The sequence below is a fragment of the Parambassis ranga genome, chromosome 22 (assembly GCF_900634625.1).
Source record: "Parambassis ranga chromosome 22, fParRan2.1, whole genome shotgun sequence".
NCBI lineage: Eukaryota > Metazoa > Chordata > Actinopteri > Ambassidae > Parambassis > Parambassis ranga.
Window position 1 is genome coordinate 13,280,209 of NC_041042.1, and position 64,529 is coordinate 13,344,737.

The 64,529-nt window shown below is 42.3% G+C and overlaps 4 protein-coding genes across 9 annotated transcripts in view; 3 read left to right on the forward strand and 1 right to left on the reverse strand.

Annotated features, from left to right (window-relative positions):
- keap1a (kelch-like ECH-associated protein 1a) overlaps positions 1–1,913 on the forward strand; it is an 11,394-nt gene extending 9,481 nt beyond the window's left edge. For all 4 annotated transcript variants that reach the window (XM_028395680.1, XM_028395683.1, XM_028395682.1 and 1 more), the window contains 2 exons: positions 162–338; positions 735–1,913. In XM_028395680.1, the coding sequence (XP_028251481.1) occupies positions 162–338; positions 735–916 (359 nt within the window). In that variant the 3' untranslated portion in view covers positions 917–1,913. The remainder of the gene's footprint in view (positions 1–161; positions 339–734) is intronic.
- An 18,336-nt stretch (positions 1,914–20,249) lies between these two features.
- On the forward strand, positions 20,250–48,297 carry LOC114427663 (single-stranded DNA-binding protein 3). Its single transcript, XM_028395841.1, has 18 exons — positions 20,250–20,490; positions 26,084–26,156; positions 26,743–26,804; positions 29,645–29,729; positions 37,666–37,755; positions 40,598–40,681; positions 41,799–41,858; positions 41,949–42,015; positions 42,241–42,305; positions 42,393–42,454; positions 42,589–42,634; positions 42,841–42,876; positions 43,009–43,063; positions 43,276–43,346; positions 43,706–43,784; positions 43,872–43,900; positions 43,994–44,095; positions 45,313–48,297. Exons 1-18 carry the CDS (start codon positions 20,435–20,437, stop codon positions 45,340–45,342), a joined length of 1,152 nt encoding a protein of 383 aa, XP_028251642.1. The 5' UTR covers positions 20,250–20,434; the 3' UTR covers positions 45,343–48,297.
- Positions 48,298–48,431: 134 nt separating this feature from the next.
- Positions 48,432–50,729, reverse strand: LOC114427791 (ankyrin repeat domain-containing protein 34B). The gene is made up of 4 exons (XM_028396008.1): positions 50,517–50,729; positions 50,059–50,241; positions 49,749–49,995; positions 48,432–49,219 (listed from the first exon to the last, which is right to left on the reverse strand). Exons 1-4 carry the CDS (start codon positions 50,727–50,729, stop codon positions 48,432–48,434), a joined length of 1,431 nt encoding a protein of 476 aa, XP_028251809.1.
- Positions 50,730–52,532: 1,803 nt separating this feature from the next.
- Positions 52,533–60,707, forward strand: LOC114427824 (RNA polymerase II elongation factor ELL-like). Of its 3 annotated transcripts, none has more exons than XM_028396030.1 (12): positions 52,533–52,795; positions 55,009–55,053; positions 55,147–55,268; positions 55,651–55,811; positions 56,681–56,973; positions 57,050–57,174; positions 58,565–59,045; positions 59,117–59,186; positions 59,300–59,321; positions 59,420–59,591; positions 59,834–59,878; positions 59,959–60,707. In XM_028396030.1, exons 1-12 carry the CDS (start codon positions 52,661–52,663, stop codon positions 60,076–60,078), a joined length of 1,791 nt encoding a protein of 596 aa, XP_028251831.1. In that variant the 5' UTR covers positions 52,533–52,660; the 3' UTR covers positions 60,079–60,707. The 3 variants fall into 3 exon arrangements, with proteins under 3 accessions (XP_028251831.1, XP_028251830.1, XP_028251832.1); XM_028396029.1 differs by having other exon boundaries at positions 52,535–52,795; positions 59,261–59,321; XM_028396031.1 differs by having other exon boundaries at positions 52,740–52,795; positions 55,009–55,066; positions 59,261–59,321.
- Positions 60,708–64,529: the final 3,822 nt, after the last annotated feature.

The window sequence follows — 64,529 nt, forward strand, 5'->3', positions numbered from 1 at the left end:
AAGCATTGTTTCTTGATACTCATAACAAGGCTACAGTTAGCAGATTAGCTTAGCATTAGAACTGTTAACAGTGACGGATGTAGCTTTATGCTGTTCAAATATAATGAAAACTGACTACAGAATCAATAGATTAACATTTTTGTTCTCTTTCATTTTTCCAGGATTAGTGTGTGTGAACTCTTACCTGTATGCGATAGGAGGCTATGATGGGCGGAGCCAGCTGTGCTCTGTGGAACGATACAACATAGCCAGGAACTTCTGGGAGACTAGGGCCCCCATGCAGTACAGCCGCAGTGCACATGGAGCCACAGTCCACCAGGGACGCATTTATGTCCTCGGTCTGTAAAATAATCTTTGTGTGTGTATATGTGTGTATATACATATATATATATATATATATATATATATATATACATATCAGTGATAGCAACTTGACTGTAAATCTTGATTTGTATACATGTCAGTGGAGGCTCTTGTGTGTGGGCTGCGCTGAGTGAAGTGTGGTTCAGATGTTAAGAGTAAACAGATAAGCAGCAGGCAAATTAAATGCCACATTAAGAAGGAATAACAAAGTATTAGTGGATTAAATCACAAAAGTCTTTTCACTAATCAGATTTATGACCTGGAGGATAATTTAATTTAATTATTCCCTCATACATCTGTTGAACAACTCCTAAATTTGTTTGTTGTTAACCGCTTCATTAACTGTATGCTGTGTATGTGTGTCCATTCAGGAGGCTTCAATCAGCACGGCTTTCTGTCCAGCGTCGAGTGCTACTGTCCCGATAGAAATGAATGGATGTGCGTCACGGACATGCCCGTCGGACGCAGCGGCATGGGCGTCGCTGTTACCATGGAGCCCTGTCCCGGCAGCCTTCCCGATCAGGAGGAAGAGGATGAAGAAGGAGCCACGTAGGGTGAGACAATGAGGTCTGTTATGGTCACAAGTGTTGAATACATGCTGCTGTTTTTCAAGAGGGGGTTCAAGGAAAAAAAACATTCCAAAAACAAAAACTCCTCACACCATCTCTACTGCGCTGCCTGTACCAGGAACTTTGAACAGGATGGATTTCCACACCTGCTGAAGATGTGGAAGCATGACTGTGACCTCACAGTTAACAAGGTGCTACAAGTGTAATTCTAAATAATAGTACTATTTAATTAAATATTGTTATTTCTCAGATTTAGCTTGTTAGTTTCATTTGTAAATTTACAAAGTGTGCAATGAATGTCCTAAGTTCTAATTCATCTCTGTCACATTGCAGTGTCCAAATATTCAGACACCTTCACATTATGTTGCAGCCTTATTTTGAAATTTGATTTAAAAAAAAAAGACAAAGAAGAAATAGAATTTTAGATAATTTTGCAATTGTGTCATAGAGGGAAAAAAATCGTCATAAATATTCAGATCCTTCAGTCTTCTCAGGTATGACAAATTTGTAGTGTTTTTTTTGGGCCATGCTTCTCTGCATTTTGGCATATCGCTGATGGGAAAACAAGCACACAGCATGATGCTACCACCACCGTGCTTTAAGGTTTTAGGTAAATGACGATGAGCAACGTCTGCTTTCCTCCTCTTTGTGATGCTTTTTTAAATTGTTTTCCAGGACTTGAATAGCATATCATACAAAAACAGGTTTAGTAGTGACCACTTTGCTCTTTACACATTATAGACGTATTATCAGATTTAAGATGTGCCTTCCTACAATCTAGCTGTAGGTTTAAAAGATAAATTTAAAACACCTGAACAAAGAAGCAAAGAGTCTGAATATATTGAGTGTGGGAAACATCCGGCTGTAACATAACCATAAAAAGGTTGTCTGAATACTGCACTGTATGTTTGTGTTTGTGCCACTATAGTTTAACCCAAAGCTGCCATTTTGTAAAAAAAAAAAAAAAAAAAAATCTTTTTTCAGTGCAATCAGTGTATTTAATATTTTATGTTTCTAAAAATAAACTGAATCATGTAAATTCAAATACTGTGTTTTACTGATATCTTGTGATCATATGGAAGCATCCACAGTGTGTGCAGCTCTGGTGTAACGGCACATGCATGACCACTAGATGGTGGAATAAGTCCAAAAACAGCTGCAGCTAAAAAAATAAATAATAATAATAAAATAATGTAAAAAGAACTCTGTGAGACTGGCAGCTTTAAAAAAACCCAAAAGAATAGGGTCTGCAAATCTGTGGGGAAGGTGCAGTACATGTGCAGCGGCATCCTGTTAGGATAAATAATGTTTGTCCATGTTTTGTAGCTCAGGATAATTAGAGCTAAGCTACAGAGCCTTCACAGAAACCTTTATTGTAGTATAAAGCGTTAGTCATCAACCACAGACGTCACTTGTGTGTTTAGCTGTCTCTGTCTGTGCTCGGCTGTTCTCTGCCTCCTCTATGGCTCACCTGCAATTATCCCAGCAGGCCACTGAAGAAGACAGTCCTGGACGGAGCCATTATTCAAATACAGCCTCAGTCGTCTCATCATGATGAGATTTCTGACAGAGAAGAGAAACCAACAAAGGCCAGGAGAAACATTCACATGTGTTAAATAGCTTTTCTGGAATAATAGGCGGGCAGGTGATTATGGTCTCATGTTTGTCTCCCTTTCAGCATATCTCAGATTTCAAATTGAGCATTCATTATTGACAGAGCAACCTGTTGGGCAGTGATGAGCAGAGATGGAGTAGCGGTGGAGGAGTTCTGGTTGTGCACCGGAGGGGGGGCCCCGGAGACAGGCGAGGCTGAAGAGGGCTCTTACTCAGTACTTACAGCCCCACACAAGAGCAAGTGACTCACATGACGAACGCATGACGCAGGCATCTCATACACATTTGCACATGGATACACAAATACGTGTGCACCCCTCGCGCGCACTCTATGTGTGCGTCTGTGCAAAACAAAGCTGGCTGTCTCTTCCTCACAGGCTGTGGAAACAGATTTGCCTCAATGTGTTCATTGTCTCATGAGGCGGGGGGGAGTAAAAGAAAGAGATGTAGCACTGTACAGTGGGGGAAGAGTTGCTTTCCGTGGAGGAAAATTAGTACACATACAGATGTCGCCGTTGTATTGGGTCCATCTTTTGCATGCCTGCTGCACTGAACAGTTGCACAACCCCAAGAGGCACTGCTGGAGGAGAGAACCTTCCTCTGAGATGCAAAAAAAGCAGATGCTAAAGTTTAATAATCTGCTCCAAAACCCTTAAAATAAAGGTTATCACGCCAACGAGAGTGTTGAGAATGCATATATATATATTGCACTTAAACACAACAAGTGATAGAATCTATAGCAATTATTGCATAATAGAGTCTGCAGTGCTCAAATGTGCAAGTCTATAGGAGCTCAGAGATGCTAGAGAGAATGTTGTGACACAGAGCCTGAAGGAAGTCTGAAGGGGCAAAAGCAGCCTGCTCCATCACCGGGTATTACAATAAGGCTTATCCTGTTGGATATGGCTTATTTGGCCTAATTCAGATCTGCATGCAGGCAGAGCCTAGAACTGAGTCTCTATAGGATCTGAAGAGGTGGAGGTGTAGGGGGCTTTAACGCCAGTGGGGCCTATAGCGAGATGTGTGTGTGTAGTAGGTGTGACCTTGGGAAGCGATGACCTCATCAACATCCCTGCCTGCAAAGCTAATCTGTTACATTCTGAAGGATGCTCTGACGATGGAGCCACCCATGAAGGTGACATTGGTGCATTGGTGAGTGGGCCGGTGGCATGGAAAGACACCCAAACACGTTCCAATGAGCAGTACGGGCAACGTGTCAAGCGTACTGTACGTGCATGCAAATACATGTAGAGGAAAAGTCACTCTCATAATAAAAGCAATGTAACCCCCCCACCCCCACCCCCACCCACTCCAATGGTTTACATCAGCTGGTGACCCAGATGCCTGCAGCAGGTGTTTCAGTATGACGGTGGTTAAAGGGTCAGGCTGCTTTCTCTAATCTGACCCCAAATGTTGCAGATTTTTGTTCTCTGTGAAATTCAGACTCACTTTTTTCAGTTCATGTGCAACTTATTGTTATTATTATTATTATGATTGCCCTGGTGTCATGTCATAGATGGCCTTGAGCCAGTGGTGATGAGGTGGTGGAGCGCCAGAGGACGGAGCTGCTAGGATGGCTTGTGTGTGGAAAGCTGAGCAGGTACATACCGAGCCAATATTACCAACCTGCATGAGTTGTGTGAGTTGAACAGTTTCTATTGAATTAGTATAAATAATATCACACATGTGGATTCATCACATATGGAGGATACTATGTTTTTTGCATGACTGAACTTATGTGCTCCAGTATGAAATTCCTCCATCATCCCCCTGCAGTGAGACATCTATAGTGTGTTGCTGAGGTCTTATTCTAATCATATGCAGAGAGAGTGCTGTTGTTTTTCCTCGGTGATGGGAGCCTGCCTGTTGTGCGCATGTAGTGCGGCCGACTGGTCTGTGTGTTCCCTTCAACTGTGTTTCTCTCAGACTCGGAGGAAAGCATGAGTGGACGGTTTCAAGCTCCCCTCTCGCTGAATTGATTCTACTATGGGTCCTCTAGAAACACAGCGCTGAAACACAGGGGAGGACGAGCTCGAGCTTTTCTTCATTTTTACTCCTTTTGATACTTTAAACGCATCAAATTCGACTAATTCACGTTTGCTAAGTTTCTTTCCTGTCTGTAAACTCACCACAACGTACCTTTATCCTGATGCTAAGTCCTTCCCTCAAAGTGCACGTCTACAAACACCCCCCTGTACCCAAAGATGGTATATTCCACAATTTATTCCAGGGAAAGACTGACAGTTTTTTGGGTCATGAAGCAGCTGTTCAAGTCAGTGGTTCACCCTCCCTCCGCAAGAATAAGGAATTAGTACATTTCAAATTAGATAACGACAAACGTTGGTGCAAGATGAGAAAAAAAAGTATGACAATGTGTCCGCTGCACAGAATAAACCATTTCAACCGGAGGAAAAATATTTTTTTACTGCAAAGCAAAAAACATTGAGTTGATTTCCACCACATTAAAATGAGTAATGTTAAGTTAAAAGTATTACACTGTAACAGAGTAGAAAGTGGAGTTAAACAATGCTGGAATGACTGTTGACCTCTCCTCAATAAATCCAGTTCAGCCCTCCATCAGCCCATTATAGCTATAGGTTTAAATTAGAGGTAGACCGTCCAAAGATCTGACCAGACTTGGCTGCTGTTTATTATAAATTTCACGATCAATACATCCCCAGAGCACCTTTTAAATTTGTGCATAGGATTAATTGCATTTGTGGAAAAGAAAACGGGGGGAAAAAAACACATTGAGCTGCATACGGCTGGTTGTTTTTGTGCATGTGTGTGTGCACAACGTTGGGTCAAGCCCCTTGGAAACTGCAGCAGAGGTCCTCTGCTTTTAAGTGGATTAAAACTCAAGCACAATCCCCAGGGCCAGCAGGCATTGGACAGACTGGGTGTAGTTTAGATGAGGACTTAAGACTGATTATCTCTCATGCTGCCTTTGTTTTTGCTGCTACTGTTGCGTATACGGGTAATACTGCACAGAATATGGACGTATCAGCAATGAAGCAAGTATTAGCTGTTCAGTCTGCGGCTGTATGCCCCCCCCCATCTGTGTCGAATCTCTCGCTGAATATCAGTCCAGCTCTACTTTGAGCGTTACAAACTTTTCCTCAGTGGAAAGATTCCTCAGCTCTGAATGTATACCTGCAGATTGTTTATGTTTAGTCTACCATCATGCAGCCCTTTCTTATCTATAATACGTGAGCTCCTGTTATGGTTTCCGCTGGACCCGGTACATGTGTCACTCCCATACTTCTTGCAATGTGTCAGCACCAATTAACCAGGTCAATATTTCTGTGCTCCAGTTGTTGCAACTCTGATTCCACTGCAGCTTGTAGCTACTTTCTGTCATTTAACCCCACATGTATGAGTTAGCATGCCACAGACACAGCTGTAATTTGAATTGATGAAATGACCTCATGTTGGGCAATCCATTGTTAGAATTTCAGTGGTTGCTTTCCTTTTTTTTAATGACCTCACATGAGCTTCATGACCTCAGTAATCTTTTTAAGAGTTATGATCCTCAGAACTGATAAAAAAAGAACAAAAGAACATGTTGGGACAGCAGAATTGTGGGTTGTTGTATCAAGCGAGCAGCACACGTGGGTTTGCAAAGAAATGACTATGTTGTGCTTTGGGTGTGGATTTGGCTTCCAAAATCCAACCCCCTCCCCTGCCTACTGTATATATGACCCAGTGATGCTGTAAAATTAATGTTTATGAAGCATTGACAGATAAACAGCAGCGCTAGCAGCCAACACGATAACAGTAACTTTGGCATGCCGCAGGTGAGGATCTTCACTTACCTGCCAACTCTTTGTACTTTGTTGACATAATCCCAAATCTACATTATTGTAGTTTAATCATACTATGATTAAGAATATTAAGAACCTTTATTTGTCCCACAATGGGGAAATTGCATCGATGAAATTGAAAGAAAAATAATGTAACATTGATCAAGTGGTTCTTTTGCCCAAGGGGCATCTCATGGGTGTGACAATTGGAATTTTCCATAGGCTTTTAGTATATGACAATTCCTCCTTTTCTTCAGTGGGATGAACTTAACCAATAATTTCCACCATTTATGTATTCAGAAGTACAATGGGCAGAAAAAAAGCTATTGTTTTGCTGTCCATGTCATGGACAGTTGCATCACTACACCTCTTAAAACCTTTTAAAACACAAAGTGCATAAACAACTGTTGGTATTTAGTTGTATATTTTATAGAGACATTTTTCCGAAAGCCCAGTGCTAAAATGCTAACAGTTCTCTTGATTTTAGGACTCATTCCTGTGGCATTGCAGCAGACCACGCTTCATTGTTTTGTTTTTTTATATAAAAGGATGCGTAAGCCGTTGTTAAAGTTGTTAAAAGTAATCATCAGTGATGGTCATCACTGTTTATTTGGTGACTGCACGGTGGTGACGGCGGTTTAGTAGTTTGTCAGAAATACACCAGAGCCTGTACAACTGAAAACAACAGAGAACGTATACAGTCTGCACAAACCTCACTGACCAATCTGTTGCATTTCCTGATATCAGGTTTCACCAGCTAGGACAGTTCTATGGTAAAGCAGCGATCAGTAGCATTGTTTTATGGACTGTCAAACAATTCCACATTTCTCCAACAGATCACAGATAACTGGGAGTCAAGTAGTAGAATATCATATGGTGAGATGTAAGTATGTGTGAACGCTCTTTTGATGTCAGCCACAGTTTTAAGGCTTAATTTAGGGCCACCGAATGACCAACAGCATGTTGAGACTATCAGTCTGCCAAACTCCCATCCAATCTGATCAACTTTAATTAAAGATGGATGAACTCCTAGTTTTATTAATGAGGCTCCTATTGTTGCCATCTTGGCTGCACCAGACTCTACCTAACACCTGGTTAATCCAACTTTTGTGTGTGTGTGTTGGGGGGGGGGGGGGGGGGGTAGTGATATTAGTCATGAAATATGACTCTTAATGTTTAGCATTGCTGTACGTCCGTGTAAAAAGACTTTGGTTCAGACACTGACGCACTGCCCCAATCATTCATACTCTTTGCTGCCAGTTTTTTTCATAAGATGATTCAAAAGATTAGGAAGCATTTCATGGTGGTTGTTGTTATCTTCTCATCACCTCGATTCGAGTGTTTCTGACAGTCAGAAGGACGCAATGAGCCAGGACTTTTCCTCTGAATCCAGTGGTCATGTTGAATTTGTAACCAGTGTAACAAACCAATACATTATAGCATTGTAGTCTGATGGTAGAGATTCATGTGCTTTGAGTGTAAGATTTATAAGTGGAGTCAGCCTGGAGAGAAAGAATGCACCTACAAGATTCATTATGACATGTTTGATGTGGAACATGCTCAGGAAGGTCTCTTCAGACTGGGTTAAGACGTTTGGTGGTTGTGTTTCGACTCTTGGCTTGACTCTAGTTGTTGATTTTCATGGACAGATAAAGCAAAGAATTACAATCATTCTGCAGCGCAGCCTATGTACAGAACATAATCATAATTGCAGCAATCATAGACCATTTTCCCTCATTTAGAATCTGATAAGGCATCTTTTTTTTTTTACAATGTTACACCCAAAAAGAAGCTAATGGACCGTACCCTATACCTGACCTGAACCCTCACCCTGCAATCATGTGATTTGTTTGGTCAGTAAAAACAAAACACATTACACTGTTTTTGCATCTCATGCAGCAGCAGCAGCAGGAACCTCATCTCAACTGCTACATTCACCCAGAGCTCTGTGATTATCGTGGTCACCTGCCCTTTGACCTTCCAGATTTTCCTCCTTTTGCAAACTTTTCAGTTTTCTTATGTTGCCTCTCTGTTCATTGCTTTTTCTATTCGTTCTGTTTAGTAAACCAAGCCTCAAAACCCTCCACCGTGCTCACGACACATCTGGTTTCCTAGGACACTTGTGGTTACCTAGGAATGATGTTAGGTTTTACATGCTGGTGACATCACCCACAACCACTCCACCCCTCCACTACCCCCCCAATCCTCAGTGTTGCTGCGGCTCTAGAAAAGGAGAGTTTAAGTGGCCAGAACAAGGTCAATTCTAATGTTTGAGAACCTGCAATGGAAATGCTCAAAAAAATATTTCAGAAACAGATTCCAACATTGGCCCCTCGTTGGTGGAAAAGCCTCAGGGGTGAAATGGGATCAGGCCCCAGAGAACCCCACAGTGTGTGTGTGTGTGTGTGTTTGGTAGATGCACATGTACCTGAATGAACATGTATGTGTGTGTGGGTGCAGATGAAAGTGCGTGTGCAGTGTGTGTGTTTGTATCTACTCCCGCCAGCCTCTAATGGGGATCATGTGTGGAGTCAGCAGCGCAGACACACAAAAACATGCTAACCCCCACCCCCCATGCACGGTCTGCATTAACACAGATGTGCACGCAAACACACATAGACACACACACACTCTCTCACACAAACACACACACACAAATACGCACACAGAGCGTTCCTCAGTCAGCGAGTTAAGAACAACTCCTAGGGGAGGTAAAGCACCACTTTCTGTGTGTATGTGTGCGTGTGTGTGTGGTAGAACACACACTCTGTTTCAGAAGGATGGGGGATGGTGGTGGGGGGTGGGGGGGCAGAAGGCTAAGGGGGAGGGGAGGGAATGAGAAGAAGGGGGGTGAGGAGAGAAAGGAGAAAGATATGGGCAGTGAGCAAAGGCAAAAGGATGGAATGGGTGTGGGAGAGTGTGTGTGTGTGTGTGTGTCCATGTCTGTGTGTGTGTGTGTCCATGTCTGTGTGTGTGTGTGTGTGTGTGCGTCCATGTTGGTGTGTGTGTGTGGACGATCAGGAAAAGAGCAGATCGACAGGGAGGATAGAGTGAATGGCTGAGAATAAGGGAAAGAGAGAAAGGGAGAGAGGTTGAGGGGCCCTGCGCAGGGGGGAGAGGAGGCCCTGTAGTTTTGGCCGAGGGGCAAGACAGTCAACAACACATGTATCCAAACCTGCAGACGAACCTCTTCATCCAGCATAACAGCACAGAGCTATGAAACCCATAAACCTGCTCTGCATGTTTGCTGTTGTCATTCGGTCATTTTAGTCCTGCTGACCCCTGCAGAAGCATCAGGGCTGCTGATGACTGATGAAGATCTGGATGACTTGAACATAACATACCCAATAAAACCAAAAAGAGTCGCACCACTTAACTTTACTAGTGGTTTGTACATAAAAAAAAAAATGTATTTTGATAACCATACCACACATCATTGAAAACACAAGAGTGGTGTGTTGGAAATGTTCTCTTTTGTTCCATTAAGCTGATGTAGGAAATTTCATTTTAACACAATTTCCAACAATTATCCAACAAAGTCAAAACAACCTCAACAGTCCCATCTTTAAAATCCAAGATGGCTGCTCTGTGCTTCACTACCATTAAAAAGCACAGTACTATTCTGTTAATTAGCATTTCTGCCCTTATACATGAGCACAGTTTAATTAGTAGGATATCTTCATGTATATAATATATACTGTTATTAACCAGAATAGCTAACAACACCTTGCATCAGGAATGCTATGCTAATAGCAGCTAGAGAAGAATTGATGTCTAACATTTGTTTCATGATTGCTACTACTGAACAGATCTAACTTAATAACAGAGAAAACATGCAAGCTACAAGCTTAATCTGTTATAAAAGATTGCACTTTGATTCTTTTAGATTCTTGCTTTATTTTGAATAAAATCACAGACTAGGTGCATTGTGCATTCTGAATTGCCCACATCTAGTTTTGTGTCTCTTATTAGCTTCATCACTATAGCAACAGCAGCTGAGGCTCTTGGGCATTGTAGTATTTAGAGCAACAAAACTAAATGCTCTTCTTTGTTTTTAACTTTATTTTTATTTTTTTAGGTACCGTAGATGAATATTTTTAGCTGAAAATCCTTCTCATCAACACACAGTAGTGGATGATAACATAAAAATTAAGAGCTGTTAAAGACATGTGAACATCGCCCACGGTCACTCATGATGCAAAAATAGAGCTCCCCTATGCTCAATCTCTGAAGGTGACAGAGAAACAACATCTGAAATTACTCTACTAGTTGAAAGAAAATAACATCTGTAGACTGTCTGTGCAGCCAATTATACCACCGCACACTCATGTTTGTGTCTCTGATAAAAAAATATAAAAAAAGGTCTTGTAACTGTTCAAACGTTTTTTTGAGAGGACACACAATCTGGATCCAATTTGACATCCAAGTCGACATATGTTTCTGTCGCGAGCTTTCAGGTCAAATGTAAATAAAAGGCTGTGAGCGCTTCATGTTGTGAATTCTTCACACAAAAGCTACAGAGAAGGAAAAAAAAAAAGAAAATTGCCACATTGCTGAATTCATAGCAAATGTATGACCTATGCTTTTGTGGAGTGTTGAATGGAGCGTTGCCCTTATGAGTAGGTGAAAAAGTTTGATGCTGTGCTGTGACGGTTGAGTATAGAGTTATAGGTTCTGCTTTATTAGTTACCTGATTTATAGGCTTTACATTGAATTTAGTCAAAGAACGTACTACTTTTATTTTTATTTTTTTTGTACATTTTAAATGTTCTGGCATTATATAAAGATAGCTGCAGAAGCTCACAGTATGGTGGCAAAAACATCCTCTTTAACAATCATTGGACAACCGACCAGTTTTTCAGCAGTGGTTGCAGTAAACAGAGATAAATATAACAGATAAAAATAGACGCCTTGTAGAAAATGTGTATCTCTTTAAACCATGAGGTGACCGTGTTATGTCACCTGACCTCTTAAGAATCCTGTTACAGGGCAACATGTCTTCCCGAAAAAACGCCAAATCCGCTAAATATGACACATGGTTACATTTATACTACGATCACACCCTGTGATGGACCGGTGACCCATCTTTGTTGTACCCCCACCTCATTTAGGACAACTGTTTTCTTCCACAGACGCCATTTTCGCTGCCATCATGATGAGTCCCCACCCCCATAAACATGTAGAGATGCAGCCAGATACACACACACACACACAGGGACTGAAAAATTAACCTCATCATGGAGAGCTTGTACGGGGCTTCGATGGCCCATTGAATTGAAACAGAGTCGGTTTGCTCATGCAAAAACGTATAGCTTTACAATAGTTAGCCTCTTAAATAAAGCTAACTTACCGTAAATGTAGCATCCCTGCTCCTGCTCCATTTAATGCATGGTATTGATCTCTTTATGTAACCCTCAGCCTAGCTGTTAGTGCACTCCTAGTCATGTTCTGTTTATGTTATTGCTGTTGGTGTCAGAGGTACCTGTCCTGCAGTTTGTACAAAAAAGCAAGTGTGACAAAGATTCTACAGGGGCGGTTCCTGCAAGTTCCTGCAGTAGAAAAAACCCAAAGACAGTGATGATATTCATTTATGGATAGGGACGGATTTAAACACTGAAGAGTTGTTCCTAGTTAACCAGGGTTTACACCAGAAGCGTTACAGAAGCGCCGCACAGCAGCATGTTTTTATCGCATTTACAGAGCGACATCACGACACATACACACAGGGCGGCTTCTCACCTTCCACTCTGAAAACTGCTGCTGCGTCCCTCCCTGCCTTTACCTTTCTGATGCTGTCATAAAAAGCATGGTATTTAATATAAATGCTGTTTCTCTCCTCGTACATGGCTGCGGCTGCCTTTCTCTGCCGGTTGCGATGTTAAATCAGCGAGAGTCCGGTCTTCACAGCGGCTGCAAATCCAGCTTTATGCTTCTTTCAAGCCAGGATTCACCTGTGTGAATGATGAGCAGTAGCTATAGCTAGCATTCACGCAGCCTGTTCATGGCAGTTTTATATAGTATAGCTCGGCTGTGTGGAATGTACCAATGTGGAACAGTGAAGCATTTAGAAGTAGTATCAAAGGAGGGTTGGTTTCTGTGTGAATGGGTATGGTGGAACACTCCTCAGAAAATTCCTTTTAAGGTGTATGCTGAGGGAGCATCAGGCCAGCTGTGCATAGGCAGAAAGAGAATGAAAGAGGGTCTCCATTGCTGTTTTATTCCACAGTCTCTGTGTTGAGTGGCCAAAAAGTTCTCGTAAACCCTTAAAACCCTCTAACATATAAAGAAAGTATATATGTATAAACTTAAGGGCCCAAACTCACCTTAATCTCCCTTAACCTGAGAGAGAGAGTTGTAGCTTTATGATCTTTGGGCAGAGCTAGTCTAGCTGTTCTTTCTCTTTTAATATGTTAAGCTAAGCTAATACCTTCTGTTGTAAGCTTCCGATTTAGAACAATACAACACATTACCCCAAATGTTGCACTATAATTTGTAATATATTAGTGGCCTACATTGCACAAACAGAGGTTTTTGTTGTTTTAAAGTGTGATGTTGTTACAGCGTGAACCTTTTTTGCACGTGTGTGTGTATTTATATGTGTCAGTCCCTAAAGGCATGTTGCCGTCAACCATGGGAAGTTGTGTGCCTGACTGTAAGTCCACAGTCCTGCCCTGTCAGAAATAGGCCGGGTTAGGTTAGAAAATGTTTCATAAGCTTAGACTGACCTCCTTCCTCTCTGTTTCTCTCCCTCCCTCCCCCTTTTCAGCCTTTCTGTTTCTCTTGGTGTCGCTGTCACCCTCTCACCTAAACATTCAATGCCAAAATATAGTGTAACAGACGTTATTTTGGACAATATATATATATACACACTGATGCCTCTCTGCTGCAGAGTATTCCAACTTCACCCACTATTTCTTCATTTTTAATCTCTCACAAAAGTCTCTCCTCTCATTAATATTTCCTGCATTCTGTTTTCTGATAGCTTTGTACTCCACCAGTAATATTCCTCCCTCTAAAACCGACTGAAGGAGGTGACTGAAATACTTGAATTATGACACTACAGTATGTTCTTGTAAAAGTGTTGCAGGTGTGTGTCTTTACACAGATGTGTGTCCATGTGCGTGTGTGTGTGTGAGAGAGAGAGAGAGAGCATGTAATTGCATGCATGTGTCTCCGTGTTCGTCTCAGTCTACCATTTGACTGCCATCTGAATCTGTGGCACGTAGAGCAGAGCTACGAAACAGCAGATAGACAGACAGCAGGGAGAAAAAAATGAAAAGTGTGTGTGGTGGAGGAAGAAACAGGAGGGGTGAGAAGGAGAGAAGAAGTGAGGAGGAGGAGGAGGAGAAGCAGGAGAGAGACAGAGAGGAAGACGTGAGAGTTAGACAAATAGAGATACAGAAAGAAAGAGAGAGACGGGCTCGGAGCGGGAGGAGGTGGGGGTGTGGGGAGGGGGGGGGCATCAGCATACAGAGGCAGTCTGTGGTCTTCCAAGCAGCAGCAGCAGCAGCAGCAGCAGCAGTAAAAATAGGGGAGAAGAAAAACAACGATGGCTTGAAAGATTAAATTCCTGTTGGAATAGGAAGTGCAGAGAGAGGGAAGGGCAGATACGGGGGGAGGCAATGGGACTACTGGTACTGGTTTTGGCTTTAGTGGACATTGTTTGAAGAAAAAAAATCCACCTTTTCAAAAGATAACATAGTAATAATATCAGGCAACAGCTGTCTTAATGTATGAGAAGCTGAAAGCTCACCAAAACCCAAATATATAAAAACCAATTAGTGTTTCCTGGACTGTATATAACTATGGATGACTTGTTCCAATGTCACCCATATGGTTCTGAAGAGCCACCTGAGGCTCTGACTGTCACCATGTTACCAGTGTCACAGTCCACCTAAACTACTAATACAGACAAAGAGGTGGAGCCTAAGGCCCTGTTCACACTGGAAAAAGTTCATCCAGCTAGAGTAGGATTGTGGATAGCCTTTAAACTGGATATGTTCAGACCTATTTTCAAATCTGGCTATCACACACGTGTGTTCGCACACAATCCGGTTTAATCTGGCTTGTTTAAAAAGCAGTTTATTCCTTTGTAGCCGTGTGGAAAATAAACTCAGGGCAAAGCTGTCATAGTTCAACCTGGACACTGTCCCCGTGAACCAGAAGTATCACATCGCTTGCCGGATTGATTGACTCGCTTTTGAAGGCAGCACCTAGAGGCTGCAGGGTGAACTGCATGTGCTTTATGTTTCAGCTGGCTTTTGGATGGATTTTAAGTGCTGCTTGTTGAAAAAGGTGCTCATATTGTGTTACTGGTAGTCTCTGTGTTGCATTCAAAACAACAACATGGAGTTCCAGATGTTTGCTGTAACTAGCTTGTGTAGCCTACCTGTGGCATGTGGCCGTGTGAGCTCACCAGGATCTTTGCTTCCTTCTATTATTGTCTCTCTGCTGGTACACCACTCAGGGCGAAGCACGCCGTTTCATGACATCACTAGTTTGCATCTCTTCATGTCCATTCGTGTTTTTGTGATGGAATTTGCATAGAGATTTTCTGTTGAAACAATACACAGTTAGAAACCCGTCGAAGGATGTGGGAAGGTGGTTTTAGTTAGGATGGACCAATAATTTCTTCACTAAATTTGGCACCAATGTCAATTTGATTTATTACAGTTTCAGGGTCATGAAGTTGCATGTGTGAGCAAAAGTAAATGGACACCACATACAAGTTATGCAGAATGTTTTTCATTGTACTTACTGCTATAGTCTACTAGATCTGCAGCTGATGATTTATTGTATTATTGATTGATTGTCTGTGATAAATCAATCAATGTTTCTGATATTTTATGGACAAAGCAGTGTTAAATGTCCTGAAAACGTCCATTCATGTTGCAGCCTTTTATTTTAACACATAAAGTAACTTGTCTGTCATGAGCTCTTTATTAGACTCTACAAGTGGTTGATGGATAATAAACCATATTAAACCCAGGTAGCTGGGTGTCCACATACTTTTGTCCATATATCACCTGCTCTTTTCTTGTAGTGGAGTCCTTGTGTGGAAATATCGTAATAACAGAAAAAAAGGTTTGTGGCTGAATTGTTCTGTCAACAAACTACTTGAATGTGCCTCACTACAAGTTTTAATTTACTTTCAGCTGGTTTGATGGATAACGATTGCCCCAAATGTCAGTGCTGTTCTTATACGTCTTCTCCTTTTTTCCTGTAACAATGGTTTGAAATTTTGATTTAGGCTGATATCACACAAAGGAAACTGTATTACTTACAAAGGGAAAGCCTGTTTTCAGAAAAGAATACAGAGAGGGGGGAGAAGGAAGGAAGTGATTGCCGAGTGCTGGAAGGAGTCCCACATCTCTCTTAGAAGCCAATGAGCTCTGATAGAGAAATTCCAACAAACCGACTGATTGGCACTGCAAAGGATGCCATTCAATTAGAAATGAACATGTGAATGGAATGCTTCTGAGAGAGATCTGGAGTGATGAAAAATACAGGTTTGGCATGATTGAGCTCAAACCTGTTTGGGGATTGCACGTGTGTGTGTATGTGTGTGTGTGTGTGTGTGCACTCTCCCTGATAGGATAGGGGCTTCGTTAGGGTAATTACAGCTTTGCTATGTAAATAAGCCTGTCATAGAGGAGGGAGACACACCCACCTCTTTTTCAGACCCAATTAACCTAACTCCCCTGGAATTTACATACCTAACTATCTCTTTCACACACACACACACACACACACCTACATACACACACACACACACACACACACACATGTGTACACACACACACATGTGTACTCAGACAAAATCCAACATTATAGCACTTGTATTCACTTTATAAAGGAGCAAAGATACTTATCAGTGAATTCTTCAACTTTTTCTTGCTTCCACACAGTCAGACACCAGGCAGCGAAGAGTGTGTGTAAACTCAAGTGTGTGTGTGTGTGTGTGTGTGTGTGTGTGTGGTTGAGGCCATAGACTACAGCCAGCCAGGTGATATCTGTATGCATAAGGCATCACCCTGGGCTAACTGGCTGCTGGAGCTGTGGTGAGCAGCATCTATCATCTCGGGCTGCTGATGAATGTCTGTCCTGAATGGCTCTGTGGTGTAGAGAGGGGAGAGAGAGAGAGAGAGAGAGAGAGAGCATGGAATGACTCATAGTGAAAGGAGGAAGGAAAGGCAAGGTGGAAAGGAGGATGAGGGAGAAGGACAGAAGGGGAAGGATGAGAGAGAAAAAAGAGTGATGGAGAAGAAAGCAAAAGACGGAGAGGAAGGATGAGGAGAGAAGTTGAGAAATATTCAATGAGATTGATGCATTGAGGAGAAAGGTGGACGTAGAAGAAGGTGAGAGGAAGACCTGGACAAGGGGGGGAACCAGAAAGGAGGAAGAACCAGAAAGAGGGGAAGGAGAAAGTGAGAGAGGAACAGAGATGAAGAGATAAAAGAAGGATGGTTGCATGAGGAAAAACAGAGGAAGATAGTGGCAAAAAAGGCTTCAAAGTAGGTCAGAGGAGAGGACGATGATGTGGAAGAGGAGGATGAAGAGAGACGAGATGGAGAGAGAGATGGAGTTAGGATGGTGAACAAACCAGAACTTCTGGTTGTGTTTTGCTGGATGGTGGTGCTGTGATGAGATGGACGGATGGAGAAAACAATGTCGGCCTCATCTGCATTTGATACAATAGAGGAATCATACAATAGATGCTGCTTGTGTTTGTTCTGTGCAAAAGAGGAAGAGCCAGTGCTCTCGGGGATCACTGGGTTCTTGGATCAATACTGGTGCTATGATGAGACAGTGATAGAGTTTGTGGTCTAGAGCTTAAAAAGATACCTACGCCATCATTTTCTCGGTTTCTCCTCCTTCTTCCTGAGACTATATGCGCAGACTTATGTGGCTGAATCTGGCTGTTGTTGCTGCTCTCGCTGGCTCATACACTGGTTTAATGCTGGTTCTATAAACTGACACGGATCTTATTTCACCTGTGGTCAACGGTGACTCTGTTCTGTTAACAGATCATTTTGAAAATCACATTTTGACACAGTTAAACTACACAATCAGAAATTCTACACACCCAAAACCCTTGTCCCTGAAACCTCGTAGAACCGGTCCTGCATTCTAGCATCGACTAGCTCTACTTTGCATACTTTGCAGCTTCAAGCATGGCCAGACCTGTTGTGGTTTTCTCCTCTTTTAACTTCCTCTTTTTCTCACTGCAACAAGCTTCTCCTCCATTTTTTTTTGGCTATGGCGACAAATCCCACATTCGTCTTTGCTGTAGCATACGAGTTCAAACTGCATGTTAGGATTTTCTAGTAAAGACAGGATTACACTTTTACCTACTACACTCCAGACTGCCTTGATTTACAAAATATACTTTTAATTAACAAACATCATATGTATAAATAAAGACACAATTCAGAAAAGATCAAAAAAGTGTTTTTCATTTTTCACTAGAATGGGCGTAACTCCATCTCTCTGTGAATACTGATGGAGAACAGCAGATGTTAAACCATTTCAATCAGGCAAAGAAGAGGAAATGTATCCATTTCCATATTATTGTACATAATTGGATGGAGATAATTACAAAAACAACCAGACGATGTTGTTGCGGACACATGTTGTTTTTATGTTCAGCTGGTTTATTGTGAACATGGTATCTGAAATGTATGTGAATATGAAAAGATTAAGATTAAAGATTAAAGAAATATTACAAATGCATGTCTAAAGCAGGGCGTTTATTTATCACGTGTGCATGTAATTCCACATGAAGTCACCATGTGTTCTTCTTCTTCTCTGCCTTGCTTGCTGTTTATATTGTTATATATTATAGGACATACTGTCTTAATACTGTCTTGCATCAGTCAGAGAGTGTGTGTGCTGTTGAATGTTACATTACACACACTTGTCTAATGTAATCATAAATAAAGATTATATCTTTTGTTTTTTTCTCTTATTCTTTTATTCTTTTAAAGCATGTCTACACATCGAGAGGTTTTATTTCTCATGTAAAACAAACGGCCTTAGCACACATACAGAAGTATTCTCTCTGTCTCTTACACACACACACACAGATGCATGCGCTTTTTTTCCTCACACACACATACACACACACCGGCGTGTGCACAACCATACACGCACACAGACAGTCAGCTGTGCCCTTCCCACAGCTAGTAGCACGAAAACAGAACACACTGCCTGTCCCTGCCTTACACACATATACACACACATATGTGCACACACACAAGCTCTGCAACGGCCCTCTACACACTCTTAAAGGGACATGACACTAAAACATGAACGTCCCTGTCATGTGCTGGCCACATGCCTGGCCGTTACATAGGTACATCAGCAAAATGTATTATGATGATAATAATAATGTAATTAAAGGTGAACGGATGTTAAGTTAAGGGTGAATAAGTGTAATTTGCAGGAATTATTTGGGAGAGGCTCACACAGAGGTGAGAAAAAAGAACATTCAATGTGCCCATGTTGAGTTTACTGTACCTTAAATAATGTAAATAATGCTGATCAGATGGTTTGTTTGGATGTTTACTGATGAGAATGATGTGTCAAAATATATATATAAACTTTCATATACTTGACCAGGAATTGTGACATCTGAGTGAAATGTTTTTATTCCTGTTTGTTTAATTGTAAAAACAACATTAAAACTGAGACAATAAATTCAGCCCTAACAAAAATTTCACACGATTCCAAGTCAATCATGCTGAACAAACCCTACAGATTATGGTAACACTCTATGTCTGACTATAACTTGACATTAATAGGACCAGAAACTTTAGATGTCAAGCACGTAAACAGACTCTCTGTAAAGCATCTCCTCTCTCTTCAAGAGAACCAAAAGTAAACCATAACTAAATAATGGCAAAAAAAGAGTAGTTTCTGTTAAGACGGTGCATAAATGTTGGACAACGCAACCATCTAACCCTCGAACAAAAGTGAGGCCAATGCCTATGGGTGCTGCCATCTTGGAAAAAGACGCCATCTTGGAACCTGCATAGTACATGGTTGCTGTTCCACTTAAACTTTACCCACTCGTGCTGTAAGCACAGCTCTCCCCTCAACTTTTTGCTTTGCTGGGCTGCTGCATTCCATAAAATCTTTCCTGCTGCTGTCACACTATGTGTATTGAGATCATTGACAAAATAAACAAAAGACTACTTGCATCTTTATTTGCTCTTGCACAATGAACACATGCTGTATTGTCACTGGCTAAATAAATATTATGCACTGCTAAATGCTAATGTTGTGACCAGCAGTTTGCTACTTTTTAGAATGCATTGTGGGATTCTTTGTAGGCAGTATATGGACATATTTCCTCAATTTTGTACAATGGGTGGAGCCATAGCCATGTTGTCCATTTTTATATACAATCTATTTGCTTCATATTTATTCAGCTAGTGGTTATATGTTTTATCTGGGCAACAGAAGTCCAAGTTAAATGTGCTGAGAAAATAATGGTGGTGCCTGAAAGTGTTTTTTCATTTTGCTGATGTCTCCCAAAAAGTGGGCAGGCAGTAGTAGGAGAGTGGGTGAGTTCAGGCAAACACACAGCATGGGGCAACATGGGACATGGAGAATATATATGTCATTGAATCACATCAGCGGGGCACATAAACACACTAGTGGATAAAACACGTAGTGTGGCCAGTTTTCCTCTTCTACATGTACAACAAGGCCCAAACTTGAAGGCCTCTAAAACACAACTTGAACTTGAGTGAAGTCGAGAAAAACTGAGACACTGTCGCTTTAAGAAGCCCCCACCGTCTCACAACAGGGGGGGCGTGAGCTGAATCCAGGAACAGCGATTGAAAAAAAAAAAACGCTCCACCAGCGGACTGTTTCAAGTTCCCCCCGGCTGAAACCCTGCCTGATTTGTGGGCAATGTTGGGGATGTAGAAAAAAAAAAGGAAACCGGAGCAAAGAGAGCGGAGGGAGAGACAGGGAGACAACACTAACTGGGTAGCTATGGAGATAGTAGGTTTTCCTGGTAGCTTTCTTTGACAGGTGTCGAGTGGGATAAAATAAAGTATCAGAACAGCCTCCAAGATGTACGGCAAGGGTAAAGGAGCTGTGGTCCCCTCCGATAGCCAAGCAAGAGAAAAGTAAGTAAATTATTGCACTGTCACAACAGAAATCCAGCAAAGAAGAGTGTGCTGCTAGGTGGCTAAACTTGCTAACTGATGTGAAGCAGTTAAGTCACTTAAACATGTGAAACGAGCTTTAAACGTACGGAGCTGCACAGAAAAAGTGATAGTTTGTGGGTTGTGTTTGTCACTTTTTGTGCGCTTGTACCTTTCTTCTCCTGCATCCTCCAAACTAACTGGCATGGCTGCTAAGTTAGCTCCAGCGGCTAGCTGCACTGCCAGTTTCACTCCTGTTTCTTATGTTGTTATTTCACGTAAAGCGGAGTTGTTTAAAAAAGATAAATAAAAGTTGCACAGGAACGTTTCTGCACGTGTTTTCCAGCCTATGCACGTAAATGCTGTTCAGGCTGAATAGACTGTGAGAGGAGCGTGGATGATGGGGGTCCCACTTCAGCTCCCATCTTCGCCCCGTAGTGTTGGAGGAACAATGCGCTTCGGAGCGACGCTGTGCGTTGTAGCCTAGCTGGCTTTGTGTCGCCTCGCTGAAGCAGCAGGTAAAAATAGAATACAGCTGTTTGGAGGGCTTTGTTACTAAACACCATAGGAAGGTGTTGTAGGATTGTTCCACGGTGGCTGTGGCTCCAACCGTGCTGGAGACTTTGGATCCATGCGTGCGTTCGGGAGGGCAGCGAGCTCCGCGCAAAGCAGGAGAGCTGCGCTTCTTAACTTTTGTTTGTGTGTGACCCGTACAGATTTATCTTCAGTCACCCCAAGTTGTGCGAACCACCAGTCGGGGTTAGATTGAACACAGCAGACGCAGAATACAGGCAACACAGAGGCTGGTTTATCCGGAAACTTGCACGGTGTTAGCTTGGAGAGCTGTAGCCCTCCAGTCCCTTTGTCTGCATGCCTCTGTCTCGATGCCTGTTGTTCGCTGAGGAGATACGTGCCGCACGTCTACCAACACTTTAACAAGCCTTTACATACATCTCTGATATTAATTCCACACCAGATCCTACATTGAACCCTCTATATTCACTACCATCAACAAAACCTCCAACTTAAGACGATTTAATAAACTTTTTTTTGGTGTAATTGTCAAGTATTGTAGGTAAAGAAGCGTTTACACACTTTATTCCTCAGTTAGAGAACTGAAGTGGGACAGAATGGTTAGACTCATTCATGTGGATGTTTGCATGAAGAGATTCACAGACGCCACGTTACCTCAAACCCCCCCTCCCCTTTATTCTTTCTTTATGCATCACTCTTCTTTCTTCATCTGCCTCCTGACTCTTCACTTCCCATCCATCGCTGCTCCTCAAAGTCCTCATCCCTCACTTCAGTGCTGAATTATTGAGACAGACTGAAGCAGCTGCTCTCAGCTTTGCGTCAGGCTTGAGAGAGACAGAAGAGAAAGAAAGAGACAGGAGAAGAGAGAGAAGGAGATGTGGTGGGCAGACTCATCCATGTTTAAAGAGGGGGTTTTGTCGTGAGCCTCGGGCAGGATGTCAGGTGTGCCGATGGTGTACATCAGGGAGAGTTCCTGGTCTATAGAAGTGCATGCATGCACTGATGTGCTGTATCAGGGAACGGCGGGTAGGAAGGTCAGGGGTCACCTCGTGCGGTGTGATGGAAGAATATTTGCATTAAGAGCAAGTCACATTCATAAAGTGTCCCACCACTGTCCCCTTTTCCTCTCCATCATGGCCCTGAACCACCGTCTTTTTTCCCTTTCTTTAAAACTTCCATCTTATGTTCAAGTCAGAGCAAATCTTCCTCCTCCTCCCTGTGCATCCTATAGTGGCTCCTCTCCTCAAACTTCTACTCCTCCTCCTCCTCCTCTATGAGCTAGCTTTAATAATGCAGCATGCCAGGTGCATGCACAAGCCACCCCTTTTGCTAGCCACACATACACAGAGCACACATAAAAATTTCATTGAAGGCCTCTTGGGGGGCATCTGCAGTGTGATCCTCCTATCCCCAGACATACAACCAAGTGCTTTACTGTTTGTAATTGCTAGCTAAACTGTAAGGATGCAGTGTGCAGATAGAAGCTAGCAGTATCAACATTGGAGGCTGGAGCTCTGTCCTTCATACAAGGCATTTCAAATTTCTTACAATTAGTTAAGATCCATAGGTGTTTATAGGATCAGCAAACTCTCTGATGTACAGTACAGTGTGTATAGTGTGTGGGCCAATACTAGCCTGACCTGCTCGTTGGCAGTGACTTACACTCTACACCAGCGGTCACAGAGAGCTTTGTGACCTACAAATTGCTAGGAGCCTCAGAAAGTGGTCAGATTCCCCTGGCTAAGTGGTCAAATATATGTGTGTGTGTGCGAGAGAGAGAAAGTGAGAGCGTGTCAACAGAAGTGGAGTCTTTAGCCTCTTAAAGAGCATCGGTCATTTGTACAACAAGCAATCTGTCCCGCTGTCTGTTGAATTAATTAAGTGGATGCAGCCGGATGTGTGCTCTTTTGCTTGAATTTATTATGATAGATTTCTTGCCGTTGTATCAGTGTAAATCACTTTGTAAAGTTCAGCTTTGTTTGTTTGTTCATCTCCATGTCTGCTTGTTCATGTATGTTTTCTTATCTCTTTGACTATCTATGCGAGGGAAACACCCTCAGCTATTTATTGCCTTCCGAGCAACCGACGGCCCGCTGTTCATGTACAGAGACACATGCTGCAGGACATGCTGAAACTATTACTGGTTTTTACAAGAAGCACGCATTGACTAAATGCATGTTCAACCTGGATTGAACCATGCATAGTAAAAGGCTTGTGTCACATGATAATATGTGGTCATTATTGTCCACTGAAACCTGTGCCTGCATCCTTACAGATACAGATTATGAAGTCATGTTACACAAAAACAGACGTTCTCTGCAAGGCCTTCCAAAACCAAACGGGCAATAACTTTTATTGAACTTCTGTACTTACTATAACACAAATCAAAAACATGCATACAAGTCTGCCCACTAGCTTTGAAAATGTCCCGTCTATGTTCCCTGCGTGTGAAGGACAAGCTATGATCATGTAGGGACCATGGGTGCCATACTATGGTTACTGTCTGTTTGCCTATTCGTATCTTTTACAGACTACATTTGCATACTAACAATGCGCATTTCTAACATTTGCATATCATTAGTCGTATGAACCGGTCAGGCACAGATCAAACCTCAACACTACAGTGGTTGTTGTCGTTTCTCTACACCCTAGCAGAACTAGCAACTAAACATGAAACATTTTTCAAGTACACATTGTTTTACTGCAAACCAATGTGGAGTTTTACATGAAGCTCATTTATTTATGGTTATTCCTGCAGGTACACACATGTAAGACTGTTTCCTAGAAATACAAATCCCGTATTTCATAGCAATAAGCCTTAGGGATTAGCAAAACGCTTTCCAAGAAAGGCATTCATAAGAAAACGTATAGAAAATAAACATGAGTATGCTGCAGAAATGTGGTTAGCTAGCAAATGTGTAGTCAAAAATTCCTTCATTCATTTAATTGATTTGATTATTCATCAGTTCATATAACATGCTCATCACAATTTCCCTGAGAACAAGGTGACACCATTATATGCCTTTATTGTGCTGCATTCAGATGTAAGAGGTGGTGAATATTATGCTATGTGTAGCCAGATCAAATTGTTTATGACTTACAGTTATTTAAAGGATTGCTGTTACTGCAGGTAGAAGACAAGTGTACATGTAGCGACGGAAACTTTCAATAAACTACACAATTAGCTGTCTTAAACAGATATAGCAGGTCACACTGTCCCTATTACCTACCTGGATTTCTACCCAGTTCACTCCTGAGGGACTGCCAATAAGTTTGAGCTGCTGGCTACATGTTTGAAGGTGTTGTTGCACCAAAATATTTAGCTTCCTGCTGACCAGCTTGCCTGTGTTTTCTATTTGTATGTCCAGTTGTCCATGTTCGTCAACAAAAACTTGCATATTTTACCATCTTTTGTTTATGTTGTCGCTGGTATCTTTCGGTTTCACCTTATATTTAGTTTGTTGTTTATTCATCATGACTGATTCCCTGTGTAGTTCAGTTCAGTTGAGCTGCAAAGTTTCACAATTTATAACCTGGAGCTGTCACACATTTGGCATAAACTAGAAAAATATAAAAATCCAGTAGCTGAAGATTAAGTGCAATGATTACACTGTAACCTATTTATTTTTTAGACCATACTGATAAAGCTAATCAACTTCCTTGTCATTTTTATTGTGCTGTTATAAATCATCTTAAGAGTCTTAAAATGCTCTAGATGTGTTTAAATAGATGGTAATTTCATTTCAACATTCTGTAGCGACACAAAGGAAGACGGCATGGAGAAAAGCAGGAGCTGTCAGTAGTTAAAAAACAAACTGCACAACAGCCTGATTATCTCAAAAGCATGTTTCATTGATCAGTTCATTGACTAATGATGGGGACGATGACACTGAGCTACTGTCCTTCTCATTAGGACCTTATTGGCCTGTCAGAGGACTGTCTGCTCTGGGCACACGGGGCACTGTCATATCCACGCGGCCGGTCGATTGATGGTCCATTAACAGCCTATTAAACATGACTAAGTGAAGGAGTTAGGAGTACAATGTTGGGCCAATAGGGGTTTCCCACTCCACAGCGTGGGTCTTCTGTCTGTTAATAGACCCTGGTGGATTGCCATTTTTGAGTGGTGCTGGCCTGTCATAATAACAGTGATGTAAAAAAAAAAAGTCTGGACAGAGCTTTGCAAATACTGTTAGAATCGGTGGGAATGCCTGTTGTATGCAGCTATTTCTATTCAGTCAGAACATGTAGTTCACATCCATTTTTAGAGGACTGTAGAGGCTCGATAAGATACAAGTAGTTATGGGAAAACTATACGGGCCACCAGAAACTAGGAACCTTTAAGTGACAATTATAGGCCAACTTAAACTGTGCTGCTCTGGAGCTTCACCTGCACTTCAGTCAACGAAACCTTGAGCCAGTTTTACTTCTGGTTTTGTGGTTTCTGGTCTTGATGCAGTCTTGATGTAGCTGTGTTTTAGTTGAGGTCAAATTCCAGCAAGAAGTCATTGCTGGTCCATGTTTTTGTATGTTTTTTCCACTTTTTGTAACTTTGCAGTGGTGGGTTTTTCTAGATTTGAGCAATCTGCAGTGTTTGGTGATGCAAATTTTACCCCCACTTTATGTTCTACCCTACTTCTGGTGGGAACTTCATGCAGACTCTGGTCCTGTAATGGAAATGTAGCCAAGGGCCACTTTCAGACCGAATAGTTGTAGAGACTCCCTGAGGGTGTCTACCCACCAGGGAGCTCCCCTGAGAATTTAACCCCTTTAGCACTTTTTCTTTACTTTTCCAGTTGGACCGCTACAGTGGCTGAATGGCTGACCAGAAGTTGGAATCTCAGTGTCACTTTATAAAAAATTTTTTTTTTTTTCAAATGGCCATTTTCAGCTACATGTTGTATTAACCCATATATTTTAGGTCTGTCTGAAGTATGAGCAACAAAAGAACCTCCAGAATGTAGTTGATGTTACTTGGATGAAGTAGGTCTAAAAATTAGAAGTAGCAAAAAGAGTAACTCTTCTTCCTCTTCAATTTCAGGTTAGCGTTATATGTGTACGAGTACCTGCTACATGTGGGAGCACAGAAGTCAGCACAGACCTTCCTGTCTGAGGTAAGACGGCAACCAAAAACTAGTTAACAAAGTCCAACCTCTGTGTGTAAACATTGCCTGTCCACTTTAACCTGAACCTGATTCAAACACATCTTTAATGCAGTGCCTAAATACTTATGAATGCAAAACAGCTTTACATAATATATCCCTGCTATAGTCTATGTTTACAGCTATGTATACCCTCCAAGAAATACAGTGCGAACATGCTAAACATGACCACAGAGTGCAAGGAGTTGCATTAATCTTTCATAAGGAAATTCGATAAAGTTACACCAGATCCTGATCACCGTGCACCATGGTGAATCTGAGTGATGTAGAAACAAGTAGTGTCACTAAAGACGTGTTGGAAAAATTTCCACGCCTCCCAGCGGTATACAAGGATGAGGCATAGCATAAAGAAGAGAGTCAGGAAGATGGAGATCGACAGTCAGAAAGATGACTATCTTCACATCCGAGGCCATTGACAGTTTGAGACTGACTGATTATATGTTCTTAACCCCTGGACTTGCAGACATAATCCTCTCTCTAGTGGCCGCAAGTGACTTTCTCTTTTCTTCCTCTTCCTCTTCCTCTCTCCCTTCCTCAGATTCGATGGGAGAAGAATATTACATTAGGGGAGCCTCCAGGATTTCTGCATTCGTGGTGGTGGTAAGTGTTCTCCAGTATATTTCTCCCTTGTTATCCTTGTTTGTTTTGATAAGCGTGTCCATTTTTTTTATTGCTTGAATGTGTAAACAGATTGTACAGTACATGTCTCACACACACACACACGCTTGATAGGGCTCTCATGTCCATTTTGATACAGTATAATTTATTACTGCAATATGCAGCAACAGTAGCTTTATTTGAGCTGTTATGGTCTGAAAGAGATGTAATCTAGGAGGAGAGTTGATAAGATTTTATTGATACCTGTGCTGTTATGATTGTGCTTATTGGACCTATTCTTTATCGATTGCCTTAATCATTTCTAATCGATCTTTTTTGTGGGATTATAAAGGTTTAAGGCAACAACACAGACATTTCAGTGGATTGCACCTATAAAATAGATAGAAAGGGAGATTTCTGCAGCATATGACTTCTATTGAAGGTGCATCCATAGGTGGGAGGTCTGTCCAAGTCCCAGCCTTGGGTTTGACCAGACTCACTGAGGGCGTGACCCTTCCCTCCCAGTCTTCTCCCCTCTCCCCTCCTCCAGCTTTCCAACCTTCAGCCCGCTTCTGAAACAATAGCTCCAGATGGTTAGGGAATGGACCCCCACCTCCCCTTCACTCCCCTCCTCCTCCTCCTCACCCGCTCGTCACCCCTTTGTGTGCCCCCCCTACCTCCTACTTTTCCTCCTTTGTTCACGTGGGAGAGGGATTCTTAGCAGATTAACCCATTGCATTCCAGCTTCCTTTGTGTCACCTCTTCCTTCTTCACCCCCCACCTCTCCTGTCATTTCTGCCCCTGGCTAAGATTTGACCTTTCGGGTCAACACCTTAAGCACTCATCAGCAGTTTCTCTTGTTGCTATCACCCATGGTTCACGTTTACAAGCACTACAACATATGTTTTACTGTAAAACCCATGCTGCATGCAGCCAGCAGCCATAGCGTTTTTAAACCCAGGCTGACATACTGTATGTATTTATTGATATAAGTTGAGGTAGCTGCATTGAATGACAATCACTGTGGAAAACCTTATGGTCCCAGCTTAAAGATATTAATGTATCTGACTGTAGTTAAGACTACTGAGATTTCAGTCAATCCTTTCTCGACTTCTCTCTGACTATTCTTTAGCTTAAAGAGCTGAAGAAAGCAGCAACAGTCTGAGCCAGGTCAGAAGATAATAAGGAGAAATATCTCGCTTAATTAAAACAGCAGTTTTCACCAGGTTAAGCAAATTTTGTGTCAGCAATTTAACAGTTTTTTTGCCAACTGTATTTCTTATATTATCTATTATCATATAGCCATAAGGAAATAGTCTTTCCCCTCAGTTTTTCATACTTCTCTACAGAGTCTGTATTAGCATTAGAAGCACATGAATTCTTTCTTCAGGCTTGAAGTTTTTTAAATGGGACATGAACATGTAGATATTATTTATTTTGGTGTGGCAAATGTATGCGTTTGAATGTTGGCACAACGTAGTATTTAATAGCATCAATTTGTAGTGTTTCTGTCAGTTCATTAGATGTTTTTGCAATAAGAAAAATATAGAATATTACCAGATTTCTGATTTTTAAAGAAAAATGACAGCTTGAGAACTCCATCATGATAGAAGAAAGAAGGATCAGTGCGAGGCATCAGCTATTCACTGTGCTGCTGAAGGACACGCTGCACTGTTATTAGCACTGTACATATTACAAATGAACACATTTAAAAACCTGTGGACTTAAATGTACAGATTGGTAAATACACTCTTAAATGGCTTTAAAAAGTACAGGATCTGGTGAAAGTTTTTGCCCCTGGGGGTGGCTCTGCTGAGTCAGAAGAATGAACATCAGGCCGGCAGAGCACCATCAGCAGTATGAGACCAAGGACACGTTTTAATAAAAAGGAAGCGATGGAACAGAATAATAATTTAAAAAATCATTGCTTTCGCAATCACAGTAAAACGCATGGGTTTGCTAAAGAATACATTTGATCACTTCTTCAAATAAGAACTAAACTGTAGAGCGCCTTTCTTTGTAAATGATGTTTTAAATAAATGCAAGTGTAAAAATGAGTGAAAAAACGATTTTTAAACATTTTTCCAGTAAGTGTGTCCTTAAGCAACACACTGACATCTTTTATCAACTGTACAGCTCACCCTGACCATCTCATGGAAAGATCTTAAGTCAACTTTTGGGTGTGACATACTCCTCAAATACGTGGCCCAAGTATACCCCTGATATAACCCTATCTCCTCTAAGTTCCAAAGTGTTTGAAAACATCCAAATCTCAGGGATCCAACACGTCTGTGAGCGCTGCAGATTGCCAGGATGTGTGAAGTGGCTGCCTGATTAATGCTCTCGTTAGCCATGTTGCAGTTTCACTGGGTTTATAGCACTTCCATTGAATCAATGTGCAAATAATGATTCAGTTAGGACCTCTCAGACAGGTAGCACACAAACAGTTAGCATAGTTGTAGCAGCAGAGGCACACACATACGAAGTGTCAAATGATGATATTTGTTTTATATAAGTTGATTTTAATATAGATCCTCTTGGTTAAATCAGTGTTACAGTTGAAGTGTACAGTCAAACAATAAAATGTCCATGCACGAATGGTAATACGAGTGTGTATTTTGAGTGAGTGAGAGGTTGATTGAGGGGGGCGACACTGGTGTTGTGTCCCTCTCTTACAATGATGCTCAAGTGTGTAAGAGGTAGTTTAAGAGCGCTGGGGAGATAGCGAGAGTGTGTGAATGGGTTATGAATAGCTGTTACACGTGTGCCTGTATTGCCCTGTTTGCTAACTTTTGACCTCTTCTCTCCCCTCCCCACTCTTAATCCCCCTCCTTCCATTTCAGTGTATTCTGGGACTTGTACTGTGCAGCTCCAGACCGAAGGGAGACATGTGAACACTCCAGTGAGGCAAAGGCCTTCCATGACTATGTAAGTGACGCCCTGTCTCTGCAGACACTTCTTTTTTTTTCTCCCCCATTTTTTAGCACACTTTATGCAAATTATGTATTTTTGTATGTTGGCCAAAAAGCATGTTTTAATAGCCAGGTCAAGTGTGTAGAGCCATTATTGAAGTGGAAATAACAGCAGCAATTAGAGGATGGTGACATTTGGAGGAGTAGTGTGATCATTAGGTTTAACAGGGATTCTTTTTCTACAAACACATACAAGTCTATTTTAAAAGCAGCAGACAGATTCTATACACATTTCTGCTTGGATATTATAATAGCAAAGAAGACTAGAAAAGTAAATTAAAACTGGAGACAAAATGAGTCAGAATTATGAAAAACGGGTCACATTCTGCTACTTTATTGGTTCAAAGACACTGACACTGACTTCACCTTTTGTAATCTGTTGTATCGCCACAACTGCATCCAACCATCAGAATACAGAATGATGAATCTGGACTGCACTTAATGTCAGTGTTGTACCTCCTAGTTTAAATGAATTTTCTTCTCTTTTTATTCTTTTATGTCAAGGAACCAAACCTTTTTAGTGCAGTTTGTTCATTCTTTGTGCAGATGATTCAGTTTGGAGCTCCAAAGTTTTGCTTCTATAATAGTCTAAAGAAAAAATGAAAGGGACAAGGGGCACCTATATCTGCCCCTTTTTTTTTTAAATTTATGAGACAACCTCAAAATGTGTGGTTTTTATATTGGTGGTACAAATGATATTGAGAGGATAATGGGATTTGGATATTTTTGAATTCAGAATTGTGCAGCTCTTAAGTTCTGTTTAGATTTTGTGTTATAATGTGGGTGTCCTTGAGGAATTAAATGATGCCTTTGTCTCCTCAAAGTGTAATTCTTACTGCACATTGAGGTTAGAGGTCAGCCGGCCTTTTAGAGTTTGTAAAGATTCAGAGTCTTGCATGAGGACTGTTTAGTGGGGTGGCTGTTGTTGTCCCCAGTTCCTGTGTTTGCATCTTGTGCCAAAGGGGGTCTCAGTAATAATGGCTCCAGCGTTGTGTCTAATAATGATGTTTTTCTTCGTGTGAGGAGAAACTGTAACTGTACTCTTGCGTGTGTAAATGGTGTCTGTTGTGATTGACACAGTGTGTCTGTCTTTAGCCTGTCCTCTCTGGCCAAGACAGTGTGGCATTGTGTGTGTGTGTGTGTGTGTGTGTGTGCTGTATAGTGTGGGGAGATAATGGAATAGAGTTCTAATCCGGTAATCCCAGCACTGGGCCGAGGCTAAGCCAGGGATTTGTGTGTCTGTGTGTGTGTGTGTGTGTGTGTTCGGACGGGGGGCATCTTTGGCAACCAGCCTGTAGAAAGAGGGTGGATGGGCTCACACCCTCCTTCCAGTTTAACCCTGTGTATAAATGTAGATGGGCGTGCTACATGGCTGCTTGCTGTCTGCTCCTAACAGTGATAAAGCGAAGGAGACGGGACTGGTTTAATTTTGGCTCCAGCCCCCTGAGGCTAGTCTCTGAGCACAGGTCCTTTCTACTGGTTTCAAAAGAATGAGCCGGTTAGAGACGTCGGCAAAGAAAAAAAAAATTTCACCTCACCTCAAAAGAGTCTTTTGAGGAAGACTGGATTGCAAACCAGCATTTAAGCGACATTATTGCGTTTCTCTCTGCTGGATGTAGAGACTCAGCAGAGGCTCTTGGTTACAGTTGAGGCTGCCAACATATCCAGAAAGTAATCTAGGAACTGTTGATTGGTTGTTACTCCATTAAACCAAAGAGGCGGGCAGCTCATAGGGTTAAGCATTTGAAGGCAAATTTTGCCTCAAGTCATATAATTATATTGAAGTTTTTTCTTTTTGCAGTGAAGACATAAAATACTTATTGATACAGTAGTACATGTACAATTTCATCAAGATGAAGAGTTGAGCATGTTTACGTGGTGTTGCATGCGTTTTAATAAGTTCTAATAAATGCCACTGACACATCTCCTCTAATTATACAGCATGTGTCAAATTACATGTTGTACATCAGCTAATTTGTGGAAGCAATGTAAAGTCATTTCATCACTTTTCAGCTCCACTGACTTTCTTTGGGGGCTTTTATTTCGAGTCTTTTGGTCACAGATATGTTCAGGTGGGGAATCACCCGTGCTCTGTGTCTCTGCACATACTGTGTGTTAAGATTTTTCTTGAATTTTGTGTAACTTTGGCCTCTTCGCCTTGTGTTTTCTTGTATCTTGTCATTTCCTTAGAGATGCTTGTCCCCCACATCTGCATCTTCTTCCTTCCTCCTCTTTTTTCTCTTCCATGCCTCTTTTTCTCTCCCATGCTTCTTTTACTGTTATCTCTGCTTTCTCTTTCACCCAGCACACCAATCCGGCCACGCTCTGGTCTCACTCAGCTTTTCACTTACTCCCTCTCTCCTGCTCTCCTACTCTTTTTGTCTCTTCCTATCTCTTTCCTGACCCCTTCCTTCCTTCCTCTCTCCTTCCATCACTAACACCACCACTACTACCACTAGTCCCAAGAGAAGATTGATTGGCTAATCTAGCTGTTTACCCACAATGCCTAGTTGAGCGCTGAGGAGGAGAGGGCAGTGTAGACAACATAAAGACACAACCATGATACATTCGAGGTATTTGAAAATGGAGCTTGGTGAGTAAATGTCAAGAAGTAGAGAAAGGTAAATGAAAGTAAATCAGAAGACAAAAGAAAAATATGTGTACCATTTAATTACAGTTCAGTCAAAAGCAGCCCATCCTGCCTCAGCCTTTGGTTTGTCTCTTCTTTGCCACCAGCAGCATATACAACTTTAATATCTCTAGGTTTTGAACTCAGCAAAAAATGAATATGTTGGTGATTAAAATGTTTCATATTTTTCATATATTCTGCTACTTCAGTAAAAAGACAAGAGCAAAGTATATCCCAAAGTTTGATGTATGTTTTCCAAGTGACCATGTGTGTATGTTCATTCATTCATTCTCTATATTATTTATTTTTGCAAAGACCAAATGCATTGTTGCTTTTATTTGGGCTGATGCATGAATGCCTTTGCTGATCCTTAAGTAGAATTAGTAGGACATATATACCTGTACACTTTTGAAGAAGATCTGGCCTAGACCACCTCAAATGTTGCCTAAAGGATCGGCTCTAAATGATTTCTGTCCACCACTTGGTGTCCCTCTGGTGTGATCCAAAGTTTTGGGCCAGCTGTGCATTTCTACATAGAAGGGAGGGAGACAATGAGTGCTGTGCCTTCTTTGGCATCCGCCTCTGGCCCAGGAAATAGGCTTACCTCACAATGACAAGACAAATCTGTATCTGTATTATGGCGTAGTTTTAAACATCCATAAGCACATTTGTTAAATTCCTTCTCCTCCTTGATTCAAAGCTGCATTCTGCTCCACACTTGTTATCATTCTCCTCGTATTCTTGTCTTTCGGCCCCTCTGCCTTCTCTCTGGAGCGTTGGCTAAGTGGATGTTGTGTCTGCAGCATGTATTAGCACTGTCATCCGGTGTGTGTGCATCTGTGTGCACATGTCCGCCTGTCTGCTTCAGTACGGCTACCTTGGCAGCAGCTTTTTGAGAAGTGTGTGTGTGTGTGCACGCTGTGCCCGTTTGGAGGACCAGCTGCGTTTTCAGAGATTGTGTGCGCTCGTATTTGTGCGTGCATTTGTTTGTCAGACGTGACGGTGAGAGTAGCAACCATATCCTGTTGCTCCAAAGCGAAACACACTGTTTTGACTGGGCTGATAAATTAGCTAGATCACCATAGTCAGCTATTTTTTTTTCTCCAGTCTCCATATTCCCACTGTCTCCCATCCTCTCCTCCCCCCCTTCACTGTGCGCTAAGGACAGCAGGTCAAGGAGACAGTGATGAGGTACATATCAGTGTGAACCAGAATGTAGATTAGTGCCTCTCCAGGCAGGGACACACATAAATACAGACACACACACACACACAGATACACTTGCTCTCTCTCCCTACCTTTCCCCTCTCTCCATCCACTGTTTATGTCTCTGTCTTTATCCCTGTGAAAGGTATCAGGCGGAGGTCAATAATGTGTTGAGCACTATTGATCTGTCCGGTAGGTGCTATGGGCAAGACAGGGGTAGAGCGAAATGGAGAGGGAGGGATCAATGCTATTCGGTATAGTCCATCTACATACTGTACTATAGCAGCCAATCAGATCGTTAGTCGTTTGTTCTCTGATAGATTATTCATCAGCATTGTGGGGAGCTTGTAGTAGGGAGGAAGAGCAAGAACAACATGGTGTCCTCACAGGAAGCCAAGCTCTGGATTAAGACATCACAGTCTAAAATGTCTGGCCACAATCGTGACAAGATCAAAAATAGTTTGAAAAACACGTCACAAATGACAGGTGATTTAGGATTAGATTATGAAGAACATTTTTATGACCACACAGTCTCCAGACTGCCCTTACCAGGAAAAGAAAAGTAGTCAAAATTTGAAGACATATGTTTACATCTGCTTACCCTCTTTACATTGGTGCTGGACTCATCACTATGGCAGCCAAGAAAATGACAGAGAAGCTTGTTGCAGATTATAGAGGTTTGCCTTGACATGTGTTTAACATTGTAAAAGGGTTTTGTGTTAATCTAAACCATGATTTCCTTAGCCAAAGATGACCAAGTGAGGTTGTCTAGCCAGTGGAATTTAAGTCATTAAACGTTTACTGTATGTTTTTTTTCTATTGTAAGCCAGTCAGTTGATCCTTGAATATAATTCATTTAAAGAGTCAGACATTGTTATATGATGCTGATATGTTAACAGTTTTCCAGCCAAGGTTCCTGTAGGAACACCAAAGACCTACAGGCCAGGCCTGTAGTGCAGACACTTATTACTAGCCAGGTAACATTAAGCAAAAAGTATTATTTTTGTGCAGATGTGGCTCCATGATGCAGTGTTTGTGCTGCCGAGGAAGGCCATTAAAATATAGTTTACCGTTTAAACAGTGTAAATATTCCCAGACATTTGAAAATGTGTCCCGTGGGTTTTGTTGAACTTTCAGCAGCCTTCCATGAAAGAGACGTTTTCTTCTCCCTCCTGCTGCATGTCAGGCATTAAAGCACTTTCAATTTGTGTTGCCACCCGGTGCTACTCCTTCATTTACAGAGACGTTTCCATACATTGCACCTGAAAATGAATAATTCAACTCAAACTACAAAAGTCCACCTACCTGTTATATCAACTAATTAGTGCAGCGTTAATGCCTGCTGTGGATTTTTCTGTCTTCTTGGAAATAAAGGGGCACACTTGTTGGCTCTATACCTTTGTGTTCTTACTGCATTAGCAGTCATTGTTTATCTGCACAAATGCCAACAACTGTGGATATATACTGTCTTGTTTTGTCACACTAGGAGGCAGGATTTTGTGACACTTCTGAGTGAGGAGCAGAAACGGAAAGGTAGATGGAGACAGCACTGTGTGCAGCAGTACAAAAACTAAAAAAAAAGCGCTGTTGGATCTTTTTGTATTTCCCCAGGCCAGTTGGTTTTAATAAAGTCCTGCTGCATACTAAATCTACCTTTGTCTTTGCTGGTGGCAACAGTCTGCATGCTTTCAGTTTGCATTCGTTTTCAATCAGCATTTTGGAGACTGAGCAGATAAATCGTCATTAATAGTCAGTAATGTGACCAAGTGATTGATGATGTGAACAGAAATCTGTCTCCGTTACATTTTATTTTTTCTCTTGATATTTTATTCCTCTTCTGCCTCACTCTTGTATCTTTTAGCTCACTCTCCATCTCACTCTTCTTATTCTTTCGCTCACTCTCTGTGCTCCTGGAGCGGGGGATGCCAGGGGGACAGAGTGCAGATAGGACCTGTCTCCATAGCAACAGCTTCTGCAAGCTGCTGACACCCTACTGGGGGGACTGAGGGGAGGAGAGGTTGTGATGGGGAGGAATAGTACAGAGGTTGGGGCATAGGGAAGAGGTGTGTGTGTGTATCTGTGTGTGTGTGCTAGTGCTGAGAAAATGAGTGTGGGGGGTCACAGAGAGGAGAAAAGATGGAGCGAGAGAGAAAAGTGTGCAGAAGAAGAAGGGAGGGAGGATGGAGATGGAGAGAAAGAGGCAGCCGACCCTGCTTCTTCCCCAGGGACTCAGTGGCCTGCTCATGTTTAGTAGCAGAATTAGCATAAAGATAGGGGGAGGTGTGGGATTTTTCAGTTTTTATGTGTGTTGGTTTCAGACAGCAGAGGAAGAGCAGCGGGTGTATTTGTGTACATGCGTGTAATTGGTAGTGTGCGTTGTTGTCCAAGCATACAGTACGTGTCACATGGATGTAGTGTGTTGGTTAGGTGTGCGTGCTAGTGGATCAGTGGATGTGCAGGAGTGTGTGTCTCTGTATTTGTGAGAGCGACCCCCTCCCCTGGGTCTTAAACCCCCTCCCTGTTCTGGTGCTGTAGCCTGCGGTTCTCCCCTGTCTGTCTTTCTGTACTGAAGGGCTGCACTTTATAAGCCTGTGATGCAACTCGTTGTGTGTCTGTGTGATTGCGCGTTTATGTTGTTGTGTGCATGTGTGTGTTTGTTCCGGCTTGCTTATGTAAGCACTCTGAACATGCGTCTCCTTCTATGTGTGTTGACAAGAATACAGTTATATCATATTTAACTCCTGGGCTAAACCATTCTCCCTCCTGTTTCTGTTCTAGACCAGTTTGATTCTTCTGTATTGTTTTCACTGACGTAGAGGCGTCTGGCTCAAGAGTTAGAAATGATTGTTGCTTTTTAAACATTGCTTCCTTTGCTCTACAGTTATTGAACAGCATCTAAGATGCCCTATTTTTAGGATTTGCCCATATTCTGTGTAAAATTAGTAGTGCTGATTTGATTTAATAGATGTAAGAGTGTCAAGTTTCAAATCGGTTCGCTGGCCCAGCTTCTTCAATCGGCATTCAGTGGGTAAGAAAGTGTACAAACTCAACTTGTTTGCAGATGACTTGTTACTGTCTTTTTGAATAGTGAATTCTGATACATGAGATTCCAGAGTATTTTTACTTATTAATTTAATGTTGTGAATGTATTTTTAAGTGTAGTTAGTACTTTGCTAGATATATAAGGGTGTTGGGCCAACAGCACAACAACACACATAGCATCAACAGTTTACAGGGTCATCCTCTTTAACGCCTCATTGATGTTAAAATGGTAGCTGTCGCCAACCCTCACGTATCTGTCACTCAGGTGCTTTACTACATTTTTGCTCTCAGCACCTTTTGTTTGCAAAGTGCCGTGTTGACGTTTGTGTTTCTGAAATATTTATTACTGGGCCAAAACCAACACTAACATGTGGAAAATGAGTATTCAGATATTTAAAAGGTGCCAATATCATGTGATATGTTTACAAGAAAATATATATTAAAGTTTGAGGAAACTGAGTGTATAAGTGTGGGTAATTAACCAATTAAGGATTTTGAAGACCTGAACTTTAAGTGTGAACTCAAAACAGTCTGCATGTAAATTCATATGTGTTGAATCTGAGGCAGCAGCTCAGTGTTGGCGTGGGTGATGTTTCTCGTCAGTAGTGTGTGTAACATTAAGTATTTCACATGACTGGTGCAGTCTTCAGTTTTATGAATGTTTCTCCTGTAGAGTATGTGAATAACATTTTGGTGGTATTTCTCCCTGAACCCTCCTCTTTGCTTCTGTCCTTCTCTACCAGCAGAGAGGAGGTGATTAATGTCCTTCTCGTCTCCTCTCTCTCTACTGCAGAGATGAGTTAACAGTTTAAAGGTTGCAAAAGAAAATACTTGAACGAATGAACAGTTAAAGGGGGAATAGGACTTTGCTGGGATTGCAGGTGCACACACTGCCCCCTATAGTAATGTGGTGGCCAGTGCATCCGGTGTACACTAACTCTGAATGTAGAGCCATAGGACGCGCACCCTGCTGCTTGCAATGCCATATTTATAATACTGTATCTGTGTCTTTCAGAGCGCAGCGGCAGCGCCCAGCCCAGTAATGGGCAACATGCCACCCAACGACGCCATGCCAGGTGGTCCCATGCCCCCAGGCTTCTTCCAGGTATGATGCACCTTCTCTGTCCATCACCTCCAAACACATTTCTCCTACCTTTGTCTCATTCACCATTTCTAACTCCCCTAAAACAGATCACAAGAGCCCTTTGAATATTGTTTGAATTCTAAGAATAATTAGTATCAGCTTTTAAAGTCCAGTGTTAATTGGGCAGTGCTAATTAAGTCTTCAACTGCACAATCAATACTGGTTGAACCAAGTGACAAAATAGTTACAGTTTGAGTCCCTTTTTTCCCCCCATCCCCAAAACACTGTTTATTCCACTCTTGATATTTACATCCACCAGAGCCTCTGAAGCTCACACTGTTCATTCATCTGTGGTGCTGCTCTGGCTGGGCTGCTGTTCAGCCGATTTGTGATTCAGCCATCCCGTATTCATCCTCTCTCCACTCCTCCATCTCCATCTCCGTCTGTCTCTGACCTGTCCCGGCTCTGTGAAGGGAAAGGTTTTTAGTGTGGGAGATGGCTGTCTGAAGAGTGAGGAGAATGAGACACACAAACACACACAGAGACAAACATACAAGCCTGCACACGCACACATATACACTGGCAAACAAATAAACGCACACACATACACACGTCCTCCGTAAGGCAGTGGTGTGATGGACAGCGCTGGCATTTGGCAGGAGGTACGATAAGGTGGTGGTGAAGAGAAGGAGCAAAAAAAAAGCGAGTGACACAATGGAGAGAGAGGAAGAGGCGTGAGTGGAAGAAGAAGATGGTGAAGAAGAGAGGGAAATGTGAAAGATCAGTGCCACCAGGATTGTGCCCGGTGTTTTGTTTCTGTGACTACCTACCCCACACCATTGTTTGCTGGCAGAGAGCGAGAATGGTGGCAGCCGTGGAGTGAAGGAGGGAGGGGGGGGAGACTAGTGAGAGTACGACTGTGAATAAGCAAAGGGAAGAGGTGGGGGGAGAGAGAGGGTGACGAGAGACGCATGGAAGTGCTATTTTTAACATTGTTGGGGGAGTGAGATTGGGCGAAGGTTTGTGTGTTTGTGTGTATGTATGTTGTGTTCAAGGAACCTTATTGTAACAGAACGCTTTGGTTTGCTTGATGCAAATGCAGTTCATCGTTAAGGCTGACCGTCATGTGAAATCTTTTTGGTACATAAACAATGTCCACACAGGCAGCCATGCAAAAGCTGCAACTGCAAACATTACATTCATAATTAATATTTGTTTTGTCTATAAAATGTCAGATAATGAGGACAAATTCTTGCCACAGTTTCTTAGAGCACAAGATGCGGTTCTGTCTAAACAGTTAAAAATTCGCAGATATTTAATTCTACTGTCCGATCACAAAAAAAGGCAATTAATCCCTTACACATAAAGGGCTAGTTTTCTCATCCTTGGTGTATCACCTGCTGTAGATTGAGGTTGGTGCACCTTTGGCTTGTAGAGAGTACACCAACTAAGAAACCAAGCAATGAACTGCTGTGGTTGGGCTCAACAGCACAACACATTTTAGTCACCAAGTTTGTTTACAGTATACCTAATTCTTTTGCCACCAGTTTAGCTTGTGCACAAACAACCTCTCTCCCCCTTATTTAAGCCACCACACTGACAAAAACACTAATTTTACATTGTTGAAGTGCATGGGGAGTTGTTGGTCTACTGCTGCCTTGATTGTTAGTTTGTTAGTGTTATTGTGTGACTTTGGTGTGTTAACACATTAGAGTGGAGCGAAATTATCATGTTAAATCACCAAAGTCGCACAGCGGTAGACGTCTGTGTTCTGCATAGTAAAATTACTGTTTTTGTCAGTGGAGTCTGGCAGCTTTGAAGCAATGGATCTAACAGCTTCAGTCGGAGAAGTCGGTTTCCTGGCTGCTTCTGTGGGTGATACACTGGTGATCTAATTGGTTAATTGGCTAACCTCACCTCAGGTCTAACACTGGCACTTTCCCAGAATAAGTATTGAGTATTGGATGCTTCATCTACATTGGCTTGACTTTCACCTGCAGAACATAGGCATTATTTATTGAGACGAATGTCAGTGTAGTTTATAAACTCAAAACCAAAGGCATGGGATCAGTGGCTTAGTGTAAGTACATATTGTCCCAGACTTACTGAGGTAATGAATGTGTTGTCTTTGTGTGTTGGATGCTTAGGAGGAATACGTGAAAAATTCCATCCGTAAATCAGCTGGTTTTCTTCAGACATCTAGAAAAAGGGAGAAAAGTGAAATATTGACAGTGGTGGACCAGAAAGAAGCTGTTGCATAATAACTTATTTATTAGAGGTCATTAACCTTCTGTCTTGGTGGTGAGATGTCAACAGTAACACAGCAGAATGCCAGAGAAGCAGAGGATCTGCTCACACAGGAACATGATTTTATTATGAAGCAGGCTTACAGTAACTTGAAAAACTTCCAGCCTTTACTTGTTTCTGTCAGTATCATCTTTCTGGATCTGAAGTTGCCTTTAGTGCCCGTCCTGCTGCTGCCTGTCCTGTTGCAGCGAGTCTTGGGCAATACTGCCCCCATGTGGTACAGAGGAAAACCTGTAATCCTCTGACCACAGGGTCCCGAGGTTCACCTAATTCTGGTGTAGCCACACGTGTCCAGCAAGATGTTTTACCTTGTTTGGCTGCACAGACACATTAAAACAATCCCTAATGGACTTTTAATTGTTTTTTTTTGTTAAAATTTTGGAGGATTTGCCAAAATGTCCTGCATTTCTCCTTCCTCCTCAAACTAAAGACTCCCTCGCTGACTCCCCTCCCCACATCTCCTTTTTTTCCTATAATTTTGATCGGGTAATTCCTCCAGGTGTAAAAGCACATTTTGCCCCCCTCCCCTCTCTGATATCGCTCTTCTTTTTTAAAGGGACCACCCGGCTCTCAGCAGTCCCCCCACGCACAGCCCCCCCCACACAACCCCAGCAACCCCATGATGGGACCCCATGGCCAGGTAAGATGCAAACACTTTCTCTCAAACACCCCTCTCTTCTCTATCATTCCCTCCAAACCCCCCCCAACACACACCCTCACCCACACGCTAGCTTTTTCCTTCATTCACTACTTGCACACTTTCTTCCTCTCCTACCCTTGAGCCCTGCAAGCTCTAGTTTTGTTCTGGCTAGCTCCCCGTAGATATCATTCCCCTCCGGTTGCCAGCTCCTTCTTATGAAAGCCGAGCATCCTGAAGTAGCAGGGCCCACCTCCTCTTCAAGACCCAGAATCGGCTGTCCCTGTGTGGGATGAATTATTCACTCCTTGCCCCTCCCCCGGAGCAGCTTGTGGGGGGTTGCACACTTATCTTCTCCTCCACTCTTAACACACACACCTCTCCCCTCCCCCTTCTGCTTACTTGTTCTAGCACCACCTTATAAATAAAACAGGGGACAGGCACTGTAAACACGTCACATGTACGCACAAAGCACATGGGTACGTCAATATAGTTAACACACATATAGGACAATCAGCAGTATTAGCTGCTAATGCTGCCAATAGGATAAGTACCTACCAATATGTATTAAGCATTAAAAAAACAACTTTTAAGCTCAGTGGTCGTGTGTTCCAACACTTATCCAGAACAGTAGCTACTGATGCCACAGTGGAGGTAAAGCTAGCCTTCGTCCATTAACTGCGGCAGCTCAGCTCTTCATTCTTGTGGTTTCTGGTTTCCGTCTTGTGTGCGAGTGAGTGTGGACATGCTTCCGCTAAGGTTTTGAACGGTGTTGTTGGCCTGAGGTGTCTCTAACTACGCCAGGCAGACCACAGGCCGAGTCAGCTTACACCACAGTGAGAGCAGGCAGGCAAACTGTGTGTGTGCACGGAGCTGTGTGAGAGCGCTGCCTTTATATACACACACACAAATCTGTGTTGTGAGTGCATGTTGTTGGTTGTTAAAAATCATACAACACAGGCTGAATTTGACATTTTTCCAGTGTCATCCTCCATTCTCCAACCACACCGTGTCCATCCAAGTGTCCTCAGTGCTACTTCTGTTTGAGTGCTTTTGGAGTTATCAATAATAAAAATGTCCTTTTTCCTCTTTCTCCTCCTTCTTGTCTTTCTTTCTGCAGCCTTTCATGTCACCGCGGTATCCAGGTGGACCGCGCCCAGCACTCCGAATGCCAAATCAGGTAGTGAACTGGATTCAAGCTTATTTTGACAAATAAGACATTGTTTTTTGCCAATGTTTGGATGAATAAACACATCTGCTCTGTTCTCAGCCTCCTGGCGGAATCCCAGGGTCTCAGCCTCTCCTGCCAAACAGTTTGGACCCAACAAGACCGCAAGGTGAGATGTAGAAAACTGTCAAGTATAGGCAGAATTCTGACAGTCTAAGAAGGGTCTGTGGTGATTTTTAGCTGCAGATTACAGCTTCAGGGGCCATAGAGGTTACATCTAATGGGATTAGGATGGAACTTTGTCTGTGGCATGCCTTAATTCCTGACTTTCGGAGACGAGACATATGTGGATTTACATGTTGGTGTGTGACTCCTGGGGTGTCTGTTTTTGCAGGTCATCCTAATATGGGTGGACCAATGAGAATGAACCCTCCTCGAGGAATGGCCATGGGCCCACAGGTATGACGAATCTAAAATTGGTGGATGGCAAATAACGTCAGTGGCTTTTCTGTGTTATGAACATTTTTTAATTGTCTTGTCCCTCAGAATTATGGTGGCATGAGGCCTCCTCCCAACTCCATGGGTGGTCCAATGCCAGGAATGAACATGTAAGCCTCCTGAATGTAGCATTAGCATTCAAGCGTTAGTGTATAATACCTGCTTGAAAGTTTGTGTCCTCTCTACTGCATTGTCTTCTTTCTAAATGTTCCCTCTTGTCTCACTGTGTCCTTTTTTTCCTCAGGGGTCCCGGAGGAAGAGGGCCTTGGCCCGGACCTAATGCTAACTCTGTGAGTCCTTTTACATGTACACACTAACACTTACACTGTTGGTGTTAGAGTAATGGGAGTCTTTGTTGTGAAGTTCAGAATAGCAAAATACAACAAATTTGCCTTTAGAGCTACTTGTTGTATTTCATCCAGTTGGATATTGTTAGTATTTTTCCACACTGGATGTCTTCTGACCCTCTTATCTGAATGTTTCTTTCCCCCTCCAGATAGCCTATTCCTCCTCATCTCCAGGAAACTATGTGGTGAGTTAAAATTCTATTTAAACCCGCAACCACTTCCCAACATCATTTGTATCAATGATTGATTCATTAATTTACGTAATTCATGCTCGGATTAGTGGAATCTAAAACCTATTCTCATTGATCTTTCCCCAGGGTCCTCCAGGCGGAGGAGGTCCACCTGGAACTCCCATCATGCCCAGCCCAGGTGGTGCGTCACCTAACTATGTCCCCAGCACTAACACCTGTGTCTCAGAAATAAATGTCTCATTTTTTCCCCCTCACTAAACAAGCATGAACATGTCCCTTCATCATCTAATAAGTATTGTCTGCCTGAGTGTTTTTTATTTAATTCACTGCTTATAAAAGTGATTGGCAGGTTTTTATACCATCTGTCTGACATCCACTTTATTTTTCCCTTAGACTCGACTAACTCCAGTGAAAACATCTATACGATGATGAATCCTATCGGACCAGGAGGCAACAGACCCAATGTGAGTCGATTCAGTAAAAATCCTCTGTATGGGTGTTTTAGAAGTCCAGGCTTGTTTCAAACGCTGCAGATTGATTCTAGGCTAAAATAATGGATGTTGTCGTAATGATTAAAATTACACAAACGTGCCTACAAAATATAATCCAGCTCAAATGGAGCTTATAACCACATCACTGGGCACCAGTACAGTTCAGCTTTTAGAGAATCAGACTGCTGCCTCACTGAGCTCAGAACCGAACCAGGCAGAATAAATTACATAAGCTCACCCTGAGTGAAAAGATCACAACTCTATCAGATAGGTTAGAGATGGAGAATAATGTTACAGCCATTCATAAAGCTGGTTCCACATCTTTTTGCTAGTTCCCTATGGGACCTGGGCCTGACGGGCCAATGGGAGCTATGGGAGCCATGGAGCCACACCACATGAATGGATCACTAGGTGGGTTTAACAGGTCACTGGCAAATACCACAAACTTTTATTATGGATTAGGCACATTTTACAAAACTTTTTTTTTTCCTTCGTCAGGGTCTGGGGATATGGATGGGTTGCCAAAGGTGAGTAATATGAAACATATTTACAATTTTGGCCTCCTACCTCTGAATAGTGCTGTCAGTAATAATATTTCTGCCCTCGGTCTCTCCCTGCAGAGCTCTCCTAACAACATGGGAGGTATGAACAACCCTCCTGGAACGCCGAGAGATGATGGCGAAATGGGCGGAAACTTCTTGAACCCATTCCAAAGCGAAAGTGTAAGTAGAGTGAGTGAATGGCATCTCATGACCCTTAACAATTATCCTTGATGTCCCAACATAAACCAGTGGAAGAATGCAAGCAGAGGGTGCATCGTATTTTTTCAGTTTTCAGACTGTTCATAATGATAGTTACGGGTTTTATCTTTGAGAGGATGCCATTATTTTGAGGGCCTTGGTTTGTTTTCAGTATTTAAAGAGATGTTTATTACAAGAACCAATTGGATATTGGGGTGATAAACATGTGAAAGTATCATGACAGGGGAACAAAACTTGATTGCAACCTTTCCCACCAAAGACAAAAACCAGATGTGTGTCTTTTGTCCAGTGTAAAAGGGGCTTCAGGCATACTAAAAATCCCACATTTTATTAGTGCAGCAAGCATTACAAATCCACTAAAATACACATAATGTGGCATAAAATCAGATCAGTCTGTGACATAAACATACCTGTGAAAACTACTAAATTTAGCAGCACTCTTGCTTAAGTTAATATCTTATTGTGATATTCTAACTTGTGACTCTCTTTCACATTTAAAAACAAAACAGGGCTGTAAAGACTTTCATAGTGAAATCAAAGCTTGAGTTCTGCTTGCATTGTAGCCGCTCACTAATCACTTAAAAGTTCATTCTACACCCTCTGTATCAGTGACTGACATGAGACTGATGCTTATTTGTGACATTCGTGTTGGCTAATCGGGGATGTAAATGTATGTGATAATATATGTTTAGTCTTTGGTTAGGAGCAACAGGTGGAGCAGGTTACTACTCCTTATTTATATAAAAAAAAAAGTGTGATGGTGCGTTACTCTTGGCCTGCAGAGCCACGGGTTCTGCAGACTGGAAATGTAGCTGAGCTCTGATGACATGACTCAAATAATCAGTAGCTGGAAATATTGTAAGAAATTAATGTCCCAATATTGGCTCAAATACCGCTTATATTGTTGGATATCTGGTGTATAAATAAGTGAACAGGATGTCTCCACTATGTTGGCAGATTTTATTCTGTGTGCAGAAGCAGTTATCACCAGAAATACCCCTGTATTATTTCAAAACTGTTTACTTGAGTCTGGTGTATCAGACTCAGGCTGGACCTCCAAGTCTGTGCTTCCCCTGGCTTTGCAGGGCTGGGTTTGAGCACCCTCTGGTGTTTAAATGTTGTCAGTGGCATATCCACTCATCTGTGCCCTCCTCCCCCTTCCCTCTCTCTCTTTCCAGTATTCACCCAACATGACGATGAGTGTGTGATTTTATTTTTTCCTCTTTTTTGTATTTTTTTTGTTTTATTTTTTTTCTCCCCTATTTTTGTAACCCTACACCTGATTTTTTTTGTTTTTTTTTTGTTTTTTTTCTTCGATTCAATCCTTGCTTCACCTCGGATTGGACCCCCCCTCCTCCTCACACACACATGCCCTCTGCCCCGCCTCCAAATGGGATCCACTTCCCCTCCCCTTTTTTCCCCTCTTCTCACTCGGTAACTCTACGGCCACACGCAGCCTTCTGGGACAGCCCTTGAGCATGCTGGGACTCTAATTAAGACGGGCCCTCCTGGAGCATGCAAAATGGCTGCTGGTGTGGACAGGAAGCAGTCACAGAGCAACAGGAAGAGCCTCCTCTCTGACTCCGGCCCCAGCCTCCCTGGTTTCCTGTCAGGGTCTAGACAATGAGTGGAGGGCAAACGGAGAGAAAGAGGGAGGGAGGAGACTGGATAACACAGCCCTCCCCTGGAAAGGACGCAGGGTCGGGTCTCTTAGCAGCTGCCTGGAAGCCTCTCAACCACAACTTTTTATTTTATTTTTTTTAAATCATCTTTTTTTTGTTGTTGCTGTTCCCGATGGATTCAGTGGTGGGTTGGATGAAACAACCCTGCCCATCCCCCTCCGCTGCCGCCCCACTCTGTGTGTGTACATTTGTAACAGAGGTGTTGTGATGATCAGTGAACATGTTTTTTTTTTTCCTTTTTTTGTGTATGTATTGTATCATTGCTATTTTTATTATTGTATTATTGTTATTAATGATATTGGTATGATCATTTTAAGATTAGGTTCTAATTTCTGTTGTTTTTGTAAGGGCACATTATTATTATTATTATTATGAAGACAGCATATGTGCACGCAAATTAGAAATTATTTTGCTGTGTGAGCACGCTGCCCCCTGCAGGTAAGATTGTATCATCACGGTACTGATTGGTCCTTTTTTTTAAATTTAGAGGTTAGAAACTTCCTTTATAAAAACACACACCAGAAGAAGCAGCGTCCCCTGTGTTAGTAGCTTCCCTGCAGTGAAGTGCACAGCCTCTATTTATTTATGTACTTTTAATTTGTCTTATGAATCATTGTTACTTTTTTAAAAGTGTTAACCTGGGTTTTTTTGTCAACTGCAGAACTAGTAGCAACTGTGTAAATATGCAGACCCACTCTGACATCATTAGAGCTCTCCAAAAGGTGCTGAAGTTATCACAAGTGTCGACCCCCCCCCCCCCCCCCCTACCACCACCACCACCACCACCCACTCATGCTGCTTCCACTAATGCGTCCCACTCCCTGTTCGCTCCATCGTGTACATACCGTCTGTCTGCTGACCTGTAGTGAACACTCGGATTGTTTTTTTGTTTGCCTACAAGTTCTCAACACACTGTGATGTATGTCTGTGCTTTACAGAAGTTTGCTCTCTCTCACACACACACACACACACACACATAGGTCCTTGCTCTCTTCCTCTTTATGGTTGCTTCTGGCGAAAGGACTTCTGGCTTTCTGCTGATCGGATCTTTTTTTTTTTAATGTTGGAGAATAGCAGGTCAGGAAGCAGTGCGGCGTTGCTCTGTTGACTGTAACGAGTGGCCTCCCTCCCTTTTCTCACCTTTCTAACAGGCCTGCATTGACACACACAGACACTCAGCCACTCACCATCCCTCTCTGATTTTTTTTTTTTTGTACAACTCTCCATCTTTTGATTTGTATTTTTTTTGTAAATACTGTAATATGCATTTTGATATCATTGACATGTTTTGATATTTCAAATCACAATTTAACAGTTGATCAGAAACATGCTGACTCGGGCAACTGTGTGTATTTGTTCAGAGATGGTGTGTCTTTTACTCAGAAATAATATGAATGATGAGAAACTGGAGCTGCTATAGACTATTATGCTATTTCACCTCATCACAGACAAACGTGGGGCTTTACTGTGCTGTTGGCGTCCGGCAGGACGAGGGAGTAAAACGTTTGTAGTCGCACACATTTCCCTGAAGACTCACACTTCTCTGCTTCTGTTCCCTAAAAAACTCTGCTCGAGGCGGCAAAAAAAGAAGTCACCAAATGTGAATATTGTTTTTTTTTTGCCATTTTTGACAGAGGAATTTGTGAGAACAGAGTTAATTTAAAAACAAAGGAAAAAGTAAATATTGCCCGTCTGTGTCAGCATCCGACTCACTGCATTTCAGCTTCTACTCTCAAGTGAAACAGAAAGCAGGGCACACAGGACACTGGCTCTCAATCCAACGCACCAGGGACCAGAGAACATACTTTACTATGAAGGATTTTTTTTATCTATTTAAAGGAGAAATGTTTGGGAAAGTTTAAAAAAAAAAAAAAAAAAAGGAAAAAACACAAATGAGGTAGAGAGAGCGCAGGCGCAGGAGTTTCCTCTCCTGCACTTTGAAATACTGTTATTGTATAAAAATACAGTCCAATTTCTCTCTATCTTTCTGTCCTGTAAGTAAAGCCGTCACGACGTTGATCATTTCTGTATTTCTATCGTGCTGATGTATAATACTGTAACATTCAGGGGTGAGGGAGGGTTAAAGAGAGGACTTTTTGGTGGGGAGGGGAGGGATTGGAGTAAAGAATTTTCTGTTCAGTTCCTCATTTTTTTTTTCCTCTTGATGACAAAGCAGTATTGAATATGAGGCAGTCTGTCCTTGGGGAGTTGCTTTGTATCTCATGTTAGGGTAGTTCAGATCCTAAATGTCTCGTGTAGTAAAATAAAGAGGTTCCTTCGTATGTTTCTTTATATTGTAAAGTTTCTTTAGACAAAAAAATGTTGCTTATTGGAAAAAAGGTGGGAAATCTGCATTGATAATTAATGTATTTTTTTCTTTTGTTTTTAATTTTCATCAAGTTGTCAGTCGTTTTTTGCCTGTGTCCCCCTCGTTGTAGATACATATTAAAAACAAATAAAATGACTTCACTCCTTTTGCCATGAACATGCAGCTTTTATTCCTTTTTATGTTGAAGGATCAGGATTTTCTGGGGTATGTTTCGTGTAACTTCTGAGTGAGACTCATCTCCTTTAGCTTAGGCTACTAAATTAATCACCCAAAAAGTCTCACAGGTCTAAATGTGTTTTTCGAGCTGCACTGAGCAGCGCCGCAGTGATCTCCTGCTTCTCTCACTGTAAGCAGAAGGAGCAGCCAGGGAGGTGACGGAGGAGGTGAGGGGCAGCGGAGGGAGCAATGCTGCTCTTGCTGGTGCTCTGGGGGAACAGGAAGAAGGAGCAGAGCTGGGCGGGTGAGGCAGAAACACCACGGTCCTGTTTTTAGAAGGTGAAAGCTGTGTCGGAACTCGAAGGTGTGAGTCTGATTGGTTGAGTAGAGGAGGGAGGTGAAGCAGAGGGGGGACCACAGTGAAGGAGGGGAGGGTATTCCTGCGCAGCTGAGAGTGTGTGGACGGGCAGGCAGGAAGTTTTGTATCCGGAGTGGGCCCCTCAGGAGTCAGACACCTGTTACGGACCACGCTGCTTGCATGAGTCGAGCTCGTCTCAGTGAGCGAGAGGACTGACTGAGAAGTCCTCAGAGAAAAACCCTCATGGCTGCAGCTGCTGTAATTCTTTCCTGCATATCTGTTATCCCTACTTTCTCTCCTGGCATGATGAAAATGTGGCTCCTCATCCTCTTTCCCTGATCTCTCCCTCTTCAAATCCTCCCTGTTTCCCTCCTCCTGCAGGCCCTTCTCCCTCATGGCCTCCTTGTAAGCTCTGTTCAGGCAGGCCAGGTTGTGAATAGCTAGCCAAGGTTCAGATGATATCCTCTGCCTGGGAGGTGGAGTGAGGCTCAGCGGACCCAGCTCACAGGAGGGATGTCTGCTGCTGCTGCTGATACTGCTGCTGTCACTGCCTCGTTTGCCTGTTGGAGACAAAAAAGACCATTTAAATCACACATATTGGTTTTTGTGTTCTTTTCCAGTCTGAGTGTTTTTAAGGTAAGCTTCACCTCACCCTGGCAACACATTTTCATCCTTTCTCCACAGGAATGAGCGTGCAGCTAATGATTTTTTAACCAATGGCAAACAGCATTTGTTCTTATCTGTCTAGACTTGCCTTTGCTAAACACTGCTCTGCTGTGTGAGGGAAGAAAACAGTGTCTGCATACAGACTTGACTGTACTCAACATATACTTTATTGACTGCTAAATTAAAGTGAGTGTTCACACTTGACCTTTGCAAACAACCACTGACAATTTTTTGTGGTGAGGTGTTATCTACTCAGGTGATTTGCCTTTTTAAATAAATGACTGTGCAGATATTAGCACAGGAAAGAAGGCAGATGCATGGGTTGGTATTTTGAGAGGTGCTCAAGGAAAAGCAGACATGATGTTTAACTTTTTTTCCTTGTTCTGTCTCAGTCTGGTGCTGAGATTCGTCAGCCTTACTCACTGGTTCCTCTGAAGTTGAAGATGTTTTCTCCCTCTGGTGAGTTAGGCGAGCCCGTCTTGAGGATGATGTCGGACGGGGACATGCAGGACACCGGCGAGGTGTCCGGGGAGGGAAGAACATTCAGGTAACGCCTGGTCACCGGGCCTCCATTCACACCCATCTCCGTGGCGATGATGATGATGTCACGACCCCTGGCCTGGCAGGCATCCATGAGCACCTGGTGGATGTACACCCTGCCTATTTTATGCTACTTTACACACAGCACAATGATATCATCATCTCTTTTGTTTATATTGGATCTCTTGCTGACCTTCAGCGTGGGCTGGTGCTGCGCATTGATGGCGTAAACCAAAGCTGAGGCCCCAGAGTAGTCCTCCATGCTGGGGTCGGCTCCTGCGGCCAGGAGTGTGGACGCCACCTGAGCTCCTGCTCGCTCCATGCAGGCATACATTAGGGCAGTACGGCCGGCCCGATCCTGGGCATTAGGATCTGCCTGATTGGTGTAAATAATGCTTCAGTCAGAAAATCTAAATTCAAGATGGAGAGTGGTTTTGTGTGAATAAAGTGTGTGTTTTTAAATTCCAGAATGCACTGAATATGTTGATGAAAAGTTGGATACATCAGAAACCTATTTGCTATGCATTAAAAGTAAACTTTTCCCCATTTTTATACATTACAAACACACCTAAATCAATAAACAGTTAAATTCAGAAGTGAAAATTAAGTGTGCTCTCCGTTGAAATAGAAAGTATTTATCTGCCGGCTGACCTTGTTTTGCAGCAGGTATGTGAGGAGTTTAACGGTCTCAGGCCCGGCAGGCTCCCCTCTCAGGGCCTTACAGGCAGCCAGCAGAGCCGTCTCTCCTCTGGGGTTGCGCCCGTTGACCTGAGCTCCACCTTCCACCAGCAGGCGGACCAGGCGCAGCTTACACGAGGATGCTGCACTGATGAGGGGGCTGCAGTCAGAGAGGCGGTCCCCCATCTCCTGACGAAAAATACTGATATTTTACCTTAAAGTCAAATTAAATTATTGTGAATACAAATAGTAAACATACACAAAAACAAGGTTTATAACCAGGTATATATTCCACATTACACAAATGCCATAATTACCTTAATGCTCCCTTTTCAGTGGCGTTTCCTTTTCTATGAACAAACACTAATCTTGAGCCATCTTATTCAAAAAGTATCCATTTTTCCAGTATTTATCTTAATTTGCGGAGGATTTCTTCTGGATAGAGCATCCTCTTGTGTCCAGCCAGCAGCAAACTGTAGAGCATAAAGTGAATCTGTCCTGATCTGTCCCCTCCTCTTACCTGCTGGGTCGAGGGGAGGTTCGGCAAGTGTTCAAAGCCATAAACAGTTTTGAGCCTGAAATGTCACCTGTTGCAAACGCTGCACTACAAACAGCCGGAGGCCCTTTGATATGAGTCAGCTTTGAACAGTCCTCATCTGCCTTGTGACCACCATCTGTGTTCAAACACGTGTAGGCAGAGACAGATGAGACACAAAACTCACTGCAGCTCGTTTATATCTAAAAATCACTTGTTCCATGTTTTGTATTTCTGTGGATTTATCTCTTTTGTTCTCTGCAAAGTGCCGAGCAGCTGCCCTGTTATATAAAATATTTGATTGGAATGATTTCAAAATGACAGAGGGAATGAGAGGAAGGAAGTAAAAGCAAAAAAAAGAACATTTTAAATGATATCCAGGGCTTGAAAAGGACAAGAGATGCTCCATTAAATGAATGTGTCTTTTATTAAAGCTACATCCACAACCACAAAACGAGTACAGATCTATGAATGCAGAATTGGATATTTATTTAGAAATCATTAACATTTAAAAACAGGAACAGGATTTTAGGACCTTTAGATCTGCTGCCAAAGGTTGTTTCCAAACATCAGCAGCAGAGAGTCAAATGAGGCAAACCGTCTGAACAAAGACTGTGAAGCTGTTCATTAAAGGAGCTTTAAAACCCCCGATTCAAATAAACAACATTTTAATAAGGAAATGCAAAAAAAAAAAAAATCAGGGGCAGAACAGATGCAGATTAGAGTGGACAGTGACGCTCACCAGTGTGTTTGGTATTATAATTATCCTACATGTACACATTTAGTCCAGGAGCTTACATCTCAGACCTTCAGGAAGTGGAGCAGGAAGAGGCAGCGGTCTGAGGGTGTGAGATCAGGTGAGCGTGTTGGAAATCCACATTCTTGAACGGCAGCCATCACCGGCGTGCTGACTTGTTATTTTCAAATGCCTGAAACAGAACTGCATGTGCAAATAACAAGAACTGGATCTCCTTCTACTTAGACCAGTGATTAGGACTACAAACATGGTGCACACACTGCACACACTGACATAGAGTCATAAAAGCCTGGCCTTATACGAAGCCTATGGATTAGAAATTACAAAAAAAAAGGTAAAAGTCAGTGAAAGAAACATAAATATATCTAAAAACGAATAAATAATAGGACAAACATTAACCAGCTCTATTGAGTTATTTTCTAAATAGGAACTAAAAGTAGGTGAGCATGTATTAATATTGTAATAATATTGATAGGTGGCCTATAAATCACCCAAAAACCGACTGAGCCTCCCTCGGTGTGCCTGCTCTCATTAGAAAGAAAGATAATTAGCATACCGAGGGGAAAAAAGTGGAAGTGGTTACGTAAGCCCTACGTCACGGTTTATTTATGTCTCTGGGCCAATAAAATCTGTTCAGCCGTCATGACGTAATGTGATCTACTCCAGAATAGCGCGCGGCGGCGGAGCAGCAACCACAACGGGTGTGCTCTGTTTTTTTTTTTTTAAAAAGACAAAATCCGCCGTTTCCGCTGTCCAATGTGTTGTTTATCACCGGTGCCGGGTTGGTTCGGGCCGGAGTCAGACCGGCAGTAGAGGGCGGGCGGGATGTCGGCGCTGAAGGAGAACCAGTGTTACGGACTGTCCAGCGGTAAACTGTGCCGCGGCGGCAAGGTCTCCGTTCTACACGTTAAACTCACTGACAGCGCGGCAAGAGCCATTGAAACCTTTCAGAACTGCAAGGTGGGTCATTTCCTCCAAATATTTGAGCATTTTTGTTGTTTCACTTTTTTGCTGAGAACGTTACTTTGAAAGGAAAGGAAGGCACACAACCCCGCTAAGAAGCGCTAAGAAGCGGGGTTGTGTGGGGCTTTTCGGCCGAAGTTCACCAGCAGCGTCCCCGGGCTGTTGTTGTTGTTGTTGCTGTGTCCCTACAAGAAGCTATTTTCTGACCCGAAAATACATGTTGCATAATGTAACGCGGAAACGCTTCGCTGCTTGTTACAGCTGCCGTTACAAGGTTAGTATTATGAATGCTGATCAGTCCAGGAGAGAAGAAAAGAGGCTGTGGGGGGAGACGGCTGGTTGTAGTAAGAGGAGGAGGGTCAGAGTTAGGGATTTAAACAGATGGGAGTGTTTCCTTTTTTTCTCCTAAACAGACACAGAGTTCCCCTCCACGTTAGGACAGATGGACAGATTCTAAATCACTGGAAGCAGTTAAACAGAAATGAATCAGACGCTGCAGGAAGCAGAGAGCAGTCACGTACACTTCCTCTATTCAGTCATTCCAAGTAAACACACTGGAAACCCCTCAGTGAAGAAATTATATCTGCCTCTCTTATTTCTGATGGAGGCTGAAAAACCACACTGACTTCTCTCTGTCAAGAAGAGGGGAAAACACCTGACAACGCAGAACAGACACACACACACACACACACACACACACACACACACACACACTGTGCTGCTGGTTTCTTTATTTAGCATTAAGTGTGCCGATCCAGAACCTACTTGGCCTGATCTCAGATCAACAAAAACCACTTCCCCGCACTCACTGTACACTTATCAACAGGTGAACTTACAAATCCTCTCTGTTAAAAAAAGGCCCCTCAGATCGTAGTCATGCATACTTTCTGTTTGTGCTGCAAACGTCTCACTTTGTTCTGTCATTTCTGCTGTTTCTCCCCCCTACAGGCTAATTCACCCCACCGGGACATGACAGGCTGTTATTTCATCTTATTCTCATGTGACGGGCTGCTGTATTTGCACAGCAGGGTCTAATAACCTTGTAGCCTTTACAGCTCAGATTGTATTTATTTGAAGGACCTCTGCAGGGGTCACAGGGATAAAAGGAAGGCTGTGGAGAAGTCACACTCGTCATGTAACATCTATAAACAGATGCAGGCATATGATTCAGCAGGCACGGGACACGATTTATGGTTTCCTGTTTGTCTGAGTTGCGTTGACCAGTCATTTTTGAGGTAGCAAACATTTTGTGTTTTGTTTCCACACAAACTATCATGTTGCATTTGTCAGACTGTTAATAGACAGTATCATAGTATAGTAGTTTCAAGTTTTTACTTGGATTGTAGAAGAAGTCTGGTACACAGAAGAGGCAATGTTGGCCTGGACAGTTCCCAGTTCAACCACGTCCAATTTCTTCTGACATCAGTGTGCAAGGAGCAGCTATTGCTAAGCTAATTTCTTTATACATTTTAAACCAAAAGAGAAATAAGACATGTAAGTGATATAGACACACCTAAGTGACACCGCTTCAGGCACAGATGGGTGAATTCTTGTGAGCTCACACAACAATCCATCCTGCCAGGCTTTAAGCTAAGCAGACCAATCACAATCGTGTGCAGAGTTTAAGGTGCAGCGATTGTATTGAGCTTAGTTGAGCAGAGATAGACTTAGTTTCACCCACACATAACAAAACTGTTTCCTAAAGTCCTGTGTATGAAGGCAAGCATCAAATCTATTTTTCATATGCAGTTGTACTGTTTTAGTTGGTTACCTTCATTCAGTTGAGGTGTGGCATCAGCTTAGTTTGTACTAGTGCCACACCAAACCATACAAAGTTATTTCATTATGTTACATTGATAAACGGCACGCAACAGCACACACATAAAAACAAGTGTGTAAGCAATGCCAGCTTTTTCCACGCCAGTGGAAGGTGTTAACTTTCAAAACGTAAAAAAAACAAAAAGCACACATTAAATATGGAGCCATACCTAGGAGCTGTGTAGGTTTGTTAGGTAAATATAGGTTGGGAAACAACAGTTTACTCAGCAAAAAGCAGCCATTAAACCAGAGTGAAGGTGGAGACAAACAGTACAGACCACAGACCATCCTCTGTTTTAGTCATCTGTGCTGGTCTGTTATCAGATGTGTATGTCTGTGTCTATATGTTGTTTTTCCAAGACTCATGCAGATGTGTTGTGTTTTTCCTGCAGGGTTTATCCACCGGTCCCACCATCTGCTTTAGTGGAAATCAAGGGGTAATAAAAAAAAGTAATTTACTTATTAATGCTCATGCATTTTGTAGATTATGAAGTACTTAAAGTTTTTTTGTGTCTCTTGTCATGTTACAGAGAATCACCATCCCTTTGTCACAGAACCGAGATGAGGTGAAGACTTTCACGTTTGGCGTGACTAATGTTGCCCGTGATAATCCACACGGAAGCTTTGACTGTGTCAAACAGCTCAGCTCTGGGTAAAATGCAACACATATTCAAGATATAACCGTTTTACCCTATAGATAAAAAATAGTTAGCTCACAATAAGAGTAGAGGTTCAGAAGTATGGATGGTGATTACATGTTTGATTTTGTCTGAGTTAACTGGCCAACTGAATGAGCTTTTAATGTTTTAAAATGTCTCTGTCTTTAAATGCCAAAGAAAACCTAGAAATGCACAGGAGTGAATTAAATGTCAGGATCTGTGAAATGTTTAGGAATATCTCCACAAGTCTGTTCTTGAGTCAAGCTGATATTGTATCATAAACATCAGTCATCAGTCTTTTATTTGAAACGTATAGAAGGAGTCCTGAAAGCTGTGTCTCTCCCCGTTGTCCTCCCTCCTCCTCCTCATCTTCAGTGCTGCCGAGGAGCTGTCATGTCTTGGGGTGATTCAGAAGAAGATGACAGTCAATGCTACGGATGACTCGTATGATAAGGCTCGTCAGAGCATGGCTCAGGCTGAGGAGAAGACGCGCCAACGAGGAGCCATCGTCATCAAACATGGAGGACGCTACCAGGGTAGGAAGTGATAGAAAACGTGGTTACACAACAGATAACTCCAGCTGAGGGATAAGACTGGCCTGAAGATAAATTTGCACTGTGCTGATAATATCCAGAAAAAAAACACAGTCAGCCATATTGCAGTGGTTGCCTTGGCAACATGTGTAGTAACCAGTGACATAGTAACAGCCTGTCTTATTTTCTCCTGCATGTTCAGTGCTTTTATGTGTTTTTAGTTATTGCTGAACTTTTGACACAGCACATGCATGCATAGACATACATTTAATAATGCTGTGTGTGCACCATAGTGGTACACAAAAACACAGATGCTATAAACCAGTGATTTGGCTTTTTTTTCTGTCAGTGTTGCTTTCCTACTTTCAACCACCAAACCGCTTCCTTCTAAAGAGACATGTCAGCCTCTGTCGTCTCCTCCCTCACACACATACAGAAACCATGCACACAGATCAGAGGATGCCTTTAAAAAAACACCCTTACTCACTACAGCTTTGTGCATCCGTGTGGTTATTTCCTAAATTAGATGGCAGCCTTTGCTTGCTGAGATGTGTGTGCTTCTTTGTAACCTAAACATGGCTTCCTGAAGGGGTGAAATGAGGTCGTTTCTCTTTTCATCCACAACTCTGTCGGTGAAAGTCAAGGAAGAAAGTCTTCTAGTCTGAAATGGCAAGATTTAACAAACATTCACAATCCAGTCACTTTCAAATGATCCACATTTGAACAAAAACAAGGACTACGGTGCAAGGTCACGTCTTTGAAGACAGAAGCCTCAGTAAGGCCCCTGTAAACCTCACAAAATCTCTTTTGAAGATGTTTTTCTTTATATGGAAAAGGCTTCCTTTGATGTGTGATTTCCTGCTCCTTTGCAGTCAAAAAGGTGACGGTGCGACCTCCAGCTCCTGCATTGGCCAGCCTGACCAAACCCAAACCCCAGTCCCTCATTCACAAGATCAAGAAGGGTGTTGCTGTATCCAGCCTGAAGAACAGTGCCTGCACATCAAGCAGGACGAGTGCTGGAGTGGTGCAAGACAGACCCCTCAGGGAGAGGGTAGCACACCTGCTGGCTCTGAGGCCGTACAAGAGGCCAGAGTTGATCCTGAGGCTGCAGAGCGATGGACTGACGGCAAAAGACAAGGATCAGCTGAACTCTGTACTGACTCAGGTAAAATTGTTTCTGAAAACATGAATGAAGTGATGTAATTCTCAGCTCTGAAGATGAAGCCTCTGTTTATTTACAGGTTGGCCAGCTGAACAGCAGAGACAACACTTATGTTCTGAAGGACAGTCTGTATAAGGAGCTGCAGAAGGACTGGCCAGGCTACACATCAGCAGATGGGCAGCTTCTTACACGCATCCTCGTCAGGTAACGCAATGTTCCTGCCGCCATCTTATATTATAAAAATGTATTAATTGCCAAAATGGGACCAATACACAGTTATTACTCTATTTTAATGGATTATAATGAACTTATTTACATTGATCAGGCAAAGTGTTTATGTGCAGTTGAAGGTTACAGTTGGCTTTCCGCAACAAGACGACCCAGTTTCTCAGCTAGATTTCTTGATTGATACATTTTATTCTGAAAACTCATGATAATAGTCTACTTTATATGAACACACAGTTCTTATATGCATGAACACACACTGTGAGATCTGTAGCAAAGAAAGGATCAGACATTTTCACTGTGGAGGAGGTTAGCTAGTGACTCAGTTCGTAAAGACTTTTCCAGTTTAACAGTTCTTTTGTGTCTTTTGATGACGCATTTGTGTGTGCGACGTACTCTCACCATCACCCGCAAGCGCGCACATGTGAGCCCACAATAACAACAATGGCGGAAGGCAGTGGTTATTAATTAAATGATACGGAGCAGCACGTTCCTAACAGAAGTTCAACGTCTGTCACTATAAGCCGGAGCACGAAGAAAGCGCAACGGGCCACAACGCCGGCTACAGCTGTAGTATATAGTGCCGCACATGCGTACGCGACATGCATTAAGTGTGAAGCGTGGAGCGTTGGTTGTTGACATAGTAACTGGTTGTTGCCATAGTAACTGGATATTTGTTGTTATTAAAAGAATGAACTCGACTGGAGAAGCTGCCTCCCGATCTGTATTTAGGGACTCCACAGCAAGATAGGAAAACATTACAACAGCGAAGACTCCTCCAGCAGATATTGGAAATTGGAATATTGTTTGTAATGTTTTTTTTGCTGCTGTTCTACAGTATGAGTGAAAACATGCACTAGTGTGTGACATATTCCAGTCACAGGTTTCATTTTTTTTCAACTTGAATGTGACTTTTCTGAACTTCTTTGTCCTGTTTAATTTGAATGTTGATATGCACTGCTCTGTGACCTTAAGATAAGAACATTTGAAGGACAAAGTTACTTTAAATGTTTGCTTCATTATTATTTTGAAGCAGTTTGTGCATCTGTTATCAATACATATTTCAAACATGGCTGGTTTGTGCCTAATCACTACTTACCCGCTTAACCTGTTAGAATGAAGGAGATAACTTGACTGATGATTTGTCAGTATCATTTTAGAACAATGTGGCGATTCAGAGTCAAAAACATGTAAGTGCAATCGTCATCAATTAATCGTCACTGGCTTTATGCCACAATTAATCGTGATTATTTTTTTTTTGCCAATATCGCCCAACCCTAGATGAAGCCTGTGATAGACGATTCATCCTTTACAGCAATGATTCTGTGCTAATGCTAGCTGTAATTAACATATGGTGTCTTTTCTGTAGGAGGTTGTTTCAGCCACAACAGGACCTCCTCGCTGTCCCTGAGGCCCAGGTCAGCCCGCTGCGAGACACCCCCAACTCCTCACCTGCACACCGTCCAAAACATTCCCTGCCTGAGGAATATACTGACCCTCTGGTCAGTAAGAAGCCCAGGATATCGCACTTATCCAGCAAAATGCCCAGCGACAAGTCAAGATCGCAGCCATCGGAGCAAACAGCTCATGAAGACGAAGCAGCAGTGGAGGACAAACAAAGGAACACAATGGATCCTAAAGGACTTTCGGACTCACTGTCAGCAGTCTGTCAGCAGCAGGAGGCAGAGGTGGCTCAGGGGCTAAGAACAAGTGATCCTGTTGATCAGGATAGACCTGAAGGAGACCAACCTCAAACTGATCACCCCCCGTCCTCGCTGACAGTGCCCGACCTGGAAAGACATGCAACCAAAAGGAAGAAAAGCAAACACAAACACAAGCACAGAGACCATGTAAGAATTGTTTATTTGTTTAATATTTTTTTTATTTCATGATGCATTTTAATTTGGATTTGTTTGTAAAGAACAAGGATGGGTGTCCAGACAAGAAAGAAAGAAGAAAAGATGGCAGTTCAGAAGAGCCGCACTGCACAGGTGAGTGACAGTTGGCTTATGAACTTGATTTTCCAATTTTTTGTATGTTTTCTAACTGACTGACATCTTTCCAGAGCAACCTTTTATTTTGTTTGACCCATATGTACCTCCAGGAGACGATGCAGACTACTTATCGTGAGTAGTGTTTGTTTCTAAATGTCGATATGTTGCCTTGTTTATGAGGACAAAAACGGAACATCACATGTGCTGTATATGTTTTTACTACTGTACAGGAAGTACACAGTGATTAGCAGCCACAGCCAGAGACAGAGCTACAAGCAGGACTTTAACAAGGAGTACAGCGAGTACAGAGAGTTACACTCTCGCATTGGCACCGTCACGCAGCAGTTCATGGATCTGGACACGCAACTCAAGCAGCTTCACCACGAATCACAGAAGTACAAGGTAGACATAAAGAAGCCATTTCACAGCAGACATCAAGCTAAATGTCACGCAGCACTTTTAGAGGTCCACACTATCAAACTCTGTGAGGCTGCCTCGGAGGTAGACCATCCAGACACACAATAGTTCTCCCATATAGAAAATGAAAGCAGCAGATACAGTTCAATCAGATACTTGGTTAACATTACTTACATTTACCAATGTGTCTGCTACAGTTAATCTTATTTTTGTCTTGTCTATTGCAGACGGTTCATAATCAAATTCTTCAAGAGTTTCGCAAAATTAAAAAGGTAACGACTCTTTAAAAAATATTTGCATGCTCCCTGTTATTTGCACTCATCATAATAAAGTTTTATTTTTGTCTCTTTAGTCCAACCCCAACTACAACCAGGACAAGGGTCGCTGTGAATATTTACACAACAAACTGGCGCATATCAAGAAGCTCATATCGGAATACGACCAGCAGCAGCTCAGAGTGGACTCTCCCTAAAGGCACTATGCACATCTGTAATGTGAGATCTTTTCCTAGAGGCGTCAAGGAGCAACAACCAAGATTTTACTGATTAACACACATGTGGAGAAAAGGTGCTAAAAACATTTCTATATCCACATCACACATTTTTTTTAATTAAATTTGCTTCTGTGTTCAGTGTTTTATGCAGGAAGCATGAGAAAACTGCATGATGTACATAGTTAGGCTCATGTGGACGGCAGGTGCGGGTTTCTTCTTACAGCAGCTGGATGGCCTGTGTGTTCTAACAAGACATCAGTTCTTCAATAGTCTTTAGAGATTATAAGTGTTGTCCGTTGGCATGTTCGTTCAGTCCTAACAAACTCTCAGTTTTGCCATTTTCTGTCATGGTTCCTCATTCTTCATAGTGTTCCACTGGTGTTGTCCTTCAGCAGAGACTGGTTCTGAGAATAAACAGTGTTTGCTCCAGTCAAAGTGTAAATCGAAACTTATTTTAATTACGATGAGAGGGATAAGTTATGTATTGTTGTAAGCTAAGGCTGTTCAGACCTGAGAAAAGGTGTAGTTGCATGCAGTGTACTTTACAGAATGCATGATTAACTGATGAAAACATTTTGTCTGAGCTGCAAATAAATAGATTTTTATGAGTTCTTCTTCAGTGTTTCCTTTTTTCACAACATTGTAGTTCTGATTTATTCTGATATGACACCCTTTTTTCAGACTGACTTCAGATGTCAAAAGGCCTGTTTCCTCTGCATACTTTCATTCAGGCAACAAGGTAATTTGAAAAATAGTGTTGATTATTTAAAATTAAATTACATTTTAACGAATGTTTTCTTGAATTATGACGAATAATACATTAAGATTTGTTTATAGAGGTTTGGTGTGCGACTTCAATTAAGTCAATGAGTCAGAGGAGATGTCGGTACTACACAAGGTGGCACAAAGCTTTATATAAAGAAAGACGGTGACCTTCCTAGCTGTTCTCAACCATCATGAGAGCTAGAGCCTCAAGATGCTCAGCTCAGCTTGTTTCACGCATCCTCATCAAGTAACGCAATGTTCCTGCCGCCATCTTACATTATAAATATGTATTAGTTACCAAAATGGGACCAATACACAGTTATTACTCTATTTTAATGGATTATAATGAACTTATTTAGCAGATGAACCAGACAGACTAGAACATACACCCACACACAAAAGTGGGCTATTGTGCTGTATCTTGACCAATAAACAAACTTAAAACTAAAACACCAGGTGTAGTGTTAACAAGGAAACATTATTTTAACATATCTGAATGTGATCTTTCACAGCAGTCCATGTACTTTGGGCAAATGCAACCAAATCAGTGCTTATACTCTTGAAGGCAGTTGTGAAAAACAACGTTAGTGTTGGGCCGACAGCATACAAGACAGCATCCTGTGATACGCTGAGTCCTGCTGCTATCCTTGCTTGTTCAGAGCAGGTTCAGGTTCACTTGGAAAGTGCTGGCTGATCCATCTTCCCTCTCATCAGGCAAACTGGATGTGCTCAACAGGACCCTTGGGTGTTTCCTCTAAAAAAGTGGATTGAAATGATGATTAGATCATTATAATTATTATAGTTTGTCTTCTACAAAAAAAACAAACAAACCCATGGAATACAGATAATGAAAATGTGTTGCATTAAGTGTGTGTAATATAATAGAAAGAATGACACTATGTTGACCCAGTGATAAAAGTGCACAATTCAGCCAGTGGCCTACCTTCAATAATCATCCCAATTAACCAATAAATATTACACCACTAGGTGGTGCTAGTGATTAACATGTAACATGTAATGGCTAGGCTAAATATTAATTAATAACACTGTTTCACAACGCAAACTTTATGATGCTAAAGCTGCATCACACCCCCCCCCCACTATGTTACCTTCACACCCCCAGTTCCGCTTCTTGTACTATAGTTAGAACCTTCATTTTTTTACACACTTATCACTAACACCCTAAACAGTATGTTCATAATGTCTGGGGAGTTGTTTATTACAGTTTTATGTGTGTTTTCAAAGGTATGTATGAATGTTATTTTTCGCTTTATTTTTGTATTTCTATTTCTGGTGCTAGAATTTTTATTACAGTCAGAAGACACCACTATAGCCTGGATATTATGAAAGCCCAGGTTGCCCTGAAAAAAAAAGATGTATATTACTTGATTGCCTTTGCCCTTTGTGTTACCTCTGCCTCGCAGACTGAACTCCTGTGTACCGATCACTGCTTTGGACTTTGACCACTGGTTTTTGCCTTTGCCCTTTGTGTTACCTCTGCCTCGCAGACTGAACGTCTGTGTACCGAACCTAGCCTGTATTAAAACACTGAGTTTGCTTTCACCTCCGACTAAGTCTGCATTTGTGTCCTCCATCTCACAATCCCCTGACACCAGTGTTCTCTGTACTTGTCAAAAGTATTTATAAAAGAGCTTGAATAAAAAGCTCAGTGTGTCACCTTTAAAATGATACTGAACATAATACTATAAATTATTGAAATATGTCCTTAACAAGGGCCAATACCAAGATACACTACATTACCAAAAGTATTCGCTCAGCCATCCAAATGATCAGAATCAGGTGTCCTAATCACTTGGCCTGGCCACAGGTGTATAAATATAAACGTTTGTGAAAGAATGGGCCGTTCTCAGGAGCTCAGTGAATTCCAGCGTGGAACTGTCATAGGATGCCACCTGTGCAACAAATCCAGTTGTGAACTTTCCTTGCTCCTAAATATTCCCAATCAACTGTCAGCTCAATCATAATGAAATGGAAGAGATTGGGAACACCAGAAACTCAGCCAGGAAGTGGTAGGCCACGTAAACTGAGGGAGAGGGGTTAGTGGATGCTGAAGCGCAGAGTGCAAGAGGTCGCTGACTTTCTGCACAGTCAATTGCTACAGAGCTCCAAACTTCATGTAACCTTCAGAATAGCCCAAGTACAGTATGTCGTGTCCTCTCAACAAAAACCATGCGTGAGTCACCAACTGTACTTCCAAGATAACCTTTTTATTCTCTCTCCTCTCAACATGTCCTACAAGTGGCTAGCGCCCTCCGCAGGTCAGTAATTACAACAGTAATTAACCCCAGCACAGTCCCTGGTGTCTTTGCATTAGTCACCCATACCTGTTCACCTGGCGACAGGTCTGAGAGACTTTTGGTGCGGTGCCACCTGTTGTAATTTTCAGCATCTAAAATCCCCTTCTCTTTTTCCTTTTGAGCCAACTTGATGCAGTCCGGCAGTGCCGGTGTCAGCTGAGAATGATGGGATGGCACCGTAGAACGGAGACGGCGACCCATAAGCAGCTGGGCTGTATCCATTTTGGAGTGGTGTGTCTCAATAGGCTAACAGAGCCAAATAAGGGTCTTCTGCCTTCTTCAAAAGATTCTTCACAGTCTGAACCGCCCGCTCAGCTTCCCCATTGCCTAAAGCTTCCATACGCCGGAGCTCCTCTCTGACCTTGTCCACCAGTGGTAGAGGGATCCTTCTGGGAGTCTTCAAGGAAACAGGCACAGCCCCTTGTTTGAGCTTAATGGCATAAGGCTGCTGGACTACTCCCAGGCCGCTGCATAGGCTGGGATAGCTTGACTTCAGAGTGTCCATGTCTATGCTAGCCAAGGGCTATGATGGCTGGCAACCCGAGCAAAGGGCTTGCTTAGATTTTTGACCACATAAACATTTCTAGATCCACATTACACATTTTTTGGAATTAAATTTGCTTCTGTGTTCAGTGTTTTATTCAGGAAGCATGAGAAAACTGCATGATGTACATAGTTAGACGGCTCATGTGGACGACAGGTGCGGGTTTCTTCTTACAGCAGCTGGATGGCCTGTGTGTTCTAACATGTTGATGAAGATTCTCAGTCATCCAGGTCATCATACGTAGAGAAGATTGAAGTAAGGCGTCTGGACTTGTGGAGTTTTCTAGAAGACGTTTCGCTGCTCATCCAAGCAGCTTCATCAGTTCTAACTGTTTGGTGGGGAAACATGGTTTATATGTGGTTACAGACCTATGTGGGTGGGTCTGGGTAAAAACTTAAAAACTGAAAAACAATAGCACTAAATGTTTCCATACTTACCTGTGATGTTCTGGCTGACTGGGCCAGGTGTGTCTAACGACTGGTTAACGACTATGAAACTGCCGGAGGGGGACTGGTTGACAGCCCTTTGTTCTTGCTGTGAGTATGTGTAAACTTCCTGGGAATGGATGGAATCACTGCATTGTATGTGGTAGAAAGATGATGTCTGAGGCCACCACCTCTGTTAAGGGAAGGTTTTTCCAGCTTAACATAGATGGCTTCCTTGACTCCTCATACCACCTTTCCTCCCTGTCTAAAATGTGAACATTGTTGTCCTCAAAGGAGTGTCCTTTGTCTTTGAGGTGGAGGTGAACAGCTGAGTCTTGTCCTGAAGAGGTGGCTCTCCTGTGCTGAGCCATTCTTCTG

Excerpts from the sequence above, each read along its gene's own strand:
- LOC114427824 (XM_028396029.1), top strand. The coding sequence starts at position 52,661 with ATGTCGGCGCTGAAGGAGAACCAGTGTTACGGACTGTCCAGCGGTAAA. Across the intron at positions 52,796-55,008 it reads AAACCTTTCAGAACTGCAAG|GGTTTATCCACCGGTCCCAC; the intron begins GTGGGTCATTTC and ends TTTTTCCTGCAG. Across the intron at positions 56,974-57,049 it reads TGAACTCTGTACTGACTCAG|GTTGGCCAGCTGAACAGCAG; the intron begins GTAAAATTGTTT and ends GTTTATTTACAG.
- LOC114427791 (XM_028396008.1), bottom strand. The coding sequence starts at position 50,729 with ATGGGGGACCGCCTCTCTGACTGCAGCCCCCTCATCAGTGCAGCATCC. Across the intron at positions 49,996-50,058 it reads AGCACCAGCCCACGCTGAAG|CATAAAATAGGCAGGGTGTA; the intron begins GTCAGCAAGAGA and ends TGTGTAAAGTAG. Across the intron at positions 49,220-49,748 it reads CTTCAACTTCAGAGGAACCA|GCAAACGAGGCAGTGACAGC; the intron begins GTGAGTAAGGCT and ends TGTCTCCAACAG.
- LOC114427663 (XM_028395841.1), top strand. The coding sequence starts at position 20,435 with ATGTACGGCAAGGGTAAAGGAGCTGTGGTCCCCTCCGATAGCCAAGCA. Across the intron at positions 40,682-41,798 it reads TGATGGGACCCCATGGCCAG|CCTTTCATGTCACCGCGGTA; the intron begins GTAAGATGCAAA and ends TTCTTTCTGCAG. Across the intron at positions 41,859-41,948 it reads CACTCCGAATGCCAAATCAG|CCTCCTGGCGGAATCCCAGG; the intron begins GTAGTGAACTGG and ends CTCTGTTCTCAG.